Source organism: Polypterus senegalus, chromosome 8 (genome assembly GCF_016835505.1).
Source record: "Polypterus senegalus isolate Bchr_013 chromosome 8, ASM1683550v1, whole genome shotgun sequence".
Lineage (NCBI taxonomy): Eukaryota > Metazoa > Chordata > Cladistia > Polypteriformes > Polypteridae > Polypterus > Polypterus senegalus.
This window is the reverse complement of record NC_053161.1, coordinates 65396568-65467792: the sequence shown is the minus strand read 5'-3', so window position 1 is coordinate 65467792 and position 71225 is coordinate 65396568. Positions and strand designations below refer to the sequence as shown.

The 71225-nt window shown below is 38.0% G+C and overlaps 1 protein-coding gene across 1 annotated transcript; it reads right to left on the bottom strand.

Moving 5' to 3' along the window:
- Positions 1-10647: 10647 nt before the first annotated feature.
- On the bottom strand, positions 10648-57900 carry pik3cg (phosphatidylinositol-4,5-bisphosphate 3-kinase, catalytic subunit gamma). Its single transcript, XM_039761192.1, has 11 exons — positions 57585-57900; positions 41459-43471; positions 32726-32791; positions 32416-32641; positions 18717-18820; positions 17851-17997; positions 16899-16989; positions 16660-16790; positions 15078-15189; positions 13862-14019; positions 10648-12123 (listed from the first exon to the last, which is right to left on the bottom strand). The coding sequence occupies exons 2-11, from the start codon at positions 43457-43459 to the stop codon at positions 11842-11844; spliced, it is 3318 nt and encodes a 1105-aa protein (XP_039617126.1). The 5' UTR covers positions 43460-43471; positions 57585-57900; the 3' UTR covers positions 10648-11841.
- Between the last annotated feature and the right edge of the window lie 13325 nt (positions 57901-71225).

Genomic DNA, 71225 nt, shown 5'->3' with positions numbered 1-71225 from the left:
AGCAAAAAAAAATAAAAACAGTACAAGGAAAGTCCAAAGAAAGATTTTTATTTTGACAATGTTTCTGTTTGGGGATCGTTGTGCACAACTAAGCTGCGACCACAGAACTAACTGCTCTGCGCATGATTCATTCAAGCATTTCAAAGTCACTTTATTGTAATGAAAGTATCTGCTGAATGTACTTCATAGTAACAAGATTTCTATAGACTCGTGTCATTTGGGGAAACTGTTGGGACCATAAAAATACTTTGTTGTAATTAAAATTTGGTTGTAAAGATATTCATTGTAACGGAATTGTATCTGTATATATATTCTAAATATGCTATATATGTGTAATATATCCTATATATAGAATATATTACACATAGTAACACAAATATTATACAGTAAATAATTAAAGAAAACAACATTATTTTACATAAAAACAAGAGAAATAATGAAACATGGAAGCTTAAACAACAAGAAGAACATTAAATATGCCAAAAACAAACTTAAGCCAGGACAATAACCCTGGATGAACCACAACACATACATCTCTTGTTGCACACAATATTCAGAACAATTCTAGTGTTTATGGTCTTAAGATAAGATGAAAATGATCTTGAAATGAAAAAAAATGTCTGGCCTGGTTGTTATTGAAGAAAGTCACTGTACTGCCAGAAGTGGAACTGGCAAACCATAAAGGCAACAGTTAAAGCCAAACCAAGAGATTAATAATTTGACAAGATTAAAAAATGATAAGAGGTCATTAATTAAATTCCAAAATATCATTGGGTCAGTGATATCATGCACTGTAAATTCCAACTGTCACGTAATAACAACAGGGAATGGTGGCTAGCATGGACATGGTTTCTCAAAAAACACACAAAATGGCTGCAACTGCAACAAGAAATGTTACATAAAATGGTGGTTCAATAACATAAACAAAATATCAATTAAAATTAGTCACATAATCAAAATGAAGGTACAAAATATGTACACAAATGCAATAAATATCTTCTAAAACCTCACAATCATAACTGTCGCAGTCCTTGCTCTACTCCACTTGTTCTGGCACTGAAGCCAGACTGTAGCTGCCAATTTGGTAAAGCTCATGCAGTTTAATAACTACTCAGTTCTTGTGTTGAGGAGCAGACTGAATGCCACAGTGAAGTCCAACTCTTAACCATAAAAGATATGACCAATGGTTACTGACAAATATTTTAGACAGACCCAGTCAGGCAAATCATGTTTTCCACCCTTAATAAGAATAGCATGGTGCTCTGTTGATATTCCAGTGTCAGCTGGGCAAACTCAAGCTGAGGACCTCCATCAAACCAGTAGTTTTACATATTTTGACAACAACTTATGGAACTTCATATTTATGTCTAATGCAAGTGCATTTTTTCCTTTGAAAAGGTAAAACAAGGGCGGCACGGTGGCGCAGTGGTAGCGCTGCTGCCTCGCAGTTAGGAGACCCGGGTTCTCCCCGTGTCTGCGTGGGTTTCCTCCGGGCGCTCCGGTTTCCTCCCACAATCCAAAGACATGCAGGTTAGGTGGATTGGCGATTCTAAATTGGCCCTAGTGTGTGCTTGGTGTGTGGGTGTGTTTGTGTGTGTCCTGCGGTGGGTTGGCACCCTGCCCAGGATTGGTTCCTGCCTTGTGCCCTGTGTTGGCTGGGATTGGCTCCAGCAGACCCCCGTGACCCTGTATTCGGATTCAGCGGGTTAGGAAATGGATGGATGGAAGGTAAAACATCTTGGCTACTGTTCTACAACCAGAATACTAATAAAATAAAAACTACCAGGAAATAAAGTGTAGTCGGGGCAGTAGAATAGTTACTGAAAAGACAGGAGAGATCTAAATTACTTAACAAGAACCGAAGACATAGACAAATTAGGCATTCCAAAATTCTAAATATCTAGAAGATCAAAAGAAATAATCATTTTAAATAGAGAATACAATCGTGGACACTTGTAGCTGTTTCACGGCCAAATTTAACATGTCACACTAATGACAACAGACAGCATGTCACACAAGACCATGCCTCTGAAAATGGTCATGTCTCACTGATGAGCGCGCAAAATGGTGTCACCCAATGGAAATACAAAACGGTGATGTGATATACAAACAGCACTATGATAATAAAAATAAACTTTTCCCAGGTGAGGTTGGGAGCATGCGCTGATACAGCATTGCAACATCCACCACACCACCTGTATTGGGACCCTAGTGCAGGAGGTGACATCTCAGCACCATACAGGAACAGTGTGAGGATTTTTTACAGTGGCTGTAGTGCCAGTCCTGTCAGTTTCGTAGTTTTTATGAACAGTTCGAAAGTGCCTTTCCACATTTTCCTTCTTTGGAATAGCAATGATAGATTGACAGATCAGACAAACGCACTTCGATTGTGACATCCTCTTCCAATTCTACATCCAGCCCATAAACAACAATTTTTTTTAAATCCCTTCTTTCTTTTATAAATTGGAAGGCTAACTGGATCACTTAGGCAGCCGGATTTTTGCAGTAGCTCGCTCGTTTCATTGTGCGTGCGGGATGACCAGTGTGTTAGAAGAAAAGAGATCTCAGACTGGCCGCCTTGTATGTCAATCAAGTGGCAAATGCCAAAGGGAGGATATATGATAGACTAACATTTAAAAAAAAATTTTGCAACACGATCTACCTGCACTACCTTTCCAATCTACAGGTCGATCGTGATCGACACATTGGACACCCCTGCTCTACAGAGATTCACAGAGTATATTGTGCTAAATAAACCTTTTTATTTTTACAAATATTTTGTATTTTTCCTTTTATCTAGCTGGTCTTGATGTTATATCCCCCTCTAGTAAGCATTTTTGAAGTGCTTTTTTGGACTCCTAGTTCATTCATAAAAACTACGCCAAAAACTCTTATCCTGAAGTCCTCCTGTTTTTCCTTTAGTTGGATGATAGGTCACTAGAGAGTTTTGGTACAAATACTGAACCACTCACAAGGTCTTTGAAACAGTCAGGTCCATACCAAGTCAAGGCTAAAAATGTCTGCCATAATACAACACATCAAATGTCCCATTAGTTCATTCATTTCACTTAGCAGCTATTTAAGCTTTATTTTTATTTTCTTTGTCACCTGATGCATTTTGTGGAATATCACACCTTTCAAGTTCTGGGAAACCCCACCAGCTTCTGTACACAAGCTTCTGATTCAAATCAGCTGCAGTTCATCTTTATCTTACAGTATGTTGTTTCACTGTTTTATTTTTTTGCCATGCCAGCCAGGACAGTCTTTTCTTGACCCTCCACATTGTCACTTTGCTGCTATAATCTCAGCTATCTGTGGTGGCTCTCCACTATGCTATAGCTGGACGTCACACCCCACAGGTAGAAGAAAAACGACGATCAACTGAAATGACAATGGTTATAATTCTTTCCAGATGTGTGACAAGTTACAGTTTATTTGGTTACAGACATTGTACAGAGAGCCATTATTCCATAATTATCAATAGCAATTCGAGAGCAGGGATTCGGCTCCTGGCCTTACATTTCATGGTTCAAATACCTGAATTTAAGCTGTGTAGTGCAAAAAGAGGCCTCTACTTAATTTCAGTTTAACTGAACAGCATTTTTTAAAAAGGGATGCTAATATTTACGTAATGAATTAGTCACTTACCCAAAATAATACTCTCCTTTTATGCTTTGACGTCCTCCTTACTACAGACTGAAACGACACTCCTTTACAGTGTAAAGTGAAAAACCTCTGGTCCAAACTTTGCGTTCTATTCAAACACATCAATACTGCATTCAAGACGACTGATCACATTGTTCTAAAGCAGGAATCAAGTTACATTGTGGATCTTTGATGTGTGCCTACCTTTTGGACCATATGTAATTATTTTTTTGCATGCAAGAGAATGAATACGCTTACAGCCTCTTGTAGTGACATCTAATCATGCTCAGCTTATTTTCTGCTCCGAATGTGTCACTAATTTGCTAACAGCCTCAAACTGATAATTGCCAACTTTACTAGAAAACCACAGATGAATACTGGGCATCACATTTATGTACAAACTCACTGCCTTTCAACATGATGTGAATACTTGCCTGTTTGAACTCTCTTTATTAACACAATTCAAGAAGCTTAACTAATCCACAATAAACTTTAAGTCTTTTTCAGATTGACATCCTTGAGTTTTTTCTTCATAACTTTCATCCGGATACTATTATAGACTTCAGCTACTGTACTTAGATCTGTCACATAAGGATACCAAAATGAGTGTCAGAATGGCTATTTGGAGTTAGGAGGCATTATGAAATGGTGATCACTTTCAGGGGTAAATGACAAAGACTGAAGGAATACAATACAATACAATACAATACAGTTTATTTTTGTATAGCCCAAAATCACACAGGAAGTGCCGCAATGGGCTTTAACAGGCCCTGCCTTTTGACAGCCCCCCAGCCTTGACTCTCTGAGAAGACAAGGAAAAACTCCCAATAAAAACCTTGTAGGGAAAAATGGAAGAAACCTCGGGAAAGGCAGTTCAAAGAGAGACCCCTTTCCAGGTAGGTTGGGCGTGCAGTAGGTGTCAAAAGTAGGGGGTCAATACAATACAATATACACAACAGAACAATTCCTTAAGACAGCATAATAAAAATTTTAGAATTACGGTTTAACAGTAGATGATATGACATAATTAGGTTTCGATATTTTTAGAGTCCTGGAGACCTCATCCATCTAGCTGCATCTCCATTTGGCCATGCCACGGCTGAAACATTGCTCCGATGAAAGGACCTCTCTTTCCCATGATTCCTGTGATCCTCCATCAGGGATGACTTTACCATAGGCAGGCAAACAACTTGGCAGGTGGGCCGTGGCACCAATGGCCACATTTGGGTACCGAGAAAAGAAACAGAATAGGTGAGGGTTAGTATTCAAATATAATTATCATGTTACTTATGTTATAGTGCTAATGACTAACAACAGAGATGCAGTATGTACAGTTAATCAGCAGCTCTAGTCAGGATATGCTAAACTGAAGTAGTGAGTCTTCAGCCGGGATTTAAAGGCTGAGACCGAGGGGCATCTCTTATGGAAGCAGGAAGACCATTCCACAGTTTAGGGGCCCTGTAACTAAAAGCTCGACCTCCCACTGTTATTTTATTAATCCTTGGAATCCTAAGCAGACCGGCATCTTGAGATCTTAATGTGCGCTCAGGTTTGTAAGTCATGATAAGTTCAGACAAGTAAGCGGACCTTGGCCATTTAATGCTTTATATGTTAAAAGGAGGATTTTGAAATCTGCCCTAAATTTAACTGGGAGCCAGTGTAAAGATTTAAGAACTGGGGTTATGTGTTCATATTTTCTTGTTCTTGTAATAATTCTTGCAGCGGCATTTTGGATTAACTGGAGGCTGTATAGAGAACAGTTTGAACAGCCAGTGAACACCGCATTGCAGTAGTCAATCCTACTAGAGATAAATGCATGAATTAATTTCTCACAATCCTGTTTATTTAGAAAGCGCCTTAATTTCCTAATATTTTTAAGATGAAAAAACAGGTTTTGGACGACTTTGTAATATGCGCTTTAAATGACATGCTAGAGTCAAAGATAACTCCTAGATTGCGGGCTGATTCAGTAAAATTAATTGGGATTCCAACTGAGTTAAATGACGACAAAATATTGCTGTGATCAGCGTCATTCCCTCCAACAATTAACATCTCTGTTTTTTATCTGTATTTAAAGACAAGTAGTTCTCATTCATCCATTCCTTTAATTCACTAACACAACTAATTAAAGACAACATCGGAGAAACTTCATTTGATTTAAATGAAAGGTATAACTGGGTGTCATCTGCATACAGTGAAAATTAACATTATGTTTCCTAATGAGAGATCCCAGTGGAAGCATGTAAAGTGAAAACAGTAAAGGTCCCAGTACTGAGCCCTGCGGGACACCATATTCAACTTCTGTGTATAATGATGGAGTACTGTCAGCACATTTCTGTACATATTGGAATCGATTTGATAAATAAGAACTGAACCAAGCGAGCACGGGGCCTGTAAGTCCAACATCGTTTCAACACTCGACTTACTCAAGGTATCTATAAATTTTGAAGCAGAATTACAATTTAGATGTCGCACTGTCTTTGTTTTAATCTCTGCAGTCGCTGGCATGGGCAGAACTAAATCAAACGTAATTAAGAAGTGATCGGAAATAACTACATTTAATGGAGTAATATTTAAATTTTGAATTTCAACTTTGTAAGTTATAATTAAATCTAATGTATGGTTATGATTATGAGTTGGACCTTTGACAATCTGACAAAATCCTACTAAATTTAACAAATAAGTAAAACATTTGCTAAAAGTGTCAGTTTCCACATCAATGTGTACATTAAAATCCCCCATCAGAACTACATGATCATAATTTATTGCCAAATCAGACAGAAGGTTGCTAAATTCAGTCATGAACAATGAATATGGCCCTGGTGGTCTGTAGACTAGCACTATAATTGTGTTGGAATCTGTTTTCATATTTAAAATGAATACCTCAAAGGATGTAAAAGTTGCCTAAATTTTTAGGAGTGATTTGCATTTTGTTACAATGAATTATTCAAGGCCTCCTCCTCGACCAGATCTCTAGACTTATGAAGGAGCAGTATCCATCTGGTGGCCGCCTCAGCTAGGGGAACAGTGTCATATTTACTAAACCAGGTTTCAGTAAAGAGACACAGATCAGATTTTGTACTTAATATTGTATCATTTACCAAAGCAGCTTTAGTGCCAAGAGAGGCGAGATGTTCAATAAACAGCATTTAAAACTGCATGGTTCTTTCTGAACTGCTGATATATTTTTTGTTTTAATTTGAATTAAATTTCTATTACAGATGCCCCTGTGGGTAGGTGTCTAGTTTTATCCCTTGGTCTAATTATACACCTTATTTTTTGGTTATCAATTAATTTATGGTTTGTTTCAAGACTAAATTTACTGGATGCCCCTAAACAGGGATTATGGGTAACAGCTTCAGGGGAGGAAAATAACAGGTGGGATAAAGAACAGCCTGTGATTTAAGATGGAATTTTAATGATTTTAATGGGAATGGAATAACCCATTGTTTAAATCATCAACAAAATGACTCATTTACTGAACATGATGATAAAGTGCCTTGCTTTTACACTACTGCTAATTAAGTATATCTATTTTGCGCTGGCACAGTGTCCAGGGCTGCTTCCTGCCTTACACTTGATGCTGTAGGGATAGGTTGTGACTTAAACCAATGTCAAATTACACAATTTACTATTGTGGACTTTGTCAGATTGACTGATTGCAGTCACTAATCTCATCACTATGTCAAATTATAAACCTGAAAATCACAGTCTGTGTCACATGGACCAACTGAGTGTCGATCTTCCAACATATGGTCGTGCTCACCCACTTTTTTCCTGACAGCCAATAGTGTGCAGTTTGAAGGGAAAAGGCACTTTACTAAAGTGTCAACAGCTGCAGTGTGATCAGTAGCATTCTCTATCCTTCATTTCTTTTTCTCATTCTGTTATGATGCTTGTACAGTACTGAGACTTCAGGTAGAGGAACATGTCTTCTGTTTGTGAGGTCCACTGCCCTGCGCTGCCTGTTAGAGCCAGTGCTGTACTAGTGCTCTGTGATGCGTGCGTTCAGTCTCCTCATTGCTTATTCTATGCATTGTACTGCTGGCTGAACACTGATTGGCTCTCAACTCTTGTTTGTAAAGATCCCACCCCTGCGACCGAGAAGAAAAATCAAACTTGCCATTCACAGACTAGTTGGCTTCAGTCGTTAGGTCACATTAGACAATGATCTAAAAGGAATCGCACCACCGACTTGCTGAAAAAGTTGTCTAATGTGACAAAGGATTTATGACACTTATTGAATTAAACTGAATTGAACAATGATGTATGTGTCTCTAAGCTTAATATATTTCCTGTATTAAGTGTCTGTTGATACTTTATAGCCAACAAATAATCTAATAGTTGTGCTCTTAGTTTTTCATGGAACATTAGTATAAGCTGTTTTAATCCATGTCTCTCTATTATGATAAAAAATCTTGAGTGAGAGGCGTGATTTTCTTGAGACACTTTTAGCGTCCATAGGGCAGGAAGTGAGACAAAAGGACAGCTGCTGTACAGGCTTTTAAATGTTGGGTGTGTTCAGCCCCCCTCTTCACAACACCAGGAGGGCGGAAACCTTTTTTTAAAAAATTGCCCTTTTTGGGGGCCCGTTAGGGGTCTTTGTTAATTTCTGGGAGGTTTAAAACCTTTAATTTTTTAAAATCTCTTTGATTTGAGAGACATGTAGCGTTTCTCCCTCTAGTCAAAAAATTTAAAAACCCAAAATTTTAAATCGTGTTCGGAAACCCGATTTCCATGCTTTGTTACTTTTTAGAGCCATGTGTCCATTAAGGCACATTTAATGTATTTAGCTGATCTAAATTGTATTCCACTTTTTCCTTTATTTCTTTCTAAAAGTTTTAAATTACATGACTTACAGAGGACATAGTTTTTGGGCGATTCATGGTTCGCTTGACCGTTTAACTAGTGCTCTGATGGGCGCCAAAACCCCATTTATTTTTTTATTTTTTCTTAAATAATTTTCTTAATTTGTTTTAAAACTTTGGTATAAAAATCAAATTGTTATGATTTTGGTTGGACTTATCGAAAATCACAAATTTAAAAATAATAAAACATTTTCTAAAAGGATTTCCCCCAATGTAAGGATTTAAATCCCCATTGAATTAACTGATAAATTTTGCAATCAACAAATTTAATTTCCGTATAAAAATGTTAGCCTGATGCTCCCTTGGTCTAATTATACACCTTATTTTTTGGTTATCAATTAATTTATGGTTTGTTTCAAGACTAAATTTACTGGATGCCCCACAACAGGGATTATGGGTAACAGCTTCAGGAAAATAACAGGTGGGATAAAGAACAGCCTGTGATTTAAGATGGAATTTTAATGATTTTAATGGGAATGGAATAACCCATTATTTAAATCATCAACAAAATGACTCATTTACTGAACATGATGATAAAGTGCCTTGCTTTTACACTACTGCTAATTAAGTATATCTATTTTGCGCTGGCACAGTGTCCAGGGCTGCTTCCTGCCTTACACTTGATGCTGTAGGGATAGGTTGTGACTTAAACCAATGTCAAATTACACAATTTACTATTGTGGACTTTGTCAGATTGACTGATTGCAGTCACTAATCTCATCACTATGTCAAATTATAAACCTGAAAATCACAGTCTGTGTCACATCGGCCAACTGAGTGTCGATCTTCCAACATAGTCGTGCTCACCCTTTTTTCTGACAGCCAATAGTGTGCAGTTTGAAGGAAAAGGCACTTTACTAAGTGTCAACAGCTGCAGTGTGATCAGTAGCATTCTCTATCCTTCATTTCTTTTTCTCATTCTGTTATGATATGTACAGTACGAGACTTCAGGTAGAGGAACATGTCTTCTGTTTGTGAGGTCCACTGCCCTGCGCTGCCTGATAGAGCCAGTGCTGTACTAGTGCTCTGTGATGCGTGCGTTCAGTCTCCTCATTGCTTATTCTATGCATTGTACTGCTGGCTGAACACTGATTGGCTCTCAACTCTTGTTTGTAAAGATCCCACCCCTGCGACCGAAGAAAAAATCAAACTTGCCATTCACAGACTAGTTGGCTTCAGTCGTTAGGTCACATTAGACAATGATCTAAAAGGAATCGCACCACCGACTTGCTGAAAAAGTTGTCTAATGTGACAAAGGGTTTACATGACACTTATTGAATTAAACTGAATTGAACAATGATGTATGTGTCTCTAAACTTAATATATTTCCTGTATTAAGTGTCTGTTGATACTTTATGGCCAACAAATAATCTAATAGTTGTGCTCTTAGTTTTTCATGGAACATTAGTATAAGCTGTTTTAATCCATGTCTCTCTATTATGATAAAAAAAATCTTGAGTCGAGACGTGATTTTCTTCGAGACACTTTTAGCGTCCCGCAAGACAAGGAAGTGAGACAAAAGGACAGCTGCTGTACAGGCTTTTAAATGTTAGTGTGCGTTCAGCCCCCCTCTTCACAACACGAGAGGCAGAGACGAGAAGTGGCTGGCGTGTAACTCATTCACCACACCTTTATTACTGTCAAATATCAAGAAATAAAAAATGAATGAAATGAAAATAACAATCTCTTTAAATTGTATATCCGGTTAACCAAAACCAGGGGTGGGCAAGCGAAGCGAGCAGGGGGCGGAAACCCCTAGTTATAGTAATAAAGAGATGCCCTGCACAAGTATCACCATTTTATTCAACTACAATAAGTAATATGATTGAAGCTTAATAAGTAGTGGAACTACAAGCTTATTGAAATCCTGGAGCATCAAATTTGTTGTAATTAAAATAATATTTTAGACATTTTTGTTGAAAATGTATATATGCTGGGCTAGCATATACATAAGAAAAGAGTAACTGAATGCAGCCTGAAATGAGAGATGACAAACTCTATTGAGTATATATAGTCATGACTTACAAGTATTAAAGTAAAAAAGGTGTATATGGGCATGTCATAGTAATGGGTGGCATTAATTTCCCAACCATAAATACCAATAAAATGTGAAAAAAAGATTGAAACAGGTAAATGCACTTAACAATTGTATTTAACTCCTTATGATAAAATGCAAACAAGAAGGGCATCTTGTCTTGACTTAATGAAATAACATAACATTTTCAAACTCACATAATTCAGTTAACTTAACATTTTGTAACACGCAAGAAAAAATTCAGAAAACGCATCATTGAATCAAAAAAGCTCCAAATAACAAACTTGCTAGATGTAATGGAAATTAAGAAGCTATGGGTTAAATTTAAACCACATTTTAAAAATGTAGGGTAATTATACCCCAAAAATCAGAACCACTGAAATAACTAGTAGGTTTGATACAAAGCAAATAATAGTCTTAAGATGTATAAGGAAATTGTATAAAAGCTGCTGGAATATTGTTTGCAGTTTGAGCCTCCATAATGCTAATATAACATAACATTACCAATGAAAGTCAAGAGGACAGCTACTAGACTGAGTCCATGTCTGCAGGATATTAGCTGCCAGGATGACAGAAAGAGAGGAATCGTTTTGGTTAAAGCAGACAAAGATTAAGAGATGAATTGGTTTCGGTATTTAAAATTATAAATTAAGGTACAGTGTAGATTCCACCAGTTAATTTAAAACATTTTTTCTTTTCTGTAAGAAAACAATTTGAGTTAGTTAAGAACAGATTTTGCAAACAGATTGAAAATGTTTCTTTGTAGAAAGAATTGTTGATATATAGAACACGTCAGAAGTGCAGATTGAAATATCATCTTGGTGATTTTTAAATCTGAACTTTATGTTATTTTCAACACATTTGATATGTAGGTATTGCCAGATTATAATATTTTATTCTAGGTTGAAAAGCTTGTTCTTGTCAAACCGTTTTCCTAATGTTCACATTATTTTCACATTATTAATTTGTGCAGAATGTAATATCAATATTGCTTTTCATTTGAATTTATTGTTGCTGTTCTTCTATCCAGCTTTGTCATAATGGCGAGAGAGATGAACATGGCCACCAACCAGAAATTATTGAATCTTTAGGATTGTTAAAGCAGGAATGTCTATGCAGCTTGTGGTACAAAGAAAGAGGACTAAGGGAGGTACAAAAATATTCTAGTACAGTTTTGATAATCCTGAAGCTTTGGCACGGAATTTTCTACTTTTACCTTCACATACAACCAAAAAGCTTTTGGCCACAGTTCATGCAATTAGGTTATTATAAAGGCCTTAATATACATTTAAGCTATGCTGAACGTTTTTCAACCCCTTGCTTGATGCCTAGGACCAAATGAAGAAACCAGTTGAATTGCACAGTCCACCCTTTGTCTCGACAAATTTCAATCTGATCAAGAAAGTGCTTCTCTGCATCCTCTTCATTTTTTCCTACAGTGAGAGCTTCACGGATATATTCAATGTCTTCTTTACTGGTCAGCTGTGGCATGCCAGTCATCAGCATCATTGAAAAGAGGACGATCAGAAGGTTAGTGTGGTGCCTCAGTGCCAGATAAGCTTTGACACAGACCTCCTAAAAATAGAGAACAAAACTGCAATAATGATTCACTCAGAAACTAATTGAGGTTTTACCAATAAGGCAGTGAGCACATTTATTTTATGTTTAAATAAAGATACAAATAAGAAATTACCACATATAAACCAAATTTCTGTACTTTTACTCTTCTACAAAATCCTCAACTGAATTTGGGTATTTTTTTCTACCACGACACTCTTCTTCCTGCACAGCCTAATATCTGTTTTTATGTGCAGATTTTCCCTGATGAGTTACTCCTTTGTTTTTCTTGCTTTTGGTGAAGCTACTTCATCGGCAAATGTAATGTACTTATTCAGGATGTCTACATTCAGGTCTATAAAATGCCTTACTTATCACCTGACACTGCTAGTGACCATGAAGGTGTCCTCATATTCACCATGACATTGTGCATGAATGTCAAGTGCGGGGAGTTCCTCCTTCACAAGAACTTCAATTAGCTGGCATTGTCACAATGGCACATTCTTGCCAGCCATTTTCATCAAATGAACTATGAAGTAACTTAAGTAACTCAGGCAAGGGATAACATTTATCAAAGAGGTGTGAGACAGTCAATAAAAAAATAAACTACAAGGTAAAATTCCATGTGATATGCATTTCATTACTGCCATGTGTTTCTTGGTAATTTCAATTTGCTCATTAGTTTTGTCAAATCCCCATATATTTATAAACTTATTTGGACATCAGCATATTATTTTTCCTTCAACATACCACATACCACAGCGACAACTATTTCTTGTAGTAGGTATGCCCATTGTAACTGCAAGTGGTTAAAAATGCTCAGAAAATGCAAGATTATTACAAAAGGCATCTCCTGCACTCATGTTTAACCTAGCTATCAATAATAACCTTATTTTACCCTAATAAAATTCTCAGTTTAACCCAACTTGATAAAGAGATGGTGATGGTAAATGTAGTCTAGCATGTTTCGAATAGTAAATTATTATAAGCAATTCCTTCTCCTGCGGTGGGTTGGCGCCCTGCCCGGGGTTTGTTTCCTACCTTGCGCCCTGTGTTGGCTTTGGTTGGCTAACCTTGTAGTTAGGATATAGCGGGTTGGATAATGGATGGATGGAATTCCATCTCACATGTTGTATAAACTGTTAGAAAACTTAATTGTGTCACTTCAGGAATTGATTTCAGCAATTTAGAACATTTTTACATGTGTAGTTTATTTTTTATGGTTCTAACCATGATGTCATTGTCATTTCAAATGGTTTTCACCAATTTTATTTATAATTACGATGCCCGTTGCTTGGCATGTGATCAGGTATCATCAATGAAAATGTCTTTAGGTGGACATTGTTGCATACTTGTTATCCATGCATGAGATAAATTTAAAATTACACAACAAATGTTGGAAAAAAAGCATAGTGTTAGTTAGGGGAAAATAACTCAAATGAGTTAAAAGACCTTTTGCAATGTTAATTTTGACTTTAACTCTGGTTTTGCGCATTGGATTTTGATGCACAGATTAGGTTTAGTCTTTCCAGTATTTCAGACTCTTGTCTTTTTAAAGTCTGCTCTTTTAGCTGTTCCTTATTTTGTCTTTTGTGAGCACTTTGCCATCTGAATGTTCACAACAAAGTGCGCTGATGGTTTTTTACAGTTGAGATATTGTTAATCCAGCACTTTCACTTGATGCTGATCAGATGACACACATCAGAATGAAGCAGAGTTGAAGTGTTAGCACATACAGTAGTTCTAAAATTCATACCTGAAATTTCTGAAACAGAGGGCTGGTCTTCTTTCCAAATGATCCCATCACATATAGAAAATCAGGGGTCAACACAAAGGGAACTCTTTCCTTATTTATTCCCATGAAGCTTTTATAATTACCAAGAATGTGTCCAAAATCAATGTGGAACAAATTTCCTTAAGGAAGGGGAAAACAGGAAAGTTTAATATATTATTGAAGCACATGAGTATATTCGGTATTTTAAATGTTTGTCCTCAACATTTACTTGATATATATTTTCCATAAAGAAATCTGCATTGCTGCTTAGGTAAATATAAAATTGTTAAAGTAAAATTGAGCCATTAGATGTCTACAGAGTTTTTTTGTTGTCAGATTATATACTTAAATGTAACTCTCATTTTCATTGCCTTTTGGAGAATATAAAATGCAATTAACAAGGAACCAAGAAACATACGCTAACTGTGTCACTTTATGATCAAGGTTGTGCATCCATGATATACAGCATGGTGGATTTGCCAAAACTTCTTAAACCTGTAACTCTGGTCTGTGACCGCTGCTTTCATCACTGTTGTGTGCAGCCTTGGATTCAATGTTGACAGCAACCTGCAGTTTGATAATTAATGTTTCACCTTCAGCTATAACTTAGTTTTAGGCTCCATGAAATATTTGCCAGTGTACAACACTAGCTCTTCATCTTGATCACAGAAATACCTTGCTACGACATTACCTCCACCTGAAATAATTAATATAATTTTCTCAATAGTATTCTCAAACATCATACTTAGTTAAATTGTGCATAATTTATCTACACACGACTTTCAAACAAATTTTGGTGTGATTTTATTTTAATAATCCATAAAGCAGAGTTTCTTAAATTATGCGTTATGACCAAAAATGGGTTGTAGATTGCTGCTTTTGGGTGGCATAACATCACAAATCACCACTGTATTACATGAGAATGACTCGCAAATGGTTTGCGAAGTGTGCCACAGTGAGTGAAAACTTTAATTTGTCTCCATGTAACTTACATAAATGCTTGTTACATACCAATAAAAATGTAACAAATCCAGATCTGTAACTTATAGACTCAGAAAACAGTAGCTTGGTAATATGAATTTAATTAAAACAGAAGTTTACTGAAATGAAAATTTGTACCCACAGTGATTCTCCAGGACTGAACCTGAGAATCACTTCTCTAGAATATGAAGAATGAGTATAAACCATATGCACTTACCTGATTCGGTAATCATAATGTTGTCGTTATGGCGGTCTCCAATTCCTAAGACATATGTAGCCACACAATAGCCTGCACATGAATGCACAAATCTTTCTACAGCCACCTGAAACTAATAATAAAAATTGTATGTAACTAGTAGAGATGAGCTTTATAATATGTCAAACATTCCAAACAGTTGTATGGTTCCATATTGCTAATAGCCTAGTTAATTGGTACTCATATAGTTATAGCCTCAATATTAGGAATAACAGGTTTTTAGCATTCACAGTTACTCCTTTTAAAGTGCACTAGTAAACTTGCATTCTGGGAACTTGAGTTTGATTCCTGGGCCGAGACTGCTCACACTTTCCATGTTTGGGTGGATATTCCCTGGATATTTCTTTTTGTCTAGCATCCAATCAATCAATCAATCAACATTTATTTATATAGCACATATTCATACAAAAAAATGTAGCTCAAAGTGCTTTACAAAATGAATAGAAAAATAGAAGACACAATAAAAGATAAACATAAGTCAACATTAATTAACATAGAATAAGAGTAAGGTCCGATGGCCAGGGTGGACAGAAAAAACAAAAAAACTCCAAAGGCTGGAGAAAAAAATAAAATCTGTAGGGGTTCCAGACCAAGAGACCGCCCAGTCCCCTCTGGGCAATCTACCTAACCTAAGTCAAACAGTCCTCTTTGTATTTAGGGTTTTCATGGAAGGACCTGATGATGATGATATGTTACTGTATATAAACTAGTGACATCTAAATTACTAAATGTGATTGCGTGTGTGTGTGTGTGCCTGTGGGTTTGAAAGACAAATGATTGAACAGCTGATAATTTATGGGGAATATTAGATCTCTTATCAAGATAAGTAACTGCCTTTTGGCCTCCTCTTATGGCCAACTGGATAATTATATTTTTTGATGCTCACTAACTTGATCAAAAGACACAGGTCATGTGCACCACTGTCCATGTAAGAAACTGAAAATTTGAAATTAAGTTTCTTTGTTCACTTTCTACATGTGTCTTCAGCTATGGCAAAGTCAAGGACTTGATGTAATTTGACAGCAAATAAAATCTAAAAGAGCAAACAGGCAGTGAGGTCAAAGGGTTATGGAAGATTTTCTTAAAATTGAATTAGCTAGTTCCTAACATGACTGGATGATTTTATAGACAATGTAGATGAGATCAAGTGGTGTTTTACAATGCATACAACGCAAGGGTGCATGTCAAAATAATTTTTGGTCATGCAATTATATTCAAATGCTTATTTTTCTTTGCTTATACCTAATCCTGCACAAAATAAATGGTCCTTTATATATCCTTCCTTCCAGTCATTTTCAAATCTGCTTAATCCGATTGAGGGTTAAGGGTGAATGATGATTCTGATAACATATTTGATATTTTTGCATTTATATAAGTGGCACAAGGCTTTATATACTTGCATTTGTCAAATGAATAATAACTAATGCAGATTAAACTAAAAGAGTATTTAACTTAAACCTTAGTAAGTAATCACACAGTATTTACCAATAGCACTATATATTTATACAAGTGCATGACCATTTATTTGACAATAAAATACTACCTTCTCTTCAGTCAGGCATTTATCTCTCAACCACTGATTCAGGACTTCATCTTTGAAAGCCCCAGTATTCCCAACAGTGCTCTGCTGAATGTTGGCTATAGTTGTGGCATTTTTCACAATTTCTATCATTCCTAAAAAGATTAAGATTTAAAATCTTTATGAGATAAGTATTTTTTGGAAGAAACAAACTGGCAAACAGTCTTCAAAATATAGTTCACAGTGTACTGCAAAAATCCTACCAATTTTGTTTCCAGTGGATATGCAGCCATAGGGTAAGAGTGACAGGTCCAAGGATTCTGTTTCCCAGATAGATTCCATAATCAGAAGTATCTAATAAATTTAGAAAAATTTACACAAACACATATAATGTTCATTAAATAGTTTGAAGGAACCAACTAAAATTTAAACGTACAATGCCACAGAACATTCTATATGGACAAGTGAAGATTTAAGAGCTATAACAAGGATGTAAAATGTAAACATTTGTTAAAAATTGTAGTCAAAAAGAAGTAACTAAGAGGCCAGAAGACAAGGCAGGCAAGCACAGGAGAAAGTATTCAAAATGTAAGACAAAAAAATCAAAAACCAGAAAAAAGCCCACAAAATTGCTAATACCACATTTGTTTAAGTAATAAATAGTGGAAGAGAAATTCAGTCAGCCAGGTTCACTCTTTCACTATAAACTGCAACAGACAGTATCATAGATTCTTTAACAAATCACCAGGTAATTACAGCATGCACAATTTCAGTACCAGAAGTTGACTGCTATTTGGAAACACAGTAATTAAATGTCATGGTTGCAAATTACAAAGAATCAGTTGAATAAGAACTGTGACACATGCTAATTAAAATATTAATCAAAAACACATCCTTAAAAGTTCTTTTCTATACATGACAAAATAATGCAAGTAGTCAATAGGTGGCTTTGTCAGTTGTAACAAATATTCTGCTGATAAAAACCACAACTTGACCTTAAAGTCTGCACGCCAGTTTAGTTCAGTGTACATGGTAAAGATGAAAAGAATAACATTCTTGTCTAAAATACTATAACACTGAAGAATGTTTTACTAACATTTTAACTGCACTGATTAAAGAAAAGGTATACAGTAATTTATCAGTGACAGTTGAATTGATTCATCGTGTTTAATTTTTGTTATGATGAAAGGAACAACAGCACTCAGAATTAAATACCTGCAAAATCAGCATGTCTTGTCTAAGGTCATCACCATCTTTAAATATGATTCCAATGGTGTCACTGGAGATGGTCGTTGGATCTGCATGTCTGAATTCTAACCATAATGGTTTTTTCTTTGATGCCATTACTTTACACTGTTCAATCTGTGTGTGGAAAAAAGCAAGCTACCCTGTATAACAATGTCACCTCACAATTTGACCATACCATATCATTTTGTAAGCCCACTTAATCCTGAGAAGTGTTGCATGGGGCCAGAGCCTATCCTAGCAAGCATAGGGCACAAGGCAGGAACAATCCCCTGTAAAGAGCACCAGTCTACTGCAGGGTGAACACACTACACACACACACACACACACACACACACACACACTAAGGCCAATTTAACATTACCAATCCATTTAACCTGTATCACTATGGACTGTAGGAGGAAACTGAGCTCCCAGAGGAAACCCACAAGAACACAGGAGAACATGTAAACTCCATGCAGGGAGGACCTGGAACATGAGCCCTGATCTGCTACCACTGTGCCACCGTGCCATCAGTTTGACCATTCACCCATCAATTATCATTATACACTTACAGAGTTGTTGGGTACTAGAGACAATCCAGTCAGCACAGCAGGACTAGTGAGCCTACCGTATGAATGACATACAGTGCAAAACTGCACATACACACTTGATATACAGTATAAGACAAACAAAATGTACACTAATTTACCTCAGGTTGACCATTCACCCAGAGTTTGCCTTGTAATCCTCCTTGATATTTGATACCAGGGCCCATTGAAATATGGCCAATGTATGATGGATAGTACAAGTCATCAGATACAGTACTTAAACAGAAAAATAAAAGACAAACTTACCACAAGCTGACCTGCTCTGACACCTGGGTCATAAGGTACTTTGAAGTTATCAGGAAAACCAGTTGACTGTAGTTTTTCAAGTTTCTGTCTCAGTTGGTAAACAACTGAAAAAAGAAAATCAGTCGTCATCAGAAATTATGGTTCTATCAAATAAAATTTTAATTGTAATTTATGTATCTGTATATTCATGTGTGAGATCTGGAGCAAACCAGACACATTTCAAATACAGTGGAACCTCAGTTCACGAACATCTTGGTTCACGTACAACTCGGTTCACAACCAAAAAGTTCGCCAAACTTTTGCCTCGGTTCACAACCGCACACTCAGTATACGAACAACCCAGTTTCCCTTTTGGTTTGTGCGCGACGATGATTTCCGCACGTGTTGCATTGTTCTTGGTCAGACGTGCCTGCCTGCCTGCCTGCCTGCCTGCATGTCTGCGCGTGTGTGCGTGCCTGCCTGCCTGCAAAAGAAACCCGAGTAATCACAACAGAGAAAACATCCCTCCATTGCGGAGCCAGACTCTCCCACAAAATTGTAACCTCCTCTCCACCCAGTTCCTCCTTACTTCATGCCAGAACTCGACTCATGCAAGGTTAGTTTTCTTGGTGGTTTATAGTTTTTGTATTACAGATTTTTTAAAAGTAAATTTTTCAGTTCGTAGCATGAATTGTTGCAATGTTACTTTTCTCTTTTTTCAAATGTTCCTTTTTTTCCCTGTGCTTAAAACTCATTTTAAAAAAAGTGTTTACTGTACAGTACAGCGATCGGGCTGTAAGGCTATTAGCGTGAACTTCCTGTTTATAAATTAAAGTACGGATTTCTTCAAATGTTCCTCTCTGTTCTGAGAGAGAGAGAGAGAGCGCGAGCGAGCGCGTGCTACTGAGAGAGAGAGAGAGCGAGCGCATGCTGCTGAGAGATGGGGGGAGGGTGCGAGCTGCTGAGAGAGAGAGCGAGTAAGTCAGCGAGCCAGCCAGCCAGCCTGCTCGTGCAGCTGAGCAGGGAGACTGGGTGATTTGTGCCAGTGTTATTCATTGTTTTTAAATTTGTTTACTATTACACTGTGCATTCTATGGTGTAATTAACTATATTTGTGCTTAATCTTTAAAAAAAATATATTTACATACAGTTCTTACGGTCTGGAACAGATTAATTGTATTTAAATACAATCCTATGGGGGAAATTACTTTGGTTTACGACCAACTCAGTTTACGACCAGAGTTCTGGAAAGAATTATGGTCGTGAACCGAGGTTCCACTGTAATGCTCTAAAAGATAAAACAAGAATGCTATTTTTTTTTGTAAATCAGAGAATGTCAGATGAAAAGTACTAAAAAACTACTGAAAAGAACTAGCTTTTAATGGACTTTGGTATTCAATCTGTATTTAAATAGTGTTTATAAAATAAAAAATATACTAGCCAACCCGCGGCGTACCATACGCCGCATAATTAGGCCGTTTTTTTAATGATTTTTAAACACAGGGAGAAAAGTAACATTTGAAAAATCAAAAATGTAATAAATCAGCAAGAAAAGTAACATTATAACAATGCACGGAATGAACCAACACACAAACGTCTGTGACTGAAAACTGGCGGACCGCCATCGCGCCCTGACTGCTCATGTGCCCACCTCCAACTCGTCACTTGAGTCGTTGTCGTCTTTGCACAGTCCACATGCACCTGTGACCCACGTAGACTTTTCATTGCTCTGTGCGGTTTTGGCTGCTTTTCTATATATAATCCACCAAGACACCAAGTAGTAGTGCGAATTGCTGTATGTAGCGTGTAAAACAGTTTGCTATGGTGCACGCGGTCGTGCGTCATTACCGAAATCTCGGTTTTTAAAGACTGCTTACTTCATTGTGTTTTAACCTCAGTTGTAAAGGATTGTTTTAAGGATCCCATGGGATACCCCTCGCAAACCGTTTTACACGCTGCATATGGCGATTCACCTCTGCGAGAAACATGCCTCTATGAACAGTCAACGTCGCTCGGAGCTGCATGTGGCCTCTACGACAGACGAATATAAATGACGCAGTTTTTTCTGTGTCATCGCGTCCAAGTTGGTGGCCGTGGCTCTGCGAGTTGTCGTCGTATCCAATGGTCTTGGAGTTGGTGGGCATGGCTCACAGTGTCTTACTTGTCGGCGGCTTAGTGAATCCACCCCCCTTCCGGCGTGCTTTCCATGGGTGTCTTGCCTTAGTGAATTATATATATAGATACTAAAGTACGAAATACAGGTCAAAGGGAGCATGCTTGCATCACCCGCTGCAACAAGATTGTTTCCATATATTTAAAGTATTTTATTATATTTCATAGCAGGTTTGATAATGACTGACTGACTGACTGTTCAAAATGCTATTTTATCTAACTTCTAGTTAGGTCCCCTATTTCCCCCTTAAGGACTTATTCTCAAGTAACAGATACTGTAGAGTCAAAAGAATCTGAATACTGAAATAAAAAACAATAAAATAACAAAAAATTGCAATTTTGGAACTGTGAAGCAGAAGTACTAACCACTGTTCCACTACTCTGCTGATAAAACATACACATTTATTATTTGTTTGTGATATGTTTCAATTAATGCCGAGATACCTGCTGACGCCCAAATATTTCTGGTACAATAAGAAACGACAAGGATGTGATCCTAAGTAATGGGTTAGCACCTACTATATTCAGATATGAGGAGAAACTGACTCCCTTCTAGATGAAAGTTAACCAGGGTAGGTAACATTTGGTTTGAACAGATTCTGAATTATGTATGGCCCATTCTTTCGTTTTTTGGCTATTTCTATTATTGAATACATTTAGAGTACAGAAAACAGTTACATTTATTGACTTTGCAGGGATACATAATATACCAATGTAACTTTTACTTTTGTAATTTTATTACATTGTGTGAAATATCAATTGCTGTGATCTTTTACTTATTTAGATGTAACTGTACTTCAGTATACTCCTACTAACATAGTTAAAAAATCTGTAAAAAACTGGAAAGGTTTTGTTATTTTTTTGTTACAGAACATCATCAATATATAATCTGTAATATGCTTCACCTCCCCTGTTGTCTTTCTATTTTTTGAAAGCTACCTTTAAAAGCTGTTTTTTTGCTTCATAAGGAATCATTTTATATATTATTTTGTTATCAATTCTTTTTATGGTGATTTGTTGATTTTTTCCTGTTACAGAAAGGTTGGGTCAACTGCTCCAACAAGATGTAAAAAGTAGAAACCAAATCTCAATGGAGCACCAGCTAATAGTATGATTCCCAAGTCCTTATTATCCAACTAAGCCTGTTGATTGGGTTCAGTATATTTTGTGTAGCTGTCTTAGCTTGTTTGGTAAAATCTTTGAGATGATTTATTCAGTATTAATTCTTAATTCTTGGATGTTATTATTACACTGAAAAGGTGAACATATTTCTCTACTATAAAAAAAATCCTGGGAGGGAGACTAGGAAGACGAGACGTGATCTTCTCGGAAGACAATTTGATGTCCTGCGAGAGACACTTTAATGTCACATGAGACAAGGCAGTGAGACAACATTTAAAACAAGTTCACGGACATCTAACCAAGCAGTTGTTGGAATGCTTTGGCAGACAGACATCATGTGCTCCCAGCTCTTAAAACAATGGCAAGCGACAAGCAAAATACACAGCTTGCAAGCAGCAGGAAGCCAGCAGATGATCCGACCGCTCCTCCTTAGCGTGTGTTTTCAGCCACCCATTCCCCCCCCAATTCACAACGGGAGCGGCAGAGACGCAAAGTGGTAAAAGGACAGCTGCTGTACAGGGTTTGAAATGATCGACGCAAAGCGCAAAAAACAGAAAATGCAGCTCGCTAGCAGCAACAAGCCAGCAGATGATCCGACTGCAACTCCTTAGCGTGCATTCAGCCCCCCCTTCACAACAGAGAAACAAAGTGGCAAAAAGACAGCTGCTGTACGGGGCTTTTAAATGATTGACGTACAGCACGACAAAAAGAACACACAGCTCACCTAGCAGCATTAGCAAGCAAGCATATGATCCAACTGATTCTCCTTAGCGTGCGTTCAGCCGCCCCTTCCTTCACAAAACGAGCAGCATTATACATCCTGCGAGAAAGATTTAACCATGCTGCTGGTACGTTTCTGATCATTTCACATGTCTATGTGGAGTTTCAACATTTTCTCTGTATCTGTGGGTGTTTAATTCTCCTGGTACTTAGATTTTCTCCCACATACCAAAGAAATGCGTCTTTAAATTACCCTGGCATGAGTAAGTATGGATATATGCCTTGTGATGGTCTTCCATTTAATTCAGTGATCATTTTTGCCTTGCACTCAGTGATACCTGGATAGAGTCCTCCAACCTGAAAAGCCTGTGATGGAATAACTGGATTCAAATTGAATAATAATAATAATAATAATATTTGACTTTATGTCTGGATTTAAATCTCACAGATTTAAATAATATACAGTGCAATCCATTACAAAGAGTTTAAAGTCACTGACAATCTTTAAAAAGTCTATACAAGAAATTGATTTCTCATTGAACATTAAGCTGTATTTTGTTGTACAAGATTATCAGTATGACAGGCATCATGTAGTAAAAAGAATAGCTCTGAAGCTTGACTAAGAAAGATAAAATGATTAACAATGAAGAGTGCTGAGACCATGGCCATATGAAGACTTGAAAAGACAGCTTCTGGCAACTAAGCCACAAACAGCTGCTTGTTTGGCCTAACTTGAAGTCAGTCTTAAAAGGTTGGGCAGCATGCCTGAAAAAACTTTACAAATAACAGCAGGAGGTTCCACTTATTCTCAATATATAAAGCATGCAGATCACGTCACCCACAAAACAGTCCACAACTTCACAACTCAAAAAAAGCATTTGTTTATGTAACTCATACATACAGGCCTTTCTCGCTGAAAAGGGTGAGTGTCTCCTAAGGCTGTATTTTCTAAAAGGAAAAAAAGCCAAGAATGATCACAAGATTTACAGAAGACAGGAGAAGCCACAGTTTCTCAGAATCCAGCTCCCAAGCAAGCTGCAGATTTAAAAAAAAATCATAATGCATGCAGAGTAAAAACACCTTACACTTGCCAGACTTGTTAATGTGTGCTTGCTACACACCTGAACCTCTTCTTGTTTTGATGTTTGATATGCTGTGTGTAGACGGACAATGTTAATTATTGAGAAGAATATGTGCTTTCTCAATGATTGATAAGGTATCATGGCATTGAATAAATATATAACTCCTCAAGATAGGAAGGTTTTGTTGTTGGTGTCTAGAATGAAAATGGTCAAGAAACTCACTCAACAACAAAGTTATACATGTTATTATTTACGTGTGATATAATTTTTCATTTGTGACATAGATTTGATTGTTTCTACAGAAACGTGAAATGCAAAGAAAAAAAAATTCCTATTTATTTTTCAAAATGTCACCCCTTAAGCGCATAAATTCTGAGAGATGTATTAAGCAGTAATGATTGCATTAAAAGCATCTTTGAGCCTTTGCAATCATGAGCTGACCAATTCACAGGCGTCCCGGGCTATAATGAATCTGAAGCCAGCATATAGCTGTCAGTCATGTTAATAAGATCACGTCTGGCTGATATATTAATTTTTATTAATTAATACAGATATCTGGAGATTGAATGCCAATATATTTTGTCTAAGGTTAATATCTGTTGTTTCTTATACAGGTTGATATGTGTAGAAAGGAATGACATTCACAAAGCCAAATCAACTATTTAGAACTAGAACTGGGCATGCACTATGTAGATACTGTAAAGGCATAAACACATTTATCTTTAAAGTAAGTTGTATTTAGATTTTTATTTTCAGTGCTTGTCATTATCTTCACTTTTTTCTCTGACTGCATTTGCTTCCTTTTACAGCATTTCACTGTTTTTATTTACACCTTAAGTAATATCCTAGTAAAAAAGTAAGTCTTTTTAATCTTAAGTGTATGTGATTGTTCAGTTATGTTATGCTGCTTGTTACACTGAGAGGCACATTCAGTCCAAATTATTGATAGTCCATGTGAAAGACTGTAATAATAGTAATAATAATAATAATACTAATAAGTGGAGAAAGAGGAGGAGGAGGAGGAAGATGAGGTTGGAAGCATGCACTGATACAGCATATTGCCGCACAAAAAACCACCTCAGGATCCTAAATTAGGACCGGAGTGCATATAGTACTATATAGTAAAAAATAAACACTTATGGGTATTACTGCTTCTCCTTTTTATGACCTTTCCTAATCTACACATTGACAACATAGCGACATAGGCACAGTAACACTTCCATTCTAAAGAATCCTTCACCCTTTGTAATCCACACTCTTTTATTCCCTCAAGATTTTTTGCCATTTAAAGGACAGCATAGCCAACTGAAGTTTGCTCATACCCTTACTGCCCATATGACTTCTTATTCTGAACAAAAAATATAAAGTATATTTTAAACAACTTATTGAAACCCATATAATTTGAACGCACCCTTGATTATTTGCCTCATTTCAATCAAATCAGGAACTGTTATACTGAAAAAAGGAAGAAAGCACTCAGGCCCGTTCTTATATTGTGGTAGGCAGACAAGTCTGGAAAAGTTATGAATTTATTGCCCATAAATACAAAGTTAGGAGAACAGATTGCAAAACCATCTGAGGCCCTTTTGGCAAGACCTAATTCCATAAATAGGCTACAGACTCTGATATACTGTACATAGTAAATTATCAGTTCTTGCTAATTTTCCATTAATTATGAATAGAAAGCAGAGACAAGAATTCTATCAAGAAGGAGAGGGACAGATGTCAATCTAAATGAGTTGCAATGGGAAGCAGGCTAGTCATCACATTGTTATCAAGTGGCTAAGGGCACTTGTCAATGAAGACCGAGGGGCAGTTAGAGAGTTTTTGTTTTGCTGCGTTTGTGTTATACTTTACTGTAAACCCACCCTTGATTCAAGCCCTTTATACTGTATACTTATACAATTTGTTTCAAGTTGAAGCAAGTACTTTTTGAAAGGAAAGTACTTAATATAATATAATATAATATCTCTCTGTTACACTGTACAGTATATGCACTAAATTCTCAAATGGAGTGTAGAAAGACGACCTCTACTGTAATAACAGGGATGTACAACAAGAAGCAAGCTGCAGAAGTAAGAATTCTTCATTGGTTCTGATGAAACACCTGTGAACTGAGAGTCTCTTCTGAGGCATTGTGGTAGGTGATCTTTATTAATTAAGTTATGGGCAAGAACTTTTGGAACCATCTCTTTGGTTGCCTTGATAAGTGCAGAAACAACCTATTTGACTGCACCACATCCAGTATTCCCATTGGCAGACTTCTTCAGAGCTCATCAATTTTACTTAGTATATCATAATCTATCAAGGTTTCCAACCTCTATTTCACAAATAAGCTGACATTAAGTTATGCCATTTTAATCTTCATTGGGGATGCCATGAAGGACCGGAAGAGGGCGTGCGCCCACCTTGGACCACGTGGGGGCCACCACCCTGGTGGTTTTGGGGGCCACGGGTAGAGGGCTTGGAAGCTCAACCCTGTAGGGGCCCGTGTTTATCGCCAGGGGGTGCCCCGAGGCCTTGGAGACCCTGGACCTCAGCACTTCCGCCACACGGGGGGGAAAGAACCTGGAGCACATCCGGGTGTGTCCGAAGAAAGGCATAGTGTGTGGCCAGGACTTTGGGGGTTTGTGTGTGCACTTTGAACATTGTAAATAGACTTGTAAATAAATGTGTGGTGGTGGAAAACAATGTCTGCCTGTCTGTGCCCGGGTTCCATTCACAAGGCATTGTGGGAACTATTACATTTTACAGCCAATCCCTCTCCTTCACAGTCAATGGATAATTGTAAAGTAAGGGCAAGGTCTCCATCTGTGGCTTGTTTTTTTATGCTGTTTGACCCAGACTCTGCATGTCAGTTTTAATTATACAGCAGGCAAAAGATGAGAACAGCAGTTGCAAGGTAAATGAAAATTGAAACACTGCATTGTGATTCAAAAACCTATGTGAACCCCCTTTGTTAATTTTGCGGTCTAGAATGTAGTGCCTATTGTCCAGTATCACTTTATACCTCTGCCTCTGCTTACACACCTTTTTTATATTTTGATCTTTGCCTAGTTTGTGACTGTTTCTTTGTAAAAAGGAATATAAAATATAAATTAGTTCATCTTCATTTTTTCAGTGACTTGTGGTGCTGGTGTAGTACATTAGATTACATTCCTATCTTCTTCAATGACTTAATTTCCATGCCACTAAAAAGTTGAATGCACACCAACCATCAATGGGAACCTATCAAGTTGGACAAGTTTATTTTGACGTCATGAAAGGTAAAATGATCAGAAACAAAGATAGATTATAATTGTGCTAGGTCTATACAAATTCAGCAAAATAAAACACTCAGTAAGAAAACTTTTATTTAATTCACACTTCATTTCTTCTTACAGCAATCTCCTTGTTTGCCCTAGGAAGTGTGGAAGGAGGATACTTGACTGCACCATTGTGGCATTCCAGAAGGTGGAATTAGCATTTACTTTTACTTCAGTGACAGAACCAAATTTAAAACATGTTTACCCTTATATGCTGACGAGAGTGTTTACAATTTCATCTTATTGTACTAAGTATGCAATTAACTCTTCAATCCCTAACTGAGGAAAACCACTGTGTAGATGGAAAACAACAAAGCACCAGAAACAAATATTATCTCTGTCAAAAGAGACATCAAATTTTTCCCAATAGCCATCTTTATACTCAAAGGCTGTTTCATCAAAGATAATCATCTTTTACTTAGGAGGGGCAGCTGATGATGGTAAATGCACTGTATTGTTTAAATGTACAAAGCTAAAGCATAGGTGAAATAGTTAAAAATAAGGAGGCTCCTTCCTTGCACCTAATACTGCTGGGATGTGCTGTGGCTTCCCATGACCTTAAATTAGTTTAGGCAGTTTCAAGAATGTAACTATATATTATGTTTCTGAAATATAATAATAAGGTGTAATGGCTATGTAAAAACTATGCAACATCCTGTTCCAGCTTGGCTACTTCCTTGCCTGAATGTTGTTTGGATCGGATCTGGCCACTTGACTTAATAAGTGAACTAAGGCAGGCCAGAAGATGAATATGGGAATCAATGGATGAATTAATTAGAATACATTGATTTTCTTCTGAGGCTTTGAAAAGATATTTGGCAAGAAGATGTTTAACAAAAACAAAATATTTTTTAACAAGATGCATTATCATAACCCTATCATTTTGTTACATAAACATCCCCAAAACTCTCTGAATTTGTATGGTGGATTGACTTTAGACTATGTTGCTTCAGGCCTTGCCTTTTATCCAGTATTGTTCCAGGTTTCCTTTTCTTAAGGTCAGTAATATCATTGTTCTTATAAGCCTTGCCTTGTTGTCATTGTTCTTTTACCCTGTAACAGGATCCATCTGGTAAAAACAAAGTAAAACCTGGAACATGTTTAGAGTTGTTGAATAATATAATACACCATTCTTTCAAGTGGAAGAAAAACATTAATTGAATATATTAGGTGAATAGGATTGACAAGCTTTGTTGGGCTGAATAGCCTATTCTTGTTAAAACCATTCTACTGTTCTATAACAACAATAATTACTAAAGTGGGTGGGGCATTTGTCTGCTGATGGACTTTATTTAGAGTTTGTTGTTTTGTTGTTGTAGGCTGTCAGGCACTTAGGTACCTTTAGACATCACAGAGACTAGTGGCTTTCACCCTGTGGCCTCCAACAGGAACTACCCATCCATTTTCTGAACCTGCTTCTGATACATGGAAGCAGAAGGCTGAAAAACAGTGGTGGAAAGTAATTACTGCAATTACATTTACTTTCATTACTGTACTTGAGTAGATTATGTAGTGAATCATATTTTTTAAAGTATTTTAAAATGCAAATACTTTTACTCTTTACAAAGTGGATTTATTTAGTAATGTTTCTACCTTGTTAGAGAGTGCAAGTAATTGACTGTGTTCAAAATCCTAGTTCACAGTGGTCAAATAAAATAAAACTGCATAAAAAATGTTTGGGGTAGTGGGTCAGGATCTGGAAGCACTAAGTATTTTAGTAAATGACGTGCAGCTTTCTTGTTTTCTGAGGCACAATAAGTAAATGCGTTATAGTATATCATATGTTATGGTCCAGTGCATTGGTCAAGAAATGAAAATGTGTTTCTGCTGCACATACAGATGTCTGTGCAATTGAAAATGCAGCGGAAAGTTCTCTATGTACTGGTAGCAGCCACAATCTTTATGAAAAAGAGATGGTACTATATGTTCAATGTTCACATTCAGAAGAACTGTCCAGTTTTAAGGACAAAACAGCTTTTATGCGGTATAAACTGTAGTATCCCAAAAACTGTGGAGCTACCTGCATACAAGAACTCTTCCTCAAAATTATGAAAACCTACAGAGGTAAGTTGAATTTTAAGCTAGTGGGGTGTTTAAAATACTGAATAAATGATAAAAATCATAATTAATTGTACTTAAAAATATTACTGTAACTTTCTGATAACCACTTACTGTTGTGAAAGAAGTAGTGCACAGTTGTCCAAAAGGAAAAGCTAGGATTAAAGATATCTGCCCTTCAGTGTGTAATATATGCATGAGGAGCATATACATCATTTCCTAACTGTGCATAGTGAGCATTGGTAAGCCTGTAATATTTTGTAGGAATATTCGGTTTCACCATTTGAGCAATCCTACAGAAAAAAATACCACACTGAGAATTGTAATGACAAGTGCATAGTGCCTGCTTTTCACAGTGCATACAACACCTAAGAAATGATCACACCACGATGGACTGCTGGCAACGGCTGTGTCCTCTTAGCAAAAAAAACTCCTTTAACATTATACTGAGAGCGCGTGTGCTACATGTATTCATCTAAGCACATATTTCAACTAAAACAACTGACAAAATATAAGTAACTCTATGTATCTCCTGATAACTTCTGCAAGATGTGCCGGTATGTTTTTTTTTATTTTCAGTATATAAGGATATGTGGCACAATTGCAAGAATTTTACTGTAGCTTGTTCATTGGTGTTCTACTTTGCAATACAGAGATAACAAGTTAACTTTGGTTGGAGTTTTTAAAATTTGCTTCTATATGCTGGTTCTATGCACATTATACTGGCCTGATGTCAACAGGATTCAGAAGTCTTTTGTCTGCTATTGCATAACTGTAAGCCTTTTATATCTTATAATAATAACTACACTGTTAAGATTAAATTTAGAGATTATTTTGATTACTTGCTTACCATGCATTTCATTGCATGTTTTGGTATTTGAAATATCCAGGTTGCTTTGGGTATATCAGACTTATTGGTCGCTTTGCTGGTCTTATCACAGGACCATGTCAATTACTGAAAATTGTCAAGCATGTCACAATTATTGCCAACCTTCCAGCACAGCCATGCTTGCTCCCTTTTGTGACATTCATTGTGATGGAGCCCATGCTGTATTAAGGTTTGACAGCTACGGCACATTCATCTATAATATTGGCCCTGTTTTTTTCTTTTTTATTCCTGCAGTGGAACATAAAACACAAGACATCTAACAGATAAGCTTCTCACTTGTTTGTGAGGTCCTAAAAACCCATGTTCCTTATTCCTCATCATTGCATTATATGCATTGTACTTCTGGATGAGCATTCATTGGTTTTCAGTTATTGTGCACACAGAGCCCACCTCCATGACTAAAAATAAAATCAAACCCGTTTGATTTTACTGGAGTGAGTCACAAACTAGTTGGTGTGATTCACCGGACATTCGTATCACATTACACCTGCTGACTTGCTAAGGATTGTGTAAATGAAGACTATGAAGGAAAATCACTGTACTGTATTTGTTTTTGATTCTAAGTGTGCATATACATTATATATATACCTATCGATCACTAAAATCTATTTTATTGTGTATATTCTGCTAATACTTTTAAAAACACATTATGGATATGTTTTTTTCTTAAGTAACTAAATTGTGCTTTTACTTGTTATTTTGTAACATGTTAGTTTAGGTACTACAAAAATGCATCAATTACTCGTTTACTCTTATGTATCTAAATTACTTGTTAATATGAAGGATTCACAGGTCTTATACAAAAATGTTAACATCAACTGTGTCTCAGTTAAGCCACCTCAGACCACACCAAAAAAAAAGATTTGTTAGTAGGTCACAATGCGGAGATGAATAAACACTTTACTGATGCTGTGTAAGTGTTATGAAGACACAAAGAAGTGTTTGTTAAAGTCTTGTTACATGAGAGTAAATGAGTAATAGATGCATTTTTGCAGTACCTAAACTAAAGCATTACCAGCCTACTTTTTAACTTTTACTTGAGTAGTGTCCATTTAAAGAACTTTAACTCTTACGTAAGTACATTTTTGTCTTAGTAGTAATATTTCTACTTGATTAGATTTTTTAGTACTTTCTCCACCTATGCAGAAAATACACATGGGCAAGACACTAATGCAGGGGTCCTCAATCACGGTCCTGGAGAGCCGCAGTGGCTGCAGGTTTTTGCTCCAACCCAGTTGCTTAATAAAAAGCACTTATTGCTAAAGTAACACTTCTGATTCACTTTAGTGATTTTGAGCCCTTATTGCTCAATTTTGTCTTAAACAGCTAATTTTAATTGCTCCTTATTATCAATAACATGCAAATGACAAGAGAGAGCAGCATTTCTCCATTTAGCTTATTTACATTTATATATATGTGAGTATTTATCTGCACTATTGGGTTTAATTAAATACTTGGAAGAAAAATGAAGAGAAAAAAGTGAAGGACTGAGAATTACTCGTCCATTTTAGCCCTCAAATCATTTGCATGATAGAAAGGGAAAGAAAATCTAGGATATGAGAATGACCTGACATAGCAGAGTTCATTTAATTTCATAGCTTGTTAGTGCTTTATTGGCAAGAATTGCTTTCTAATTAAGCAACCAGGTCAGAACAAAACCTGCAGCCACTGAGGCTCTCCAGGACTGGGATTGAGGACCCCTGCACTAGTCCATTACATGATACTGTATGTGTATTTACTGATCCATATTGGGCCAATTATTCAATTAGCCTACCACATATGGCTCATATGGATGCAAATTTTGATCGCATTTTATATCTGAATTCTTAACCATCAACCATTAAAATGACACACACTTTTAATTAGACAGAAAATAATTTAAAGTTTAATTTACCAGAAAAGGATTTAGTATACATTATACATACAGTATAAGAAATTCTTTAACATTAGGTGAAAGTGTGTTATGAACTGTTGTTTTACATTGTTAACAAGTGTTTTTTGCTTTTTATTTATGAATACGAGTGTACTAGCATGCTTGTAAGTAAGTTGCATACACAGTCTGCACAATGTCAGGACTCTCACAAACTCCATTGGCCATCAAGTGACAATACCCACATATATGTACAAAAAGCACGGTTATCCTTTCATACTGGAGCAATTGCTGCACAATGTGCACTTCTGTGTTTCTGCCACACATTAAATCATAATGAAAGTACTGTACAGCATGCAAAATTATTGATTTAAAACATACAAAAACAAGAATATGAAGCAAAAGTAAGTTACAATTAAAGAAATCTTAAAAAATCTGACAAATGCTCTCTAGGTGTGGACTGGGCTGGTGAAAAGTTTTATAAATTATTTTGGTCACTTACCTTGAGCAGATACATCATACTTCTCCGCAGACACAGTTTTAATCTCTTTGGCCACTTTCTGTAAGGCTTTAGTGACTTCTACTTGTTTTTTGAAGTCCTGAAGCATAGCTTCTCCACATCCTCTCAAATAAGCTTCCAGAATTACTGCATATCTCTGTTGGTAGTGCATGGACTGAGCAATTTCACTTCTTAGAAACCAGAACAAAAGGTGGCCTATTCTTTTACTCTGTTCGAGAGATATAGATAATTAATTTTAAACTTACAGAATAGTCTGATGTCGTTATTTGGGAATATATGTTTTCATACTTACTCTCAGGGCACGCTTGAGAAGAAATCGAGCAAGGGAGCTGTCATGGTAAGGCTCAAATTTTACAGCCTACAACAAAAGGAGATAATACGCAATAAAGAATAATTTTGTAAATTTACACTTTGTTATTCTACAAACTATATAAAAAAGATTTTGCTACTTTGAACATCTACATAAATATTTTTTACTTGCAAATATTATTATGTTTAATAAGAAACCTTCTGTTTCCAGTGGTTAAGCCAATTTCTCACCTTTCTACATATTGCAAGCTGAATTCCCTTTATTTTTGGTTTCAGCATTTTAAATCTAAACTGCACTTCTCTCTCTCTCTCTGTCGCTGTTTCTCTCACAACAATTTCTAATTCACTAAGTATCTGCTGGGAGGTTATTGTCTCTCTGCCTTGTGAAAAACTATAAATTATGAGAAATTTGAAATTTAATTGTCTATATATTTATTTTGTCCTTACTGTTTCTATATACACCTCACCTAGTCTGCCTTGTTTGTTAATTTTCTACCTAAAATGGTGAAATGTCTTAATTTGCATTTTTTCTCTTTCAAGTATCCTAAGGTGAAGCTCTCATGACTGGTTCTTGGCCAAGGTACTCTGCAGCCTCCTTTGGAAATGGTGAATCATGTTAGTTTTACAATAATGCATGCAGAACAGAATCTTGATAGGACTTTTCATTACATGCAGACAATAATGAATAACTTTATGTAATTTAAGTACTATAGAATGGCCAGTTGCATCTTGGCCTTGGAATCCCTGGAGGTTTATTTTTCTATTTATTTTTGTTTCATATTCCTTCCTGACTTTTCATTTACCATTATCAGAGGCTTATAAATTACCTGAATTCAATTGTAATTTATGATCACTTCAGTAAGTGATTCTTCTAATCATACCTTTTTTATGTTTTTGTACCTTTTACTTGTTATTGAAATTGGCATTTTTCTTTTACTATTTGTTATATTCTTGTATTTCAATTTGCTTTAAAAATATTAATACATTTCTAATTTAACAACTTTTTTCTTGTAAATAATAAAGCTGCCAAATGAAAATACCATAACCATAGTATGATACTGAATTTAGTTTCACAAATCAAAGAGCACTCATTCATCCTTGGATTATAAACTAAGAGCTATCTTTTAGAGACTCTACAAACTGTTAATGTCTAAATTAGATAAAACTAATAAAATATGACTGGAAAATGTTTTCAGTCCTTGCTTTAGCTATATGTATTTAATTGTGTTGTTCTTTATTCTAATAAAACAGACAGAAAATGAACTACTACAAGTATCCATGTCCCTTAAATAGTATGTTTTCCTAGAGAGGGCTGTATTAGGTGGTAGTCACCATATGAGATTATTTTAATTTTAATACACTTAAAGATACAGATTTATTTAAACACACAGTAAAACAAAGCAGTTCCAAGCTGATTAACACAAATAGAACCGAACCAGAGCAACTTTCTCTTCTCATGCTGGCTGCCAGATTCTGCAGTTTTCCAGCAGCCTGGGGGACAACATGGCTGCTAGAAGGTAGAGGGACATGTAAGATGGTATGACTTTAGAGGTTTTGAACTATGCAGAATGCATTTCTGTTATTATTTTGTATTTTTATTTTCATTCTGACTTTGCTGTTCTTTAATTATTAATTATTATTAAATTATTATTTAATTATTTTTGTGACTTCAAACGCAGTGTGATTGTGTGGATTAATTTCAGACACATGCACTGCCATTTTGGGTTCTACTGCTTTTCTAAAGCTGTGCTTTAATTATTGGCATTATTACAACCAACACATGATTACCATGTGTTATAATGCAGGTTGTCATCACTGCAATACTATTAAAGTCATTCAGAACTCTGAATTCTTGCTAGTTTAACATATGTTTCTAGTTTGTGTACTGGGATTTAGAATTTTAGTTGATTTCAACCTGAAACTGTTTAAGACTTAGATTCTCTCTTTTTTCATCTCCTGGGGCCTCATGTATAAACGGTGCGTACGCACAGAAATGTTGCATAAGAACTTTTCCACGTTCAAATCGCGATGTATAAAACCTACACTTGGGGTAAAGCTATGCACTTTTCCACGGTACCTCATGCCTTGTCGTACACAAGTTCTCCGCTCGGTTTTGCAGACTGGCGGCACCCAGCGTCAAAGCAGTGCTACTGTTCCTGTGTGGTTACTCCTTATTTTCCAGACGCGGCTTTATAAATACACTGAAACTAACCACATATTGTTTATTAGTGTAATGCATCTGATTGTAATTAACCTGTAACAATATAATGGTCCAGGGAATAGCCATAGTATACCAAATACCATAACTGCTTTAGCGTTGTTACTCTAACTGCACCTTCTTCTTCTTTCCGCTGCTCCCGTTAGGAGTTGCCACAGCGGATCATCTTTTTCCATATTTCTCTCACTGCACCACTCGGAGTATTTGTATCACTGTATCTGAGTGTGAATCACAGCAGCAGCTGATTGGAAAGAGAATTATCGGTATACGGCATCAAGCACACGCTACCTCAGCCACAGCAAAACGTTTCAAAGCCTTTCCTGTACGGACCTCGCAGTTCAGAAACAGTTTAATCCCAAGAACTTTAAACGCACTTAATCAATTGCTCCTTGTAGAACTGTTTGTACTTAGAAGTACAATTAACTCACTGTAAACTTGCACTACAGTTATAATATCTCACAACCTGGGCCACTTTATAAAGCGCGTATTTACATATGATGACGATATCATTTTTAAGATGAAATGCAGCAAAATATGTTTATTATATTTTACAGATAAAACTTTAACTTCATTTAAATAATCTAAATTCTTCACTGGGACTGGTGTGAAGGACAGAATAATTAAACATGTACTACGAAGATATTTCAATGTTCCTTTAACGTTTTGAAGAATCAGCACTCTAAGCTTACAGATGGCTTAACGTCTATTACAGAACTGATTGTGTGGCGATCCACCATGCATAAGATAACATATTGACATTGGACTTTTTCTATTGGACATAGAGCCGCCCCAGAATACCGCTTCAATAAATAATTTCATCGAAGGTCGCACACAATCACTGAGCCGTAAAACTCAGGTTTAATAACGTGTTTTAACTCCTATCATCATAAAAATGATATCATGTATACATCTCAGTATTTTAGTTATTCAGAGAGCTGTAATATCACGAATGTAATGAATTCTGTGTCCAGTTGGAGGAAGAGAGCCGGTTTAAGAAGCAAGTAGTGATTCACACACATAGACCACATAGAAGATCAAATACAAAACAAAGCATTTAACGTGCTACTTTAATTACGATGTAATTTGAGAAACTGGTTATTTAAACGATTTTAAGATGAAGTTTATGATGTTCTACTTTAATGACAAAATAAACTACGTGATTAAAGTGGAAATGTCGAGATTAAAGTTGACATTACGTGCTTTTTCCCAACTGTGTGCCTTTTTTTCTCTGTACCCTAATAAGCTTTCATATGACACTCAGACAGTGGGCTACAACTCGCCTTTTCACAGCGACTTTGATATGTGACTTCTTTTTTTATTTCTGGCACTTTGCGATTTTGTGAATGTGAGCTTTCAAGTTTTTCCAACACACTATGTCACTCGATCAACTTCCTTTTGTTGATTATACCACGGTTTACTTGAATAAATAGTATGTTTTTCCTTCGCCTCCACTTGGTATTCGCTGAAATTCTTATATTTTTCCCCATGCTTTTCCCATTGTCTTTTCACAGAAGGCTGTGCTTAAGGGCTATTTATATTGATTTGCATATTCAAAGAGGCGTAATTCTGGGAGGAGTTGGGGCGTTACATAAAGCGCGTGCATGAGCGTTACTTTTCACACTGATCGGGATTTATGTAGCGGAAGAACGTGGAAGTTGGAGTACTCACAGATTCCTGCATCTGGATTTTTCTGTGCGTAAACACATTTCGGCTTTTGTGCTTACGCCATGTTATAGTGTGAGTTCTACGCACGGCGTTATACATGAGGCCCCTGGTCCTTTGAGATTTCTGTGTCTTCATAACATTGGGGACTATGCTGTCCTTCAAGTCATATGAGCAGTGCATTAAAGGCCAGATGATTTGGCCTTTAAAAAACTGTGTGACACTCAAGCAATATTTTTCTTCAAGGGCCCACCAATGGGAATATTTTAATATTTGCCCTAAGCCTGGATGTAACTGAGTGACTCCACAGGTAGTGCATTGGTTTTAGTGTTGTTTATTGTTTTCCACTTACTTTTTATGTAAATTGTTTTGTTAATGAAATTATTTTGTTAATGATTTTATTATGTAATAATTCTTTATTAGGTTTGCTTGTTTGTGTTAACCTTTTTGTAATTTTCCTTTTATCCTGTAATTGTGTTAATTTAGCCTATTAGAATTTCCCTCTGTATGTTGAACATAAAGTTCATGGCGTCCAAAAGCTGCAGGTGAGCAGCAAACAGGGCTGCTACCTGAGGCTTATTTAAGGGCTTAGCAGCATCCAAGTTGACCGCTGAATTCTCAAGTAAGTTTTTGTTTTTTTGAGAATATTTTTATATATTTTAGAATTTTTGATTCTTGCCTTTTAATTTACTTTGTAGTTTTGACCTTTTATATTTTAGGACTAAAAGTATTTTGGCTGTTTTATGGATTTGGTTTAATCTTAAAATATATTTTAGTTTTCAGTAACTAGTAGGCATTTTATAAGTTTGGGCCTTTTGTAGGGGTGCTCAACCAATTGTTCACAATTGACCAATCAATTGCAAAGTGAGTGCCAATGAATGAATGAATTATGGATAAATGTTCTATTTGACAATGTACTTTTTTCAAGCAGCCTAATCATCTATTCAGTGCACATTGTAATCCTTACGTGTGTTTAAAACTTGTAGAGTACTTTGTGAAAATCCTTGTTGCCAGATTGTTGGCTGTAGGCGTGCTACCCAATAAAGTTGTCTTCATTTGCTCTAAAGCATAAAGAATACATCTGTCAACTGTTCAATAAGTTTCAAAGATGCTGCAGGGCTTGACATTGCACGTTGTAGTGCACAAATTCAAAACCTCTCATCTGAGTTCAGCACCCGTGTCTCTGATTTTACATTATTGGAGCTTGTTGTCTACTGCACATGTGTGTGGGATTACTTTCTCACTTTGACACAATAGCAGCCAAAGAACAAAATTCTAATTCTTTAAAATGACATTCAGATGAAGGTCAGGACAACAGTTGAGATAAAAAGGCAATTCTGTGAGCTGCTGTTGGAAGAGAGGTGTCCAAACATAAGATTATATGCCAAATAAATTGTCTGCCTTTTTGGATAAGCCTATGTATGAGAGCCAGCATTCTCTTGAATGAAAATTATTAAGTGAAAGTAGGGATCCGCCATGATTGATGTTGCCCAAGACTTGCAAACTGCTATTGCCCTGACTACTAAAATTAGAAGCTGCTTTTACTAGTCCACTGTATTAATTCTCTAATTCTTATTTGCTGTATGTTGGTTAGTTTAGTGATAGATATGGCTGTGGAACTAATTTGCAGTTACAATTACAAAACGTGGCTGTTTCTCCCATATCAGAGCACTAAAATAATACTGATATATTGCACTTGACTGGAGAAAGAAAAAAGTTTGGGCACTCCTGGTTTATTGCACTTTGGACTACTTGATATCCTGGCTTTTGTATATTTGTAATAACTTGGCCCTTTCTCCTATGTATATTTGTGATAACTTCATTCTTCAATCTTTGTAAATTTTTGATAACTTAGCTCTTTCTGTTTTGTATACTTTTGATAACTTTTCCCATTTCGCTTTGTACATTTTGTTAACTTGGCCTTTGCAAATAATACATTACCATTATGCCTACCTGGAAACAGGCAGCTGAGATGGCAATATAAGGATGGGCAAGACTAGACTCCATTTAGGTATACATTCAAAAACAATGATGACCTTAATTATTAAAGCCCAATATGAAAACCAAAATCGTTGTCGAAAAAGAAATGTTAAACATCTTGAAGAATGATTAAGATTGATAAAAAGTTTATCTGCAATCTCAGTGTTCTATAGTGAAAGATGAAAATTTACCAGATGATTTGTAGAAATTACAAATGAAGTTAGGTAGATTTTTATTAAAATGTAATACGCAGTTATATGGGGAATATATATATATATATATATATATATATATATATATATATATATATATATTTTTTTTTTTTTTTTTTCAGGTCGTTAACAGCATTTTCAACCTAATTTATATTCTGCTTTTTTTAGGTGTTCTGGTTATTTAATTGATTATTTACTAATTAGCAAGTCTAACACTGAAGTCGTTTCTGCTTTCATCATCCCGGGTGTCTGCTGTGCTGGTTGTTAATTGTCACTCTTCTTCTTTTGGCTGCTCTCGTTATCTTTCTGTCCTCTGCATCTTGTTCTGTTACACTCATCACCTGCATGTCCTCTCTCACCACATTCATAAACTTTCGCTTAGGCCTTCTTCTTTTCCTCTTCCCTGGCAGCTCTATCCTTAGCATCCTTCTCCTAATACACCCAGCATCTCTCCTCTGCACCTGTCCAAACCAATGCAATCTCGCCTCTCTGACTTTGTCTCCCAACCGTCCAACTTGAGCTGACCCTCTAATGTACTCATTTCTAATCCTATCCATCCTCATCACACCCAGTGCAAATCTTAGTATCTTTAACTCTGCTACCTCCAGCTCTGTCTCCTGCTTTCTGGTCAGTGCCAACGTCTCCAGCCCATATAACATAGCTGGTCTCACTACCATCCTGTAGACCTTCTGTTTCACTCTTGCTGATACCCGTCTGTCACAAATTACTCCTGACATTCTTCTCCACCCATTCCACCTTGCCTGCACTCTCTTCTTCACCTCTCTTCCATAATCCCCATTACCCTGTGCAGTTGATCCCAAGTATTTAAACTCATCCACCTTCACCAACTGTAGTCCCTGCATCTTCGCCGTTCCACTGACCTCCCTCTCATTTCCACACATGTATTCTGTCTTGTTCCTACTGACCTTCATTCCTCTCCTCTCTAGAGCATATCTCCAACTCTCCAAGGTCTCCTCAACCTGCTCCCTACTATCGCTACAGATCACAATGTCATCAGCAAACATCATAGTCCATGGGAACTCCTGTCTGATCTCGTCTGTCAACCTGTCCATCACCATTGCAAATAAGAAAGGGCTCAGAGCCGATCCCTGATGTAATCCCACCTCCAAATTGAATGCATTCATCACTCCTACCGCAGACCTCACCACAGTCACACTTCCCTCGTACATATCCTGTACAACTATTAAGGTTAAATGAAGGAAGCAAACTACACAGGAAAAGGTGAAAATAATAGGAAACAAAAAAAAGAATTATTTCTACTTATTTATTTCTACTTAAATCACAGAGAAATATTTCTAAATGTCTTATAAATGTAAAAAACATAATGTTGTGTTTTTCTGAATGCAGAATATGAGAAGAGTAAAAAAGACCAGCTAATTAAATGAGATCAGTTGTTATTGATTATTATGACCGACTGTGAATCTGGTTGGAACAAAAACCTGCAGCCATAGTGTGTCCCCAGGATCGAGTTTGGGAACCACAGATTTAGGCTAGACCTAGAGATGAGAAATTAACAACTTATCAATCTTAGCCAGATAAAAGTGGTCAAAACTAGAAAGTTTAAAAAGAAAACCAAAAACATTTGCTCAATATGTAAACCAAGAATCAACGTCAAAAGAGGAAGTATGCAATAATTCTTGACCCTAAACAAAGAATTACCCCTGGGCCATCTTAACATATAGGCACAATGGGCACTGGCTGGGGGCCACATGAGCTGGGTCCACAATGTTTCTGATGCCTATCTATGTTTCTGTTTTGCTATCAAAACAGAAGCCTCAAAGCACTACTTTGCCCGGGGGAATATGATGCTGTTAAGATGGTCCTGCACAGTGATTTTGGAGTGTATCTATAAATTTGGACACAGAATGTTAGTGTGCTGCCATCTTATGTAAGCAGGGAGTCATGACACAATATGTCATGTGACCCTGAGTCACACTACTTGCAACAAGCATATTAACCTTAAACAACAAGGCTTCAGTCATGCAGAAATTCACAAAATGGCAGTGTAACAATGTCATAAGCATGATGCTAACATTTTTCACTATAAAACAAACCTCAAAATAAAAATGATGTTTGGGCTTTTTTTAAGAATTAAAAAATTAAAATCATAAAATGCAAAGCCAATTTATAAAGCAAAATAAAGCATAATATTGTATAGTGAAATAATCATTTAGGCAAGAAAGAACTCACAGGAAGAATAAACTCCACAATACACAAACTAGAAATGTTATCTGTTAAACTAGCAAAACTAAGAAATGGGGTCTGCTTTGTGATCTTTTTGACTGGTAAATGAGGCAAGTTATGCCAGATGATAAGATCTGTGGTTACATGCTCGTTTGAAAATGTGCTGTAAAATCTTTCTGCTTATCCCTTTTTCTTAAGTATCTGTTACACATATATCAGACCAAACTCAAAGTTAATTTCTGTTTATTGCCTGGACTGTTTTGTGATGATATTCCACACCTTAGGATGGTAACACCTCTTACTTGATAATTACTTTAATACAAAGTAAGAAGAACGTTGGAACATTTACTCATGTTTGTGGTACATTATGAATAGATTAGGAATAGAACTAACAACAAATGTCATAAATAGGTTCAAACTAAATAAAGTAGTTGTTTACCTGTACAAGCTGCAGAAGGTATCTGAGAACATCATCATCTTCCAAATTCTCAAGTTTTCTTACAGCCATTGTGCGGACTTTTTCATCTGAGAAATTGCAGTCTAGCAGTTGCATTGCTAATCCAACATCCAGCTTATTCCGATCCCATGTGTCCTCATTTTCAAGTAGGCAATGTGTTGTGTAAACTGCAGCTTGCTTACCCCACTGCACTGAGTTGAGGAATTTTGGATATGCTTGTGGGCACTTCATGCATTCATTCTTGAAATGCCACAGCAGTTCCTTATCTTCTGGGCTCAGTGGATACAAAGGGTCAGTTTTGACAATATCCTCAAACTGTTTGCGTAAGTGGTTAGGCATATCCCGTGCTGACCTTCCACTTTCTGCTCCTGATGAATCAAGGCTTTTGGGGAGAACAACAGGATAGGCATATTTGTCAAGCATTATAACTATAGCCATGGACGATTCTTTGTCAGGGTTGGTTGCAGAAGTGAGTTTGTCTGCATTGACACTACTGTGATCTTCACTTTTCTCTGGCATTTTCCACATATGAAGGATATACTCTCCTTGTCTCAGAAGTGATCGGTGATCAATCAACAAAAGATTGACATAATAGAGAAGGCGATTCTTAGATTTGGAGTCAAAATTATTGCTGTCCTGAAAGTTACTCTTTGAGATCTGGGATTGGATTTTGCCACAGTATACCTGCAAACTTAACCGGGCTCCTTTTGGCAGATCTTTGATCTTAATATCAAACTCTAGCCAAATGTTCCATAAAACCTCTTCAGTAAATGGCTTAGAGGATGTTCGCTGTTGTGCCAGCAACTGTTGCCCATGAAAGATACTTGCTTCAACAAAAACTATTAGCTCTGAATTTCGAGGAAGAACTGGAATATCAATAGCAAGTATTTTGACTCTAAATTTCCTGTTACAGTCCCACAGTGAAATTGTGAAGAGCTTCTCGTGGTCCTTTTCTTTTATAGTCAGCTGCTCATGTGACCCTGCAACACCAGTGCAGTCATCAACTAGAGACCAGTCCTCCTTCTGGACAATATCTTTATCTGGATCTGGGGGTGACTCCAAAACAAGGTGGACTTCATCACCATTCTTCAAACACTGTCTGACCCAGTGAAAATTTTTAATTGGAACATCACCAAAAATGTATTCATCTCGACCGCAGACTCTCAGAATAAAATCTGATTCACTGTCTTCTTCTGAAATGCCAAGCAGTGCCCTCTTTTTAGCAATTTTTGTAAAAAAATTTTCAAGTATTTGTTTTGGTGTGTCATCAAGGTCGACTTTGATCGTCTGACTTGCTCTCTCTCGGTGAATGACAATTAAAATATTATTGTTACTGATCTTACTCAAAAGAAATTCTGGCATAGGCTTATTAGTTATAAAATGATCCATTGAGTACAGTTTGGCATCTCGATTGGCTAATTCAACAATTCGAGGGGTCAAAAGTTTCCGCCTAGTAAACTCAAGCTCATCGTCATGAACATTGCTGACATCTGTTACATCATAGCCTATCAGATAATTTAGATAGGACTGGTATTGTCTAGATTCTTCAGAAAGCTGTGTTCTGTGGACTAAGTGAATTTTTCCCACATCTTTTTTTAAAGCTTTCCAATAGCGTATGCAGTCAAGAGTTTGGAACACCTGATGCTTGTCATAAATTTCATACCACTGTCCTTTCTTCTGATAGAGTAATATACACTGATCAGGAGTGATCTTTTGATAGAAATCAGGGCATTCACTGATCTCAATCGCTTTCATCCACAGCTGTGTTTTAACTTGCTCAACAGTGCAGTTTCCAGTAAGATCAAGTAATACAGATTCCTGAGTTTTGTTAAATTTTCCATAAGAAGGGAGGATAAATTCCACAACTATTTGATCCATTGTAATTATGTTAGTAGAAGATACAAAAGCTTTCATTTTTCCCCTTCTTCTCTTTTTGTCTTCTCTGAAAATCACAGGCTCCTTATCCTCATTTAGCTGTTCCATGACTAAACTGAACTAGAATGAGACAAAAAAAGCATAATGAGAAAGGGTAACAAATTAGAAAATGTCTATTACAGACTGGAAATATTCCACTGCACAAGAATGTACAAGTGAGAAACAAACAAAGAAGATGCCCGTGCCTCCACAAATATAACACTTTATGTTTTCTTGTATAAATTGCCAGATCTACAGTATAATCATTAACATAATGATCACAGTCTGCTCATCAGTTCATATTGCACAATCTACCGTAAGAAATGAATGAATCAATGAATAATTCTTACTTTTAAATCACTAGATCAGTAATGCCTCTTTTTAACTTGCATCCAGGAACCAGAAATATTTTTCCCACTAATTTTTTCTGAAGATTCCCAGAATCAACAGTTACCGTAGATACTCATGTATAAGTCGAAAAATGTATGCCTTAAAATTCATTCAAAAACACAAAGTTGACTTATCCACGGGGCAACACTAATTTCATTAAATAATTCTTTAAACTGTGAAATACCGCACTTGAATTTGAGCATTAGCTTTTGCAGGTTTTAGATAACAAACATACCATTAGCTGCCAGTAGATTGCGGTAACCAGAAACATACAGTATTTCGGACCATAATGTGCACCGGATTTTAAAGCGCAATATCAATGAATGGGTCTCGATCCCGCTGTCATAAGTATCTTCGTTTGTTACATATGAAATAAACGGATTGGTACCGTAGGTGTGCAGTCGAATCGCCAAGTAATACTCTTCACAAAACAGTTTAGGCTTTATAGCGACTGAGTCTGCATGTTCTCGGAGTTCAGTCCACACCGTCTGTACGAAAGGGTTACAATGGCGCTCACGTTTGCGTCCGACAATCCCATCCTCGACACTTTTCTCCCAGTTTACTAGTGGAAAACGGTGGGACATAGTTTCCTCTTGCGTGGGTAATGTCCTAAAGGGGTTGGTGCTAATTGCGGTGGCTTTGGAAAACTCTGCTTCCAGTTCAGCGTCTATCCCTAGTTTTGTCGCCATTCACAGTTTCCTAGTTACACACTCCACCGAGAGAATGCACCAATTTTCTTTAAGTTTTACAGGCTTCGTGTCACTCACTAGTGCTGGCAGGAATAATCCCGGACGAGCCCCCAGTGTTACCTTTCCTGCCTGTCTCCGGACCGTGGTCGGGGTGACGCAGGGGAGCTTCTCCTTCTTCGTGTCCAGTGGTGTGAAGCTCCAGGGCCAAAGCAACGTGCTCTGGGGTAAAACCCTGTCCCTGAGTTCCTTTCTTCTAATTTACAGCAGGGAGTGACATACAAAGCTTGACTGCTCAATGGTTGACTTTATTATCTCCTTCTTTTTAAGGTGCCTGTTTTAGCTTCACAGAGACCAAAACACGGGAGCCCCACCACGCCATCAACAAACACTCAATCCCAAAACTCCACCCACATCCCACATTCAGTATAATTGGGATGTCAGGCTGCTATTTTAAGCTCTGATCCCAACAAGAGTCAGACTTTGAAGGATTTGAAGAAGACACTTAGGGCCACTTTATTATATGTGAGGGATTTGAATACGAATTTAATTGAATTATTCTAACTGTAAGTAAATGAATAAAAATGTTTTTGGAGTTTTAATTTTGGCTTACTAAAATTCTTCAAAGATTAAAATGTTGAAAGTCTGGGCCTAGGTACATTGGGTATAATTATGAAATTCAAAGAATTTGATAGGCTGTCAAGCTTTACCCTCGACTTATACGCGGGTCATAACAAATTTTATAATTTTCAGCTTAAACAATACACTAGACTTATCTGCGAGGTCGACTAATAGGCGAGTATCTTCAGTAGTTCCTACTCCATACATGAAAGATGTGCTGGCCTGGTAATGCTTCATGTAGGGCATGGTGATGTCACAACCACTGACACCTATGGTGTCATGTAGATAACAAATCTGTACCTTGACTATTTTTAAACACATCAACGAGTGTAGTGCCCTGCAAATAACGTGGATGCACTTATCAGGTACATTCAGTACAACTTAGAAAGTATGATCCACACTTATAACTAGGGCCCATGATTTACCGCGGCAAGAAATCGTAAATTCGGTGACATGTTTTTTTTAATTCTGCGGCGTACCGCGGCGCGGCAAATGCAGAACTCCATAAGACTAATTCATAACCCAAGCAAAATAAATGCAATTTTTCTTATTCTTAATCCTTAATAATAATCAATCATAATTCGTAATACTAATCAAATATAGGTATATCAAAGCGTTCACATCCGCACATTTTAATCCACAGATATGCTTTAGGCAAACGATGCTGAAACATATGTAGGCATAATATTATTCTCAACAAACTATCAAATAATGTTTCTAAAGTTATTGTTTATTTATTGTTGAAGAAAACGTCACTGTAAGCTCATAGGTTTTCTTGTGACTGAGAATATCGCAGAGGCAGTCTATCCTCTAAGGCACGCCAAAAGGCAGTGATATCCGCTGGAATTACTTCACTAGATGCTATGTCCGGATAAGCTTGCCATTCATCTGCTGCAGCCATCATTGTTGGCACTGATTATGCATGATCAGCTAAATTCTTTGATAAGAGTGGTAGCTGCCATGGATCAAATAGTCTCACAGATCTGAATAAATCTATTGCCGGCTGTTTGGTTCCTACAAAATATTCTTCAAGTTTAGCAGCAGCATTGTGCTTTGCATCTTCACAGCTGCTGGTTGCAATTTGGCAATTCGGACGATTTCAAGCAAGACAGTAAGTCAGACACTTTGTTGTAGACATTGACAGCCATAAGTGACTGTGTCTCAAAAGAAGTCAGAGTGTTCATAATTGGCTGGTTGTGAACAGATACAAATTCAAGTTCAGCTCTCAGCTTGTTAAGTTTATCAGTACTTTGCAGCAACACCGACAGCTTCTTTAACTGGACTGTAGATCCACTGTGTTCGATTTCAGTAGCAACGAACGAGATATTAATGAGATGATGCAATAGGCTAAAGAAAGAACTTAAAGAAGTAATCAAAACTAATCATACTAATATTAATATGCCTCAAATGGTGAGATTTCATTCAGATTTGGTATTTTCCGTGGCAGTTAGGTTAATTCCACAGTGTGGCGTTTTACCGCTGCAAAACCCTAAATTCCACGGGCCGCAGTAAATCGTGGGCCCTACTTATTACCAAATATGAAGAAACTGGCAGAGGCAGGCAATTTTAGAACACCAGGGGCCTCATGTATAAACGGTGCGTACGCACAGAAATGTTGCGTAAGAACTTTTCCACGTTCAAATCGTGATGTATAAAACCTACACTTGGCGTAAAGCCACGCACTTTTCCACGGTACCTCATGGCTTGTCGTACGCAAGTTCTCCACTCGGTTTTGCAAACTGGCGGCACCCAGCGTCAAAGCAATGGTACTGTTCCTGTGTGGTTACTCATTATTTTCATGACGCGGCTTTATAAATACACAGAAACTAACCGCATATTGTTTATTAGTGTAATGCATCTGATTGTAATTAACTCGTAACAATATAATGGTCCAGGGAACAGCCATAGTATTCCAAATACCATAACTGCTTTAGCGTTGTTACTCTCACTTCTTCTTCTTCTTCTTTCAGCTCCTCCCGTTAGGAGTTGCCACAGCGGATCATTTTTTTCCATATTACTCTCACTGCACGACTCGGAGTATTTATATCACTGTATCTGAGTGTGAATCACAGCAGCAGCTGATCGGAAAGAGAATTATCGGTATACAGCTTTAAGGACACGCTGTCTCAGCCACTGCAAAATGTTTTAAAGCCTTTCCTGTACAGACCTCGCGGTTCAGAAACAGTTTAATCCCAAGAACTTTAAATGCACTCAATCAATTGCTCCTTGTAGAACGATTTGTACTTATAAGCACAATCACCTCACTGTAAACTTGCACTACAGTTATAATATCTCACAACCTGAGCCACTTTATAAAGCGTATTTACATATGATGACGATATCATTTTTAAGGTGAAATGAAGCAAAATATGTTTGTTAAATTATACACATAAAACTTTAACTTCATTTAAATAATCTATATTCTTCACTGGGAGTGTCGTGAAGGATAGAATAATTAAACATGTACTACGAAGATATTTCAATGTTCTTTAAACGTTTTGAAGAATCGGCGCTAAGCTTACAGATGGCTTAACGTCTATTACAGAGCTGATTGTATGCCGATCGGTTACTTGGGGAAAGAAAAGCAAGGACTGCAGTGGCGGCTACGCCAATATATATTGAATATAAAACAGAAAGAGAAAATAACAACACAGCTAAAAACGCAGCGACAAATTTCGACAAAAGATAAATGCTTGTCATGAGCACGAGGCTCATGAAACACATGTTTAATAATGTGCTTTAGCTCCTATCATCATGAAAATGACATCACGTATACATCTCAGTATTTTAGTTATTCAGAGAGCTGTAATATCACAAATGTAATGGACTCTGTGTCCAGTTGGAGGAAGAGAGCCAGTTTAAGAAGCAAGTAGTGATTCACACACATAGATCACATACAGTAGAAGATCAAATACAAAACAAAGCATTTAACGTGCTACTTTAATTACGATGTAATTTTGAGAAACTGGTTAATTAAACGATTTTAAGATGAAGTTTATAATGTTCTACTAAATGACAAAATAAACTACGTGATTAAAGTGGAAAATTCGAGATTAAAGTTGACATTTCGTGCTTTTTCCCCACCGTGTGCCTTTTGTCTCTGTACCCTAATAAACTTTCATATGACACTCAGACAGTGGGCTTACAACTCTTCTTTTCACGGCAACTTTGATATGTGACTTCTTTTTTATTTCCGGCACTGTGCGATTTTGTGAATGTGAGCTTTCAAGTTTCTCCAACACGCTATGTCACTCGATCAACTTCATTTTGTTGATTATACCACGGTTTATTTGAACAAATAGTATGTTTTTTCTTTGCCTCCACTTGGTATTCGCTGAAATTCTTATATTTTCCCCGTGCTTTTCCCATTGTCTTTTCACAGAAGGCTGCGCTTAAGGGCGATTTATATTGATTTGCATATTCAAAGAGGCGTAATTCTGGGAGGATTTGGGGCGTTACAAAATGCGCGTCACGCGTTAGTTTTCACGCTGATCGGGATTTATGTAACGGAAGGACGTGGAAGTTGGAGTACACACAGATTCCTGCATCTGGATTTTTCTGTGCGTAAGCACATTTCGGCTTTTGTGCTTACCCCATGTTATAGTGCGAGTTCTACGCACGGCGTTATACATGAGGCCCCAGAACATTAGAACAATCTAGATGAGAACAGGTCATTCAGCACAACAAAAGCTTGGCCATTCCTGTCCACTTAATTATTCTAAAAAAAACATTGAGTTGAGTTTTGAAAGTCCCTAAAGTCATACTGTCTACTACACTACTTGGTAGCTTATTCCAAGTGTCTATGGTTCTCTGTGTGAAGAAAAACTTCCTAATGCTTCTGTGAAATTTACCCTTAGCAAGTTTCCAACTGTGTCCCCTTGTTCTTGATGAACTCAATTTTAAAATAAGTCTTAATCCACTGTACTAATTCCCTTCATAATTTTAAGCACTTCAATCATGTCACCTCAATCCTCTATTGCTAAAACTGAAAATGCTCAGCTCTTTTAATCTTCCTATAGCCTTGGAATCAGCCCAGTCGCTCTTCTCTGGACTCTTTCTAGTGATGTTATGTCCTTTTTGTAGCCTGGAGACCAAAACTTCACACAGTCCTCCAGATGAGGCCTCACCAGTGCATTATAAACATTGAGCATAACCTCCTTGGACTTGTATTATACACACCATGCTATATAACTTAACATTCTGTTAGCCTTCTTAATGGCTGAAAACAGTTGAAAAGTTGATAGTGTAGAGTTCACTGCAACTCCTAGATCCTTTTCATAACGTGTACTCTCGATTTTCAGCCCTCCCATTGTGTATTCAAAGTTTCCTAACATTTTTACTTCCTATGTATAATACTTTCCTTTTACTAACATTAAACGTCATTTGCCACAAATCTGCCCAAGACTGTATGCTGTCCAGGTCCACCTGTAATGATTGAAACAGATTCCAGATTATCTGGCAATCCACCTATCTTGATATCATCTGCCCAACTTAACCAGCTTGTTACTTATAGTACATTCCTATCCAAATCACTTATACATATTAAAAATACCAGCGGCCCTAGCACTAACCCCTGTGGAACACCACTCTTTACATCTGCCAGTTCTGATGAGGTTCCTCGCACCATCACCTTCTGCTTCCTGTGTCTGAGCCAATTCTACACCCATCTAAAAACATCACCCTGAACTCCCACTTCTTTTAGTTTGATGCCCAACCTCTCATGTGGCACCTTATCAAATGCTTTCTGAAAGTCCAGATAAATAATATCATATGGTCCACTTTGATGGTACCCTTTTTTGCTTCCTCACAGAATTCCAGCATGTTGGTAAAACATGATCTCACTCTACTGAACCCATGCTGACTGCTCAGAATAACTCCTGTCCTTGCCATGTGTTTCTCATTCTTTTCCTTAATAATTCCTTCCATTAATTTTCCTGTGATGCACATTAAGCTTACTGGCCTATAGCTGCTTGGATTTGCACGGCCACCCTTTTAATATAATGGGATAATATTTGCCATTTTACAGTCGTTCAGAATTGCAGTGTGCAATAACTTCCTAAAATATGTGTCAAGGGTTTAAATATGTACTCAGTAAACTCCTTAAGAACTTAAGGGTAAATATCTTAGCAATCATAAAGACTACAAAAAAACCCTCAATCAGGAATATACTGTACAAGTGCAGCAAAAAGAAACAATTATTATTGTGGTAATTACCTCCATTATCTTCAAAACTAAGAGAAGTGGAGCAGTAAAAAGTGGTGTGAGACAGGTGCAGACGGGTAGAAAACGTGGAGGTCGAGAGTGGGCCTTGATAGTGATGCTCTTGCTGAGTGCTCAGGGAGCAGAGGGACAAAAGGGCTCTGAGGGATTGTTTCATGAATTCTGAGACATGGCGGCAGTATGACGGTGCCAAGCTTGGGCATCAAAGTGAGTGACCGACTGAGGCGGCTGGGACACAACCGATAAAATGGTTGACCACATATACTAGAGTCTCAGCCTCACTGCGGAGATTAGCAGAGTGAAGACAGTTTTGAAGAAAGGCACTGAGACTTGTAAGAGGACTGAAAAATAACCTGATTTTAAATTTCTAATTTCTATTCTGGCTTTTAATCTTGATATGGATTATTTAATTTCATTTATTTTACTCCCAAGGAAAGACACTGCTTTTATGGATTATTTATTTATTGCACACTTAATTGTCTGGATAGTTTTAAATAAAAACCAGAAAGCACTCTGATGCATCAGCTTTGATTGTTTGAGTCCTCACTGCACTAGTCATGTATGAATAGTAATCGGTCATTGGAGAAACCTTATTAATTGTAATAGCATAGCTGAAACCTGTTTTTCTGTTCACCTGAGTTGCAAGGATACAGGCGTTCCTAAAGATCAGTTCTGGGTTCACAAATGACCAAAATGAAACATTTTTCTCAAGAATCATTTCAGTTAATTCCATGTAATAGATTGCCAAGAAACTGAAGATTTCCTACAAATGTGTCTATTACTGTCTTAAAAGAAGAGAGCAAACTGGATCTAATCAGGATAGAAAAAAGAGGAAGACCCAGTTGGGTAACTGCACAACAAAATAAGGAAACCAGAGTCTGTAGTTTGAGAAAAAAATGCCCTGCAGGTCCTCAGCTAGCTTCTTCCTTAATTACATGGTGAATACCAGGTTCATCTACAACAGTGAAAAGATGACTCTGAGATTCTGCTTTTCCATTCATCTTCCATCCAATGTCTATATTCTTCTGCTCATTTTAATCATTTCTTTTTATTTTCCAGTTTCACATAAAACTTCTTCTTTGAAACTCTGCCTCTAAGGCCATGAACTATCAGAATGTGCTACTGAAGCATGTGCCAGCCTAGCCATTAACTGCTCTATTGTTCTTCCTATACTATATCATACTTTGCTCCAACTCCCTGCCAGGTCCAGCAGAGGAGCACTAGGAAAAACCAAAGGCTCGGGCTGGTGTGCTTCAAGTGTTACACGTCAAAGCAAATTCTGTCTTTTTGTTTTTACCTTTTAATGAAGGTAGGATTGTCCTTTATGGGAAGAGGCCCATAAAGATAAAGATAAAAGATACAGATAAAACAAATATACAGATAAAAAGGTCTAGGAGAGAGATTTACTTGAACAAGAACCTTTTAGGATTTTAAGTGTCTTTGAGAATCAAAGGTACAATAGGCAGTAGAGACATGATAATTTGCAGGGGGTGATAGCTAACTTTCTCTAGAAAATACTCTTCATGTAAGAGTAATTAAAGACCAGATGCCATCTAATTAATTAATCTAATGTCAGATTTGTATTCAGGCTTTTTTGTAATCAAATTGTGAAAGGCAACAGCAAAACTTTCAAGAAGGATCTTTCAGTCTACATAAAGGGTATGCAACATGCAAAAACATATGCAAAGCAAAAATAGTATTTGAATAAAACCAAATGCCTGTTACCTGTAAGAGTCAGTTAACTTAATGTCAACAAGTTCAGCACAGAACATGTGCTGTGTTATCCTCAACTTAAAATGACAGAGAAGAAATAATACTGACAGTCCTACCATTATTTAAAAATTGTAGCCTAAAGTTATTTTTAAATGAGTGAAAAAACATGTCTGGTCTTTCTTCTTTGAAAGGCTACTAATCATCAAAATGCTCTTACTGTGTGACCCTGCCATATCTCACAGAGAAGGAAATGTAGGTTAAGCTTTTGGTGAGCTGCATGAACTCGAAATAATTTGGATTTCCTGTTACTGTATTTGCATAGGTGCTCCTCCATCCATGAATTAACTACAGGGCCTGCCCTAATATTTAACCCATGCTTATAATAAACTCTGATGTGATGAGGCACATTCTAAACATATTAGAATTTTGTAACATCTCCAGCGGTGTAGGAGCTCAAAATTATGGTGAAAATTGTTATGGATCACAAACTATTATGTCAGACTAGGTGAATTTCCAGTTATAATAGTATATGACAGCATTTGATCACAGAATGAGTGCAGATTGACAATGAAACATACAATTACAGTTCTACAATGATGTCTGTTTTACTACCTTAGCAAATGCTGCACTTAGTCGAAGAAGAATTAAAATTTAACTTGAACTGATCAGTCAGATTTGCTACCCTTTCCAGGGTGCATTATGAATAAGTTTGAGTTAAGGTAAATAATTGGACAAAAGGATTTTGAGAATGTGATGTTATTTTTTGTTAAATGGAGCAGATTAGTGGGTCACATTGAAATAGGCTTTAAAAATGATCTCTGCTTTGATGTGTACTATTTTCATTTTCAAAAGTGGTGATGCAAGATTTGCAAAAAATAACGGAACGTTTAATAGCTGTTACATATTTAGTTTTATTCAGAAGAAAACATCTTTTAAAGTTACAGGGTTATCCTTATGCAAGGCAAGGCAAAGAGGTCTAACTGGGACACCAGTACATCACAAGACACTATCACACACACTCCTAGACACGAATATATCACAGTGATTTACCCAACATCTTTGGGATACAGAAATAGACCAGAACACCCATGTGAACATGGTGAAAACATGCATATTCTTTACAGATAGAGACGAGACCATTACTTGAATCCTGATTATTAGAGCACTGAGATAGAAATGCTAAACATAGGAGGGCCATATTACACTCACAAAAAATATAAAATTTCAATGTTCCTTTTATGGCTACCTCAAGTACATTTCCTTCAAATAATTTCAACATGGTGCAGTAGTAGCACTGCTGACTCACAGTAAGGAGACCTGTGTTCGCTTTCCTGTGTGGAGATTGCATGTTCTCCCCGTGTCTGTGTGAGTTTCCTCCGGTTGCTCCCCACACTCCAAAGACATGCAGGTTAGGTGCAATCCTAAATTGTCCTTCGTGTGTGTGTATGTGCCCTGTGGTGGGCTGGCGCCCTTCCCGAGGTTTGTTACCTACCTTGCGCCCTGTGTTGGCTGGGATTGGTTCCAGCAGACCCCCGTGACCCTGTAGTTAGGATATAACATTCTTTTAAAACTGAGACTTGTTATACAAAGAAATCACTATGAGCTCAGACTGCTCCATTATTAAGGTAACATAACATTCCTAAATCAGAATAACCCAGTTCTGAGTTGCGGATGGTTGGAGACATCACACACTCACATTTACATAGGGCAAATTTAGAATTTTTATAGACCTGACACTCATGTAGTTGGGATGTGGGAAGAAAACCAGAATATCCACAGGAAAACTCATGCATGTATGGGAAGAACGTGCAAACTTCATATAGCCAAACCACTGGGCACAGGATGTGAACTGCGAATGCTGAAATAATGAGACAGCAATGCTAACTATTAGCTCCATTACTTTTGCTGGACAATATGAACATACTTTCACAGCAACAATGGATACTTCAGGTTTGTTTCTCTCTGTCCACCTTGTCGTTTAATTCTATTTCTTAAAAATAAACTATCCAAACATGATCACTTTGTTTTTTTTCACACACTGTGGTTTAAAGACATTGCCCAAATGTGTGTTAAACCGTCTAGTCTGGCAACTGTTCTCACTTTATTTGTAAACTTTTCCAGACATACCAACACTAGAAAAATTATTTCTGGTAGAGGGCAGTACCCTTTGAAAAAAAATGTTAGCTGTACAGTTAAACAATTTGTTGATGACTTTTTCTAGACCTGTGTTGTTGCAAACTACAAAACTTAGGAAAATGTATGCATGATGTGTGGGAGTCAGGGAGGAAAGGCTGAATTTGTTGGAACTTAATTGAGACACATTCATACACACATCATACAATGTGTACATTTATACTCATCAGTTCACACAGACTTCCCTCAGGACACCAAGTATTAATGTAAAGCAGGGAATACTTTTTTATTGCTCCGTCTATCTATCTATGGTTTATAATGTTTTGTCTGTATGTTTATCTCCTTGGTCCTCTAGTATTAATAATATAAATGGATAAATATCGTTAAAGTGTTCAGTTTCAAAACTGGACAATCTTACTTTTTTCTCTTGATGCGCAACTATTACTATTTTACTTTTTGCCAGTGTAGCGCTAGAATTTTACTGCCATAGCCATAGCTGTAAGTGGTACCTCTAAACCTTATATTATATATATATATATATATATAGCGGAAACCCGGTTTACGAGTAACTTGGTTTGCGAGTGTTTTGCAAGACGAGCAAAATTTTTTAATACATTTTGACTTGATAAACGAACGATGTCTTGCAATACGAGTAGTATGGATACACTTTCTCTGCTGAGCGTCATGTGATCACAACTGAGCTGATGGTCGGTCGGTCGGTCTCTCTCTCTCTCTCTCATCGCTCTCCCGCGCAGTGCGTCTCTCTCTCTCTCCTTATCGCTCTCGCTTGCCCGCATGTCTCTCTCTCATTATCTCGCTCGCCCAGCGCGTCTCTCTCTCTGTCTCTCTGGCAATCGTCTCCTATTCTCCGTCTGAGTCTGCGTGCCTCACTCATATAGTCAACATCTGTACGAGCATATACTGTTTACTACAGCATTGTGACTGTGTGTGTGTGTGTGTGTGTGCGCGCGCACGTGTGCGCTGTGAAGTTCGAGTCCCCATCTTGCTCCCCAAAACACGAAGCTGAGTCTCAGTGCTTTAACAACACCAGCATTATTCAGCTTGAAACAGCAACAGCGCTATTTATTGTAGCGGGATCTTTATAATGTTCCTTGTATCACCCATTGACGGCAGGCGCTTATAGCATGTCTGCCATCTTTTTGGATGCGCTTATACGGCGAAATGCTACAGCGCTGGGAGTCTGCGATTGCTTTGGGATGCTCTTCCGCGTGTCGTCCCGTTGGGTGGAATCCCACATGAGTTTAGAAACTCACACCAGCCATGATTCTTTTTAAAGGTAAAGTGCAGGTTAATTTGTATTATGTATTTTACTTTATATTTTGTATTAATCATTTTTATATGAATAGTTTTGGGTTGTGGAACGAATCATCTGAGTTTCCATTATTTCTTATGGGGAAATTCACTTTGATACACGAGTGCTTTGGACTGCGAGCATGTTTCCGGAACGAATTATGCTCGCAAACCGAGGTTCCACTGTATATATATATGAAAGTTTTGAGGATTTTATTATATGTATATTACATTGAAAAGAGTGTGGGCAAGGGTGAATCTTCATCCTCCTTGGTGTTTAGATAAACTTATATTATAACAAACAGTTGGGGGGGGGGTTCCTCCTTGATGTTTCAAGCATACTGAGGAACATAGGTTAGAAAGGAGCTGGCAGGTGTTGGCTTAGTGTTGTATCGAGTCAAAATGTGTTTCTATATTGAGTCTGTAATGTTTAAAAAAAATGCAGACCCCCAAGCGTTTGCCGCCCTAGGCTGACCACCTAGCTCACCTAAATGGTAAAGCCAGCCCCGCATTTGGTTGATAATTATATGCTAGGCACCTTACATATTTATGATACCACAGTTTCCAGATAAATGTTACATTTGGAACCCACACACATAAAGTGACACACTCAGGGTCACACAGTGGGTTGAACTGAATTGGGAGCTGTGTAGCTTTACAGTCCAAACCACAAAATGGAGTTTACATCCTGCTGCCTTATGGGGGCCCCTGGCTGGCTAAATATTACACACGGAATGCTTCAGGGGAGTTTAGGAGGGCTATCTGGTTAATGGACTACTGTATCTCGTTTGGGAAGTGGAACTAAATATGCCACATGAAAAATGCATGTGTTGGCACTCGACTTTGTTTTATATCATGTATTTTGATTTGCATATTACTATCACTGGATTCAATGGCTTTGTTAATGTCAATGTCAATTTAATTATTGAGCACATTTAAAACATCAGTAATGCTGTAGCCAAAGTGTTTTACATTAAAACATAAATAAAATAAATAGAAATAAAGTACAATAAAACAAAATACATTCAGCAGTGAGTTAAAGAAAAAGAATAAAGATGACTAAGAGTAGGGAAACCATCAGTATCAGTGAATGTCACTGAAAGCTAGAGAATAGAAAACTTGCTTGATGGAAACTTACCATAGCCACACTATCAGGTTTTTTTCTCAGTGTGTCAAATCATGAACTAAGATTGACATTTAAAACCGGATGACACTACTACTATTGTCTGTATCTGCAATGGAAGTATGAAGGACTTGAGTGTGTTTCTCTGCGGCTTGATGATTTTAATTGATGTGGAGTACAGTAATGTAAACTTCAGGAAGGGGCGCCTTTTCCCCCCAATAAAAACTGTCTATTTGTTTTATTAAATAATTCACATTTGGATAGTCTAATACAGACCATGTTGACAACCTTGGAATGTCTGCTAAAATTGCGATAGACTCTTTTGTAAAACGGATGGGGTCCATTTCAGGGTCAGGAGCGTCACCCTTAGCTTGACTTTACAGTGTACAACAAACGATTTGCAACAGAACACTTCCTGACACCTAGTATACTAATTGTAATCCTGAGCCCATTTCCACATGTTCATCTGTGCGATATATCAACCCCCTAAGATAAGAGCAGCAGCAAACCGTCCTCCTGATGACAACCTGCGCAGCATCTCGCGCCCCCGGCTTCTCCTTCTTCTTTTTGCACAAGAACAAGAGACTAGCAGCAGGTAAGAGTGTGAAACAAAAGGCCGGTGATATCGATGCCCTCCATCCATTCACCGATTAAAAAGCACACCCTTTAGCTGAATACCAGTTTCTCAGCAGCCACTTCTTCTTTTCTCAGCAGTTTCTACAGAGGAAGTTTGCGAATGCAGGAAGCCGGACGCGTTCTCTGCTGTGCCTTTTTGTAGATTTTAATCTTATATTCGCTTTTGTCGAAAATGCAAAACAGAAAAGGTGCCGATAGCACATGCCTTGATATGCGTCAAGTTCGATAAAGCTACATACAGCTGCAGTTGGTACCACAAGCGGTGTCGGCATACAAGCGTATTGCGAGAAAAAGCCCACCCGGTGTTTCTCGACCCTCACGCTAAGATAACGGGCAGTGTCGGCGATCTGCAGGGTCTTACCGTAAATCAGGAGCGTGAACCGGCGTGAGTCCTCGGAGAGGTATGCTGAGCAGCTCGTATTCCACATTGATGCAGCTTTTGGGAACCGAAGACAAGTTGCCAAGTAGCCGGATTTTTTTTTCTTGCAACCTTGGAAAGTTTCCCCACCCCTCCCTTAACAATTCCTGTTTCTAAACTCTGCAGCTAGCGACACGCAAGCGTCCGATTGGTTATCTATTTTTACGTATGCTTTCATTTCAGAAGCGCCCGAATGTTTGTAGTTTCTGTCCGTCTAACTTCATCTTTGAAAATTAACGGCATAGTCAGGGTGTCTTAGAATAAACAACAGTTGCGATAGTCAAAAAGGCTGCAGAAATGACAACAGTAACGCTTTAGTTTAGATACTCCGAATACTCATTTTACTCTTATGTAACTAGACCTGAACAAAGGCTTCTTTTAGTCTTAAAGATTACGGTTACAAAGCAATAGGAAATAATAGGCCTTTTATCTCTGCACAGTGTGGCATTTGATAAGCGGCTAAAATTACTTATGAATATGAAGGATTTGATATGTCTTGTTCTTAATTATGCAATATCAGAGGGAATACGTTTTACTTAAGTCACCTCAGACCGTTCCAAAGAAGTTATTTTATGTACGCCACATTGCAGAGTTGAATAATCAGTTTACTGATGTCATTAACATTAAAAGAAGCCTTTCTTAAGGTCCTCTTACATAAGAGTAAACAAGTAATACATGCATTTATGCAGTACTGATACTAAAGTGTTACCAAGAAAACAAATTAACTTTAGCAGAAACAAATGAATGTAATTGTAAGGGGGCAGAGAGGCTAACATACACAATTTGTTGTGAAGTGTTCCATACGTAAGTTACATTTATTGAAAAGCACTTTATAATATATTGGAGTCTGGAAACCAGACAATACCACAGGAGGAAAGCTGGTGGAGGATACACATTTAAAAATTAATAAAAAAAATAACACACTGTACCTACAAAGCTCATTTAGGCTCCACCTAAGGGTGTTTTCTTATCCTCATCCTGTATGGCAGGATAGGCTACATAAATTTATTCTTAACTAGTAAAATATACTTTTGGTTTATGGACAGAGGTGTGACAAGAACATCATGTGTGGGTGGGCATTTGGCTTGTCTCTGGGGGCAAAACATATCCATCCATCCATCCTCATTTTTGTAGTGGGGTCAAATAATAATAACAACAGTTTTATATAACATATAAAAGCAAAAATTGTGGCATAAATCATAACCTATTATTCAATAAAATTAACAGAGGCAATAGAACTTGTATTATTATTTTTTGTGAACAAATATAGAACTACATCTACAAAGTAAATATCAATAAAGTCAAATGTATACAACATATGAGAGCAAGTACAGAAACATGGCTCATTGTAGTCATTAGGGAGGCTATATGATATCAGTTTCCAGTGTTTAATCTGGATATTATCTATAGGACCGGTCTGCAGTTACTCTTGGCAAATTTTGAAATAAATTCATTCATGTCTAGATGTTCTGTGATGTTTTTCTCATATGCCAGAATGACTAAATTTCTCTTCCTTGAATGCAGCATTGTTCGGCGGACTGGAGTGAGAATGTGGTTCAAAGTAGAGAAAGAGCTCTCACATGCAGCTGATGACACACCAATGATGAGTGCTGTGACATATAGCAAATGCAACAAAGGGAAGGCCTCTTTGTACTGCTGAATGTGTTTGCATGCTTTAGAGAGATTAGCATCAGCTGGCAGTTTATTAATCAACATTGCTTTTGCCACAACAATTTCATTTTGCAAGCTCATGCTGTTTTGCTCTGTGCCTGCAAGTGCATGAAGTGGTTTCAGGAGAAAATGATCAAGAAATAATTCTGATTTTGGCAGGAGAAGCGATGTGGCCCTCAATAATTCAACATTTCTCTGAGAGAATCTTGTCTCCATTTCCACAATAGCTCTATCAAGAATGCTGAACGTAGCCCTTTTAAAAGTCTGATTAGGAGCAATTTGTTCATCAGAGTCACCATGCCCAAGCATAGACACGACAATACTATCATCAAGCTGTGAATTAACTTTCCGTTTCCTTTTGAGCGAATTGGTAGGCCTACTTCCACACTGAGAGAAATGCTCCTCCCAGAATGAGTGGCATCTCATCTCCTTCAGTGTGGCCAGTGAAGCTGTCACCACCTCCCCAGCTGTGCACAAATCCACTGCATGTGCCTGTAGAATTGCATTGGCTGGTTTCAGCACACCAAGCACATGAAGGAGGAATTTTCCTGTATTGAAGAAATTCTGCTTTTTTCATTGGGTCAAAACACCACATGCCTCTATGCAAATGTCAAAAGGGGCAGTGTCAGCCTATGCTACCTCTGAGAGAAGCCCCCTTATAGCTTCCTCATTGTTGACAATGGACTTTGTGACATCATAATGATTGGTCCATCATATTTCTAGAAATCTTTTCAGTTTGGGTGCATTGTATGTGTGTGAAACATAATGTCGGTGACAAAATGTGTTCAATGAATTTGACCAGTCAAAGAACTTCTTAGCCAGAGGTTCTGATTCCATTGCATGTATCACTGGTAAATGGACCTGGTGGTTGTAGCAGTGTACATATGGAATATACTTACCAACTTTGTTTTGTAACAAAGCCTGGACACCACACCTTGCCCCAGACATGACATCATAACACTGACACACTAAATTGTCTGGGCTGTAACTTAACTCAGAGAGATGTGACAGAATTTGGTTACAAATATATTCAGCATCAAGCTGATTTAGTTCAATTAAGCCAATCAGGTGTTTTTCAGGGATGGAGATCTGGACAAATCTAATCACTACAGACACATTCTCAATGTTACAGTGATCCCTGGTACCATCACTTTTAATACAAAGTCCAGGAGAGTCAGCTTTTTCATATTTGGTCCTGATATCTTTTACCAGGGTGGCGCAGTGGTAGTGCTGCTGCCTCGCAGTAATGAGACCTGGGTTCGCTTCCCGGGTCCTCCCTGTGTGGAGTTTGCATGTTCTCCCCGTGTCTGCGTGGGTTTCCTCCCACAGTCCAAAGACATGCAGGCTAGGTGGATTGGCTATTCTAAATTGGCCCTAGTGTGTGTCTGTGTGTGTCCTGCGGTGGGTTGGCACCCTGCCCGGGATTAGTTCCTGACCTGTGTTGGCTGGGATTGGCTCCAGCAGTCCCCCGTGGCCCTGTGTTTGGATTCAGCGGGTTGGAAAATGGAGGGATATCTTTTACCACCATTTTGGCAAGAGCCTCAATTATTTCATTTTGAATTACATTGGATGTGTATTTTGCATTGTCTGGGATGTATTTTACAATTTCTGCAAGTCTGGCATTTTTTTTGATTGTGTAATCAAAGAACTTAAGGAAAAGTCCCCCCACCTTCGTGATTGTGACCACGCAGAGCCAGTTCATTGACTCCAAGGAACTGAACGGCCTCCCCAATGCTTTTCACATAATATCTATTCTTTTCTATTTGGGTTGGACCCAGAAGTTGAACTGTGCTTTCATCCGTCTCTGCCCGGCGCCGATACTCTTGCCATGCAGACATGGCTCTGACGTGCGGGGTACTAGATGCGTGTTTGTGGAAGCCACCACCGTCTCTTTTTTCCAATTAGTGTAGCCGTGTTTGGTGAATATGTCATCGCGGTCCGAATTGGAAATACTAAATTTGCGGCAGGCAAAGCAAAAGCTGGCATCACGGACAACAAAATATTCAAGCCATGGTCAAGACTGATACCAGCTTGCACTAAAACATATGAGTGTCTTTCCAAATGCGCGCTTGGGATAATTAAGTAAAATGGGCTGGGACGGGCTATCCATATTTAAGTCAGGCAGACCGGACTGTATATTTTGTTGAAGGCAGAGGTTTGGAGTACCCGACACGGGGCAGAGCTGGAGGATTGTGTAGGCTTATCTACATCTTTTGGAGTTTCAGTTCCCAACGTGGGTGCGCTGTGCTCCGTGTTGGTAACAGCGGTGCTGGGCTCAACCGTGGAGCCAGCAGTTTGCGGAGGGACAGAGGCTGAAGATGTCAACTTTTAAATAAGCCACCTGTGCATAGACCTTGGTTTAACCAACCAGAAGATAAAAGAAGAATGGAACGTATACACTGCTTTAATTAAGGAATGTGGTCAACAGGTTCAAAAAGTGCTGCAAAGTGAACTTTGAAAATAAAATGTTATTTTTCTCCAGAGTTTCCATTGGACAGACAGAGCCTTTCGCAGGGTGGGCACGGCTTGTCTCTGGGGGGGGCAGTGCCCACCCCAGCCCCCTCGTGGTCACGCCTCCGTTTATGGAAGACACTGTTTAATTTGATATTCAGCTTTTTATATCTGTTATCATTCTGATGTGTTTGGAATTTCTAGTGTATACAGTCAGGTCCATATGTATGTGGACAGTGACCCAATTTTCATAATTTTGGTTCTGTACACCACCACAATGGATTTGAAACAAAGCTATTCAGTTGTGATTGAAGTATACACTATCAGGTTTAATTAAAGGCGTTTAACACAAACATTGTATGAGCTGTTTAGAAAAGATAGGCATTTTTATACTGTACATGGCCCCCTATTTTAAGGGGCTCAAAAGTATTTGGGCAAACTAGCATAATTATAAATATAATGATAATTTTCAATATTTGGTTGAAAATCCTTTACAGTTAATGACTACCTGAGGTCTGGAACCCATGGCCGTCTCCAATTTAAAGTTTAGGTCAGAGTCAATATATTGTGAGGTTTCTAAACTCTTTTAGGACTCCCCCCAATGAGATGACACGGCCAAGAGCATCCCAAAGTGTGCTCACTGCATCTGTGGAAGACAGCCTGTCTGTTGCCGGGGTGACTGCAGGCTCACAGTGCTGCGGCAGCTTGCCACCAAAGCATCTCTGAAAAGATTGTGGTTCTGCTATAAGCGCCTGTCATCGATGGCTGATGCAGGGAACATTATAACTGCAGGGTACAGAATTACTTGGCCACTAACCTGATCATGACCCAGCCTGATTGCTGTGACTGTATATAGGAGGGTGGTATATCCCGCTACAATAAATAACCGTGCTGTTCCTGTTTCAAGGGGAATAAAGTTGGTTTTACTAAAGTACTAAGACTCAGCCTCGCGTTTTGGGGTGCAAGACAATGACTCATGCATCACAATATATGTACAGTGTATATATATATATATATATATATACAGGTAAAATTTCGTTACAACAAATATCTTTACAATTAAATTTTCATTACAACAAAGTATTGTTATGGTCCTGACAGCTTCCCCATATGACACAAGTCTATAGAAATGTTGTTACTATGAAGTTTACTCAGCAGATACTTTCATTACAATGAAGTGCATAAAAGACATGGAAATGCCTGAATGAATTATCCACAGAGCTCTGTGTCCGCAGCTTAGTTATGCACAACAATCCCCAAACAGAAACACTGTAATTTTTTTTTTTCTTTCTTCAAACTTTCCTCGTACAGTTTTTTTTTGTCTTTTTTGTTTTCTGCGGTTTTCAGTGATATCTTTTCCTTATTGCTCATCAAGATTTGAAAAACATCCATTGGAATTTAACTCATTGTCGCCCTCCTACAGAGACGGCAGATACAAAAATACGATAACAGTTCATATTAGAAAAAACAACTTTACATTTTTGCAGCTCTTGATTGCAGCAAAAAGAAAAAAGGCGTTGCCAGTGAATTCGGAATTTTGCCTTCGACACTGTCAACTTTCTTGAAAGACAGAGCAAAAAAAGAAGAAAAATCTTGAGTTGCAAACGTATGTGAACTGCTACATTTGAAGACGTTGAAAAAGCAGTTTTTATGTGGTTCAGTGATGCTCGTTCAAGAAACATTTCTATTAATGCGGCACTCATTTAAGAAAATGTGAGGTTTTTAAACTCTCCTGGGACCTTCTCCAACTAGACAGCAAGCCGAAGAGCGTCCTAAAGTCTGATCTCCACGTCTATGGAAGACTGTTTATCTATTGCCGGGGCAACAGCAGGCTCAAAGCTATGCTGTGTTTCATGCCAAAGTAAACAGAAAAGATCTCGATGGGTGATGCAAGGTTAGGAGCATGTACATTGTAAATGCAGATAACAGGATTACTTGGTCACTGACCTGGCCACAATCCTGCCTGACTGCTGTGTCAGTGTATAGCAGAGTGGCAGATCACGCTGCAATAAATAACTGTGCCATTCCTGTTTCAAGCTGAATAAAGCTGGTTTTGCTAAAGTACTGAGACTAAGCCTCGTGTTTTGGGGTGCAAGACAGGGACTTATAGTGCGACCCTGATCTTTTATGATTTGCTTCTGTGGCGCTTCACTAAATCGCTGTGAGCCTACTTTTTCCCTGCCCCAGCAACGGACAAACAATCTTCCACAGACGCTGCAATTGCGCTTCGGGATGCACTTCAGTGTGTCGTTCCCATTGGGTGGGGAGTGGGGGTATCCCAAAAATGTTCAGAAACCTCACAATATGAAGAAGAAGAAAAGGATGATTCGGCTTCTGATTAATAACTCTGCTGCACACAACATGTTTCCACATTTAGATAATGTTCATGTTGAATTCCTCCTACCCAATTGCACAGCAGTGCTTCAGCCATTGGATTTGGGCATCATTCACACCCTGAAAGTGTATTATGGCAAGGAAATGCTGAGAAAAATTCTCGTCAGCATAACTTGTAGGTAGGAGGAGATTAAAATAAACGTGAAAGAAGCTATTGAAATGATTACAAACGCCTGGATGCAAGTTAAAGAAAGCACTATAGTAAAAAATACAGAATCTCATTACAACGACATTTTCATTACAACAAAATATTTTTTAGGTCCCTGGGAGTTCGTTGTAACAGAATTTTACCTGTATATATATATATATATATATATATATATATATATATATATATATATATATATATATATATATATATATAGTGAATAAGGTGCTATATAAGCGCCCGACCTGGCACAGATTCACACTGAGGCACATATAAATTGAACAGAAATCTTTTTATTTTCTCTTCAGCCATGGGATACGTCTTCCCTGTGTTCCACAGGCCCAACACAGTCCCAAACACTTAAACACAGTCCAAACACTCTTCCCCTGTGGGGCACGTCTTCCCCGTGAACCCCACAGGTATAACACAGTCCCAAAGCACCTTAATTTAAACACAGCAATCCTTCCGCTGGCACCACCACTCCTCTCAGGCAACCTCATCCTCTTCCTCCCGATTCTGGCCCAGAGTGGTGGTTGCTGGCTCCTTTTATGGCCCTCCCAGGAGTGCTCCTGGTGCTTGCTCACCTGTTTCCAATTGCACTCCTGTGTGGGGCCGATGATTAAACCAGCTGGGCTTAACTATCTCTGCCTCGGCCCCTAAACTCCATTTCCCATGAAACCCTGCGGGAAACTGAGGCATCATCAACCAGGGAGGCTGCCACCAAGCGTCCCAGGGGAGGTACTGAGAAGTCCATGGCTGCTCCCCCGGACCATACAGCAGGGTCGTCCCGACCGGGCATGGGACCCGGCTGTCCATTACTATATACATATATATATCCATCCATCCATCCATTTCCTAACCCACTGAATCCGAATACAGGGTCACGGGGGTCTGCTGGAGCCAATCCCAGCCAACACAGGGCACAAGGCAGGAACCAATCCTGGGCAGGGTGCCAACCCACCGCAGGATATATATATATATATTTATTGTCACGCACGCGCGCATGGGAGGCAACTAAAGGGCTCAGGCAGTTCTGAGGCGTGCCGGGATATGGCAGAGTGCACTAACTCTCTTTCTCACTTCCCTGTAGACCAAACCCGGGAGGATCCACCTGGCTCTCTTGACATCACTTCTGGGACCGAACCAATGGAAACAAACCTTACCAGCTCCGGCCCCCCTGATGTCACATCCGGGCCTGATCCAATGAATAATGAACACGTGCCCGATCCTTATGACCTCACTTCCTGTCTTCCCCTTTAAAAGCCTACCCTTTTCCCTTCTCCCGCAGTCTGGTTTTAGACTCCATTGTATGCACTTCAGTGCTAGTTACTTTAAAAAAACGACTTTTGCAGCCAGGATACCAAATTATATGGGTGGCTGCCCCAAACTTTTATTTGTCTTTGTCTCGTTTTGTGACAATATATATATTCATAGCATTCATAGTCTGAAACACGATCTGATGGTATCGGTGGTTACCTATCAGGTAACGCATGTGGCTGGTCTGCAAGTCAACAACAACAACAACATTTATTTATATAGCACATTTTCATACAAACAGTAGCTCAAAGTGCTTTACATATTAAAGAATAGAAAAATGAAAGACATAATTATAAAAAATAAATCAACATTAACATCGAATAAGAGTAAGGTTCAATGGCCAGGGGGGACAGAAAAAACAAAAAAAACTCCAGACGGCTGGAGAAAAAATAAAATCTGTAGGGATTCCAGACCATGAGACCGCCCAGTCCCCTCTGGGCATTCTACCTAACATAAATGAAACAGTCCTCTTTGGATTTAGGGTTCTCACGGAAGGGCTTGATGATGATGATGGTCACGTAGACTTCTTCCTTTTAATCCGTCCATCATTGTTGGAGCATCATGAAGCTTTGAGTAGGTGGAGGTGGCGCAGGCCACCACCACAAAGAAACCGGAAAAAGAAACAGAAAAGAGAGTAGGGGTCAGTACCGATTTTAGAGCCACCATGAATAGTTGTTATGATGAATTGAACATACAGAGTATCAGGATTAAGTTAAATTACGATTAAAATGAAGTTATAAAAAGGCCATGTTAAAGTAATGTGTTTTCAGCAGTGTTTTAAAGTGCTCTACTGTATCAGCCTGGCGAATTCCTATTGGCAGGCTATTCCAGATTTTAGGTGCATAACAGCAGAAGGCCGCCTCACCACTTCTTTTAAGTTTTGTTCTTGGAATTCTAAGGAGACACTCATTTGAGGATCTGAGGTTACGATTTGGAATATAAGGTGTCAGACATTCCGATATATAAGATGGGGCGAGATTATTTAAGGCTTTATAAACCATAAGCAGAATTTTAAAGTCAATTCTGAATGACACAGGTAACCAGTGTAGTGACATCAAAACTGGAGAAATGTGTTCTGATTTTCTTTTCCTAGTTAGGATTCTAGCAGCTGCATTCTGCACTAGTTGCAAACGATTTATATCTTTTTTGGGTAGTCCTGAGAGGAGTGCTACAGTAATCTAGTCGACTGAAAACAAACGCGTGAACTAATTTCTCAGCATCTTTCAGTGATAAAGAGGTCTAACTTTACTTATGTTTCTTAAGTGAAAAATGCTGTCCTAATGATCTGATTAATATGTGATTTAAAATTCAGATTACAGTCAACAATCACCCCTAAGCTTTTTACCTCCGTCTTGACTTTTAATCCTAATGTATCCAGTTTATTTCTAATAGCCTCATTGTATCCATTATTGCTGATCACTAAAATTTCAGTTTCTCTTTATTTAACTTGAGAAAATTACTATTCATCCATTCTGAGATACAAGTCAGACATTGTGTTAGTGAATCAATAGAATCAGGGTCATCAGGTGCTATTGATAAGTACAGCTGTGTGTCATCAGCATAGCTGTGGTAGCTCACGTTGTGCCCTGAGATAATCTGACCTAACGGAAGCATGTAGATTGAGAATAACAGCGGACCCAGGATAGAGCCTTGTGGAACACCATATTGGATATCATGTGTCTTCGAGTTGTAATTCCCACAACTAACAAAATATTTTCTCCCTGTCAGGTAGGATTCAAACCAATTTAAGACACTGCCAGAGAGGCCCACCCATTGACTAAGGCGATTTCTAAGAATGTTGTGATCAATGGTGTCAAATGCAGCACTCAGATCTAAGAGGATGAGAACAGATAAATGGCCTCTGTCTGCATTTACCCGCAAGTCATTTACTACTTTAACGAGTGCAGTTTCTGTGCTGTGATTTGTTCTAAAACCTGACTGAAATTTATCAAGAATAGCATGTTTATTTAGGTGGTCATTTAACTGCATAATGACTGCCTTCTCTAGAACTTTACTTAAGAAGGGCAAGTTAGAGATGGGTCTAAAATTTTCAAGAGCTGAGGGGTCAAGATTATGTTTCTTAAGTAGGGGTTTAACTACAGCAGTCTTAAGACAGTCTGGGAAGACCCCAGTATCTAGTGACGAATTTACTATGTCAAGAACATTATCAATTAGCACGCCTGATACTTCTTTGAAAAACCTTGTTGGTATCGGGTCAAGGACGCAGGTGGAGGGTTTTAATTGAGATATTATTTTTTGTAAATCAGGTAAATCTATCCTAGTGAAAGAGTTTAATTTGTTTATAACAGGGTGTTGGGGTTTAGGGGGATCCTTAGTGTTGGAGGGATATACTATGTTATTTCTAATATCATTAATTTTTTGATTGAAGAATACAGCGACAGCCTCACAGGTTTCACTGGAAGCACTTAGGAGGCATTCCTTTGAGCTACCTGGGTTTAGTAGGTGATCAATTGTTGAAAAGTCAGCAAATGTCCGCCACACCTTGTCAGTCAAGAGAAGCAGATCATAGAATTTTATATAGTTTTACTTTCAAATAATGCAAAGAGTATGCAACACGTGTTTCGCCCTTATTTGGGCTCACCAGGAGTACACACTACACTGCATTCCCTCCCGGGAATTGAACCTCAGACGTCAGTGGCGAAGCCCCTTTATGCTGCGCCATGGCGTGCGGTTCGTTTATTTGACAGCCTGGAGATCGGAGTAATTACATTCGTAGCATTCGTAGTCTGAAACACGATCTGATTGTACATGCCGTGGCGCAGCATAAACGGGCAGGGGGACGCTGGTGTTATGAGTGCCACGGCTTTGATCACATGTGGAGATGTTGTCCGTATCATTATACGGAGGGTGCCAGGGAGTGGTGTCAGCACAACGTCTCCTCTATTACAGGACAAGGCCACTGACGTCAGCATGCCGGCACCCCACCGCGGAAAGGACGAGCCCTAGTGGGGCAGGCCGCCTTGCTTCAGCTGAGGGAAGGGCAGTGTTTTTGACGGCTGCACAGTCGGGATGCCTGGGACGTGGAAGGACCGGGAGAGTGCCAATACCTCCCCGGGACATGAGAGGGCTACTTGCCCTGGGGTGCAGGGGAGCCACAAGATAAGCTGGGAGGCTCCACCCTGTTGGGGCACGTGGCCACCGCCAGGGGTCGCCCAGACTTTCCAGGAAACATGGACGGCAGCACTTCTGCCACAATAGGAAGTGCTGCTAAGCTCGAAGACAGATACACCTGGTGTGCTTCCGGGTGCTCATGCAGTTTTCTGGACACCTCACTCTAGGCAGATTTATAAATGTGTCATACACTTTCCATTTGTTAGTGATTGATTTAACTGAACTGTAAAAAATATTCAATGACTTGGATATTTTCTTGTCTCCATCCCGACTTGTGTTTTTCAATCACCTTTTAAAGGAGTTGTTTGAAGTGTCCTTTTGTCTTCATTGTGTAGTGCTGGCCACAATACTGACTAATCAAATTCTGGACCTTCCAGATAAGGTGCATTTATACTGCAATCAACTGGAACTCCAGAAAGCTGATCTAAATTTAAATAATTTTGTGAATTCTAAGACCAATTGACTACACAAATTAAGATTTAGGTGTGTCATATCAAAGATGGTGAATGCTATCAATTATTTTAAATATTTGAAAATAATGTAGACCACTTTGTAAAGATTTGTTTTCACTTCGACAATTGTCTTTTTTTTGTTGATCAATGTCAAAAAATAAAATTATATCCACTGTGATTCAAAGTTGTATAACAATAAAACTTTCAAGGTATAAATACTTTTTATAGGCACTAGGCAATCAGCCATTAGCTTTTTCTCTTGTCTCCCGGACATCCTATAGTATAACATAGGTTGTCCTGGGCAGTTTAATAAGACAACATTCTTTAATTCTAATATTTCAACAATCTGAGTATCAGTGGTGTCTTTAAAATGGGCAGGAAAATAGCTTGGAAGTACAGCAGTGGCACCCAGTTCTTCATAAGGATACTGAAAAGAGAAATAGAATAAAGTAGGGTTAGTAATGGTTCATAATTATTGTATTGCTTATATTTTTTGTATGAAGGACTAACACACAGAGATGCATTCGGCAATACTTTCTAATTAGGGTATGCTAGGCTAAACTAGTGAGTATTGAACCTGGATTTAAAAGCTGAGACAAAAGAGGTATATCTTGTATAAGCAGGCAGATCACTCCACAGCTTTAGGGCCCTGTAGCTAAGGGCTCAACATAGACCCATGTGATTAAACAAGTAGCTCAATTAAGGAAAAGTCTGACAATACATTACTGCATCCACTAGCCCCAGGGCTAGGGTTCTTAAATTATAAACCATGCATGCATGATAGATACAAAAATACTCATAAAGATTCCACAAAAGTTAAGTTACTGGTCATCGTAATATTAAATAGCAACAAAAGCTTAACAATCTTGGATATCTCCAAAGGACCCACCTTCACTCTATAGTTCCTGCCTGTCATCTTAGCAACTCCACTTCTGTCCGAGGTGGGATTCAGGCCTGGCAGAAAACTCCCCCAAAAGGGCAACATTTTCTGAGGGCTTCTGACACTATAAGTGAATTCAGGATGAAAGGCGAGTCAGTGCCCTACTCCCTCCTGCACTGCCATTTAGTAAGAGAAGGGTTTTTCAGGACTGGGATGTTCTCACAATGTTTAAACATTCTGAGATTGGGAAACCCTTCTCAGAGGTCATGGCCAGCTAGTTTGGCCACCATCTTGGGCATTCTGATGTCCTATATGACATGGCAGTAATAAGAGAGACATATAATAAATTTTTTTACATATATTGACTAGCCATTAGCAAAGGTTTAAATTCTCCATTTTGTAATGTATCATACTTGCATGCACAGGCTGAAGGTGACTAACAGAATCAGCACAGTGGTTGTGACACTCTTCTCTTCATATACCTTGAGCCATTTAGTGAAGAGTCAGAATGCACATGGGCATAGAAAAGCCCCAATGAATATGATCCACCACTTGCATGGTGGTACCAACCTGCAGCTGCTATTATAGGGAAATAAGATTAGAAAGCAGTTTCATTTTGGACAGTGCATGTGTCAAAGCATTGTACCTAGAACTCTCTAAGTAAAACCTCTAAAACAACCCACCAACCATGCAAACTCATGTCACAGGGAACCAAATGCTGTGGTGTAGTTTTGGATCTGACAACACTCGATACAGGGCATCTTTCGTCAATGCTAGATTGTCTCACTAGGAGTGGTAGTGCTTTACTGCTAGCTCATACTGGGTGACAATGGTACAAAAGGTCTATGGTCTACTCTGCAACCATTCTAATCTTTTCTTAGGCTTCAGGTGTGCTTCTTAGTTCCCCAAACAGCAGCAAGGGACAGTGTTAGCTGCAGGCAACTGGTCATGTTCAACATATTGACATCTTCTAGACACCAGCTGTGACCTTTTTTTGGGTACAGTGAATGAATGTTCACCAACACAGGCCTTTAAAATTATCATGTAGGCACTCAGTCTGAACTGTGGAGTGTAAAGCCTAAAGCAACCCCATTCAGTAGGTCAAGTGACTGCAGTCTTCTTCAAGATGAGGTGCCAAC

What these genes read in the sequence shown, in the direction of transcription:
- pik3cg (XM_039761192.1), bottom strand. Translation starts at nt 43,459, where the DNA reads ATGGAACAGCTAAATGAGGATAAGGAGCCTGTGATTTTCAGAGAAGAC. An exon ending in TCAGAGCAGGTCAGCTTGTG is followed by an intron (nt 17,998 to 18,716) that starts GTAAGTTTGTCT and finishes TTCCACACACAG; the next exon opens with ATTGAACAGTGTAAAGTAAT. An exon ending in AATGCCTGACTGAAGAGAAG is followed by an intron (nt 15,190 to 16,659) that starts GTAGTATTTTAT and finishes TTTTATTATTAG; the next exon opens with TTTCAGGTGGCTGTAGAAAG.